Source organism: Lactuca sativa, chromosome 2, assembly GCF_002870075.4.
Source record: "Lactuca sativa cultivar Salinas chromosome 2, Lsat_Salinas_v11, whole genome shotgun sequence".
In the NCBI taxonomy this organism is placed as follows: Eukaryota; Viridiplantae; Streptophyta; class Magnoliopsida; order Asterales; family Asteraceae; genus Lactuca; species Lactuca sativa.
The window spans coordinates 72,119,283-72,191,371 of NC_056624.2; positions in this window are offsets into that span (position 1 = coordinate 72,119,283).

Sequence of the window (72,089 nt, forward strand, 5' to 3'; positions counted from 1 at the left end):
ATGCGGGTGCCAAACGTCACAGCTTTTTACGACCTACATTTGTCGTTGTTACCTAGTCGATAGTATGGTACAATTAATCACATGATGCCTTAATATAAATCCGGTTTAAGGTAGTTAGTACAGAGTAGTCCTTATAGCACTACATTATAGTAGTACATTAATTTTCCTTTTACATATACTTAGTGATCTTTTCACTTAAACATTAAATGTAAAAACTATATTTTGTTAATGATAGTTACACTTGGGAAAATTACACACTCTTACAAGAAACGAACATTTAGAACAGTTAAGTCTTGGTAGAAGGCTACATTCAGAGTAGTTAGGTCTTGGTAGAAGACACCCTTATATACTAGTAGGAATCATAGGGATTTCTAGGGTTTTTCAAACATTTACAGTTGTTTTACAAAACATTTTCATACTTACAATTCATATACCTTTTCAATACTTACAGTTCATATACATACAAATACTTACATACAAATTAGGACACTAAAATACTTATGATCTCACCATCTTTAAAGCTGATACTCTCTTTCAAAATAACTTGTATCCTCAGGTCAACCATAGAAAGGTACCGATGCAAGGTTTAGAGAAGATGGAGCTCGTTCAAGAGTCATCTTTCATTTTGTTTATACTTTAGTGTCTATTATATTTTGACAAAACACACTTGTATTAAAATTATATTATTAATGCAATGGATGATGTTGTTGCTTGTATACTACTTTTCATTGTTGTGATACTATACATGACATCCTCCGCCCCAGAACGTTTCTGCCGTTCAATGGTTTTGGGGTGTGACAGATTCGTATCAGAGCATTGTTTATAGTGAATTAAGTATATCAACCCATAAAATATATACTAACTATAAATACAATGGGATTAAAAATACTCTGACCAAGAGTTTATACTTTAAGTAATAAAATATTTAATTAGGTTTACGTGCCTGCATTCATACTAAAATTAGTGTCACTAGGACAGTACAAAAGAATTACGATTGTTGGGCAACACAAGTAGACTTAGAGACATATAGTCAAAACTGGGAAGATATAGCCTGATCACCTATATTATCCGAGGGTTGACTAGCATGTGCCTAAGTGTAGTTGTGTGGTTGCAACAAGTCTAAAATCTTACCAACAATACCACAATGAGAACAGTAGAACATAACATTAAACTTAAAATACTATAGGAGTATTTGGTGTTACTATAAGTACTTTATACTTGAGAAATAAAACGGGATCTTCATTACTAAGTTGATAGTTGCTAAGTGGATACACTAAGGATGTATGTAATTAGGATGTTCTAGACTTAGAATCTGTGAAAATTTTACTTTACCCCTATTCTGTGTGAATTTGGATTTAAGGTCACTTATTCGAAGGCCTATACTGTTTTGATTATATATAAATCATATGCACTTCACAAATAGTGATGTAACTAATGAATATTTTCTAAATAATTATCTAGATAGTTTGTCTAACAATTATTTTCTTACCCTAATTCTTGCGTAGATAACATGGCTGGACTCCATCCCCACGGCAACCAGTACCTTCCGAACGAAGTCATTATCGGATGGTTTGGAGAAGAACCAGAGAATGATCATCCGATTCCTTTGAATGATCACCATGATGAAGACCTTTCAGATGGTTCTAACTCTGAACCCGAGGTTCAGAACCTACCCCAGGCAACTCTCATTCCAATTCCTAACCCTCGTCCGGATTTTCATGGCCCAACGCCTCCATGGGTTGAATGTTTGGAAGCATGGAGCGAAGATCAAGATCAAACTATGTCGTTTAATGGAGACCGAAGCTTCTACAACGTAAATGAAGGGAGCACGGCAGATAGAGTTCTACCAATCTTGATTCGTAGAGTTGCCCAAAACGAAATTCAGGGCAGGACAGCTCTACATCGTATCGCAGAAGTTAACACCAATGGAGGGATGAATATCCTTCGCACCAACAGCCTTGAACATGCTCGTGAGAGATTTGAGAGAGACCACGAAACCCTGCTGCAAGCACTAGCTGAAACCTGAGTCGATGTCATTGAGCTCCAAGTACGTCAGAGGGTATACGAAAGATACCTGCTTGATATGGAACGTCAACTGGCTGAACTAAGACTTCACCAAAGGGATGACCGTCGCCAGTGGTAGATGCTTTACTTTATTTCTCCTTGTTAAAAAGGAATCGTTTTTCTATCTATGCCCGATGTGGTATTTTCTATGAAACTATCTTGTACTGTAAGTACTCTTGGTTAAGTCTTCATGCTGTCAAGGACTATCTTCTCTGGATATGATGTAAGACCTTTTACAAGGTCATTTTCCCGAACTTTTACCTCAAGAATGTCAAAGATATTGACAGTCGGCTAACTTCTGTGTCATTTTTTATTCAAGTACTCTTATCATACTCTCATTGGAGTCAATCTGAAACATGCTTTAGTCAAGTCATTGGACTATAGCATGTTAGATCCGGAGACATTTCCAAGTCTCTTTTAGTGGTTAGATCCTATTATTCACCAACCATCGATACCTCGGCTTGAACAACAAACGTCTTGAGACCATTCTACAAACTTACTTCTACTCATTTCTAGGACTGCATCATAGGGATGTAGGTCGAACCTTCGCGAACACACTTCCAATCCGTAATAGGACTGCATCATAAGGATGTAGATCAACCCTTCCTAGAGCATACTCTTACTCTTTTATTGAGCAATCGAAGTACACCTAGAGTCAACCATAATCGCTCACAAAATCCTTATCTTTCGTGTTACAGAATCATGTCGCCAATGAAAAATGACCAACCCATCAACCAAGCACCGACTCTTCAGATTGATGCAGCTACCTTTCAAGCTATAGTCTCGGCTGCCGTATCAGCTATTCTGACCCACCTTAACGCTAACAACGCAAATGTTAGCGGGATTGTTAACAACAATTCAACCCGGGTAACAATCAAACACCTCAACGAATAGCAAACTACCACGACACCCTGAGTTCCGAGACCAAGAGTAACAAACGGAAGTTTTGGGCCATAAAGAAGGACAAATCGCTTCGAGGGGCAAACAAGAAACAACTGGCGGTAACAACCCTCACAGCCACGTCAACGGTACCTCCTACTACCATCCCTTCGGGTATACCAGTTATCCCTAACATATGAAATACCTACCCTGTCTCTAGCATGCAATAATATCTCATAAAGTGCATCATAATTATCTCATAACACAAAAGTAAGGGTATTTTGGGAAATCACCGTTCAGGCTCTGGCTGATTGTACACACTGCTCTTTCTTGCTTTCTCTTTGAACTCTTATTCACTTTTAGCAAATTATTTCCTTAAAAACCTTTCTTACTTCCTCAGTTTGAGTCCAGATTTACCCCGAAGGCGCATCCAAATCCCTCAAACCAAGGCTCTGATACCAACTTGTAACACCGTAAATTTCAAGACAAATTTTTCATTTAAAATAATCATTTTATTCTTAGTAACGCTTGTTTAAAAATCTCATTCATAGTCGAATTACAAAACATAACTCCATTTTCACTTGCATAGAAAACCAGGATCCTCCAAAAAAATGACACTTCCTCTGGTGTGTACAATCAAGCCGGTGCCGTCCCGTGATACTGAAAGAAACCTGAAAACATCACACAAAACACTGTAAGCACGAAGCTTAGTGAGTTCCCCAAAATACCACACATAACACATATTAGCCACTCGAGGCTATAACTCTATGGGTCCGTGCACCCAAACTCTGTGAACCCTCAGGTTCTAACTCTGGGAACCTTCCGGTTCCAACTCTATAAACATGCACAGCATAAATCACATAGAAGTAATGCAGTACAACACATCACGTACATATAGCATACAAATACTCTGATCATATAACTCTGGTTACCTACTCAATGTAAAGTATAGTGAGAAGACTCACCTGGCAAACGGAAAGAAGATATCCTCACACTTGAATCTCGAACTCGCCACCGCCTAACACGTAAGGCAAATACTCTCATGAATATAACTCTTGAGACTAGAATCAACCCTCTCATGGCACCCTCTTAAGGGTAAAAGGCTATTTTACCCCTTTCTTGGCCCAAAGGCCACATCGCTGACCAAGCCCTAAAACTCAACGGTCAACTCTTGGTCCAAGTCAAAGTCCTCAGTCTAAGTCAACCCTTGACTGACCCTACTCGTCGAGTCAACCATGTAACTCGTCGAGTTCCCATAATCAGAACTCCACTCAATCCGCGACCTAACTCGCCGAGTCACCCCGAGACTCGCCGAGTCCCACAACTCTGAGTCCACTCACACACGACTCACCGAGTCATCCCTTGACTCACCGATTCTCGACTCAACCAGAAAATATTTGGAATTCTTCGACAAGACTCGTCGAGTCCAAGAACAGACTCGCCGAGTCTACGGCTATCTTCAACCTACTCGCCGAGTTGTTCATACAACTCGCCGAGTTCCAGGCCATCTTCATCCAACTCGTCGAGTCCACCCATGTGACTCGCCGAGTACCACCGGTCTGAATCCATTCAGAAGCACTCCAGGCCATGCAATTGATCCAAAACATAGATCTAGCCTCCTACAACCATCCATCACGTAAAGTGGCAAACTTTACGTGAATCCAAAGAGATCTAAGCCGTTTGCACATTGGGCTAGGGTTTGGGACAAGATGGCTCCATCAACCACTCACAAACAAGGACTTTCATGCACTCTAGACCTTCTCCCTTCCAGATCTGAGGTAGCAACCTCAGATCTAACCTCTAAACTCCAATACGTCCAAAGATATGATCTCCAAAACCCCCAAAATGATGCATCTAAGAAATAGCAGCTCAAAAAACAAGATATTACCTCAATGGAATGCCCCAACTGAAATGAAACTCGAATCCAAGCAAAGCCCCTTGCTCCAAGCCTTCAATCTCCCAAAATTCCTTCACAATTACTTCTCCAAGCTCCAATCCATTCAACAATGGTACTTCTCCGTGATTTAGGGTTTTCTAGGGCTCAAGGGGTGATAAAGGGGCTGGGAGGGAAACATAATGATCTTTATATAAGGCCCAACCCCGAGAATTAAGGTTTTCTCCACTCAGCGCCTACTCGCCGAGTCTATTACACTGACTCGCCGAGTCGGTCACTTAACACGCGACCAAGTCGCGACTCTACTCGCCGAGTCCGCACATGGACTCGCCGAGTCACTCTTTCCCAATTTACTCTTTTAGCCCTTCAACTCTACTCTTGATATTTCGGGATGTTACACCTGCAGAGTTGGGATGTCATCTCCTCTGAGTAGTATGTCATCCACATACAGTACCAAAAACTAACTATACTCCCACTAGCCTTGACATATACACAAGATTCATCTTCATTCCTAGAGAAGCCAAACTCTTTGACCTTCTCATCGAGGAAAAGATTCCATCTGCGAGGTGCTTGCTTTAATCCATAGATGGATTTCTCAAGCTTACACACTCTATTAGGGTACTCAGTGCTGAAAAAACCCTATGGCTGATTCATGTAAACATCCTCAGCCAACTTTCCGTTAAGGAAAACGGTTTTGACATCCATTTGCCATATTTCATAGTCATGAAATGCAGCTATAGCTAGCAATACCCTCATAGACATAATCTTGGCTACTGGTGAAAAGGTCTCATCATAATCAACTCTTGGAGTTTGAGAAAAGCCCTTTGCAACCAATCGTGCCTTATAAGTGTGTACATTACCATCCATGTCGGTCTTCTTTTTGAAGATCCATTTGCACCCTACAGTCTTACGACCTGGTACATTCTCAACCAAGTCCCAGACGTGATTGCCATACATGGATTTTATCTCGCTATCCATTGCCTCTTTCCATTTAGCAGACTCAGGGCCTGCCATGGCTTCCGCATAGGTGTTAGGTTCATCTAGACCTACTAGTGTCTCATCACTAATAAGTGTCTCACCTTCCGCAGTAATATGAAAGCCATAGTAATGCTCAGGTACATTCCTAACCCTTGTGGAACGCCTCAGAGGTACATCTGGAGGTATAATTGGATCAATAGGAGGTTCCTCCTCTTGTTGACTGCTAGGGTTTGAGGTTCCTTTACCACTTGACTCTTGAAGTTCTTCAAGGTTAATTAGCCTCCCACTGTCTCCTTGGCTTATGAACTCTCTCTCTCGAAAGACAGCCCTCCTTGCTACAAAGACCACATTCTCATTAGGTCTGTAGAAGAGGTAACCAAAGGATTTTTGTGGGTAGCCGATGAAAATACTCTTCTCACCTCGAGGTTCGAGCTTCTCACGAGTCTCACGTCTCATGCAAGCCTTGCAACCCCAAACTTTGATGTGGGCTAGACTAGGAACTTTTCCAGCCCACATCTCGTGAGGTGTTTTGGCAACCTTCTTTGTAGGGACCAGATTAAGGATATGGGTGGCAGTCTCTAAGGCATACCCCCCAAATGAGATTGGTATCGTAGCTTGACTCATCATAGAACGAACCATGTCCAACAAGGTTCGATTACGCCTCTCAACTACACCATTCAACTGTGGTGTCGTGGGAGGTGTCAATTGTGAGACAATCCCACATTCCCTAAGATACTTGAGGAACTCTGAACTAAGATACTCACCACCTCGATCGATCGAAGCATCTTAATGTTCCTGCCCAATTGATTCTCGACTTCCTGTTTAAATTCCTTAAACTTTTCGAAAGTCTCTGACTTATGCTTGATTAAGTAGACATATCCATATCTACTATAATCATCTGTAAAAGTCACATAATAACGATTAGCATCCCTTGTGGCATGTTTGAAGGGACCACACACATCCGTGTGTACAAGATCCAACAAACCTTCACCCCTCTCACACGAACCAGTGAAGGGTGACTTTGTCATTTTTCCAAGAAAGCATGATTCACAACTATCATCTGAATTTAGGTCAAATGACTCCAAGACTCCATCCGTTTAGAGTTGGCCTATGCGTTTCTTGCTTATATGCCCAAGACGAGAATGCCATAATGATGCTTTATCCAAGTTATTACTATTAGAAGAATCAATACACAATACATTATTTCCTAAGTTATCTACAACAGACACAGCTTCATACACACTATCACAAGGTAATGCTTTAAAATAAAACACATTATTAAAGAAAGCATTTATTCCACCAGTTTCATTATCAAAAGAAAAGGTAAAACCTTGTTTATACAAAGCATGAAGGGAAATAACATTTCTTGCCATTTCTAGCGAATCACAACATTTATTCAAATCTAAAGTAAATCCACTACTAAGCAACAAAGTATAAACTCCAATCTTGGTGATAGGTGAAACTTTCCTATTCGCCACGATCAAGTTTATCTTTCCATGCTCCACATTCTCACTTCTTCTTAGTCCCTGCAATTCATAACATATATGAATACCGCAACCGGTATCAAGGACCCAAGAGTTAGAATAGAGTGAATTATTAGATGAGATATTGTAAATACCTACATGGTTGGGTTTAACTTTCCCATCCTTCAAATCTTGCTGGTACTTTAGGCAGTTACGCTTCCAGTGCGACTTTTCGTGGCAGTAGAAGCATTCAGCCTCTTTGAGATCAGAGGAAGGTGTAACGAAACCTTTCTTGGTTCGGCTAGAAGAGGATCCACCAAGGGTCTTACCCTAGGTACCCTTGGTACCCTTCAAAGGGCTCTTTCTATTCTTCCCTCTACCTTTCCCGATTGCTAGGACAGGTGATGAGTTTGGAGTAGTAGCAAGAGTGGTCACAACCGACTTACCTTTAAGGCCTGATTCTACGGTCTTTAGGAGTCCCTGAAGTTTGCTAAGTGTAACTTCCTCCTTATTCATGTGGTATGTCATGCGGAATTGATAATAAAACGAAGGTAAGGAGTGCAAAATAATATCTATTTCTAACTCCTCAGGGAAGTTCATATTCAACTTCATCAATCGATCCACATTTCTTTGCATTTTATGCATGTGGCTTGTGATGGGTTTGCCATCTTTCATTCGGGTTGTGATCATAGAGGAGATGATTTCATATCGCTCTTGACGAGCACTTTGATGGTAGCGGTCCATCAAATCCTGGTGCATCACAAAAGGATAGTAGTCCGCATAGGACTTTTAGAGCTCGGCGGTCATGGTGGCCATCATGATACATACCACTTTCGTGGCATCTCTTTCGTGTGCCTCAAATTCAGCAAACTCCTCAGGAGTAGCAGTTGGCTCAGGCACCTTGAGCTCCTTGTCAAGAACATATTCCTTGTTCTTGTAACGAGTGACCATCCTGATGTTTCTAATCTAATCATTAATGTTAGATCCATCAAAGATGACTCTTCCACAAAGATTCATGAGAGAGAAGGAGCCTGTAGGGTTTGAGTCAGGAGTAGCATTGTTGGAAGACATCTAAAAAGAAGGAAAAGTTTTAGTTTGGATATAGGTATAGTCCTTAATAAAACACCCAAATATAGTATTAAGGCTAGGTTCCAACCACAATATATTATAACCTAGAATAGGGATGTCGTAATCCAAGTTATAACATATTTGAAAGGTAGGTGAATGACGATTCACCAATTTTCACCATGAAAACCAAATATAAATTATTAGGTTTTATTTGGTTTTTAGAAATTCGTAGATTCTTTGAGATTCATTGAACTTTTCAATGACATGTTTCAATCTCGAGTGTGCCCTTCATGTTCTGTGACTGGGATACCGAGGATCACAAAACAAGGTGTGAAGTAACCATGAAAATTACTTGGTACCCTTAATGTTTTTCACTTAATCGTAGTGCCAGTAAACCACACGTGCTCCTTCCGACCTCATGAAAAACTTAAGTCACCCTTTGCCTTCCTTGTTAAGTCCAAGTTAGTGTGTCGGTAAACCACACACGCTCCACCAACGACTTAGACAAGGTGCAAAGTGTAATTTCATGGATTAGCACCTTATTCACATTTTCCTAAAGTAACTAAGATTGGGAATTTAAAAAACATTTAGTTACTTTATAATAATCATTATACTTTTAATGAGAATTTATAAGTCCTTGTCTTACCCGTTCGGTTAACGACCTTCCACCAGTCAAGCAAGCGGTGGGTGAGAGTGGACACCCATTAAGTTGCCATTCTATAGGCAACAACCTTATACCCACCTTATAGACCGGCTTCGTGAATGAGGCATACTAGCGGTAAGACGACTTTGATCTTATATATATATATATATATATATATATATATATATATATATATATATATATATATATATATATATATATATATATATTATTAATAACTTTATAATATTATAAGTATAAGCGTAGAATTTTAACTTTTAAAAATCTAAGGGTTGGAACTAAAGTTTTAATCAAGACTTTACTTGTTCCAAAACTTGAGGGCAAGTTTTGTAAACTTTCAAAACTTTTCATTTCTTGTAACTTATGAGTTAATTAGATGTAACGCCCGCAGATCCGGGCTAGTCAATTTAGAGGCAATAGGGGTCGAAAATGACTTTTCGACAAAAGACTATTTATAATAAATAATCTTAACCAAATTGTAGAATATGTCACAAGGTTTCCGTACATATAAAGAACGCCTAAATCCGAGTTATAACGAAGAAGTTATGGCCCGTCGAAGTTTTACGGCAAAACCGGCACGACACCGGGAAGCGTAAATAGTGAATTTACGATAGAGCGAGATTTATCCTTACAATCTAAACAAAAGTCGTAGAATATGTTAAACTAAGAGCGTCGATAAAAAAGAACACCCAAATCTGACTTCGTATGAGGAAGTTATGATTTTTCTAAGATTCGGCTTAGCAGTGCACGGCCCGAAACTCGAATTTTAGTTCGAGCGGTTTTTGGCTTACGTGACCTAAATGAGAGTTCAAGATCTCATTAATAGGAACTCAACGGTAAAAAGACAGACGAAAACGGAGTCGGTATGAAGGAGTTACGAATTCTTCGCGGTCATTTAACAGTCTAAACGCCTCGTACTGTTAAATTTAAGATCGGTCGAGAATTAGCCGACGGAGTCAAAATGAAAGTTGTAGATATTATTTTTACCTACGCGTGGATATAAAGAACCTCAAAAACGGAGGTTGTATGTGAAAGTTACGGATTTTAGAAGTCGGAAGTGTGCTGTGCGAAAATGGGTGATGTGGCACAATCTAGGCCATTGCTTTCTCCCCAAGTCTTGCCACTAGATGGTGACATGTGGCACCAAGTTCAGCCATTTTCACCCTATAAATACCACCTCTCCCACCCTCATTTTCTTCACACCTTTCCCATTCTTTCTTCTCTTTACTCTCTCTCTCTAGAACCTCTCTCTAGCCCCGAAATCCCCCGAAAAGCCTAGGGAACCTCCCTAGCACGAGGCGGAAGCCCCGGAGTGCTCGACGGCTCCGAGAAGAAGATCTTTTCGGCTCGGAAACGCTGCTCCAAGCAAAGTTTGATTTTCTATAAAACCCGCTGTAAGTGAGCTACGCCTACGCTATTTTTAATATAGTTTTTATTTAATTATATTAACGTTATTAAGAACATATAATAAATACTTGGGCTATTATTATGGGTTATATAAGTATTTTTTTTAACGCATATATAATAGTAATAATAGCTAGACTATTAATTAGTCTCGGCGAATAATAGACTAAAATCTATTGGTGATAATACTAGGTTTCGTCGAAGGAAATTATTTTAAAGTAAACGAAGCGTTGTCCGAGTACCGAGTCACCACATTCTCAGGTGAGTGCATGGTCCCTTTCATCTTACGCATAGATATGAAGTATTTATTATATAATTTACGTGTTGTGAGTGCATGGTCTCTTTCATCTTACACATAGATATGAAGTATTTTAATATAAATTACGTGTTATGTGTGCATATTGTCTGAATACTTGTTGTCTATGCTGGTGAAAGATTTTTATACATGTTTTAAATGATGTAAACTGTATAAAGTATTTTATATCTACAAAATATGTTGGGTAAAACATGGGTAGATGAATGATGATGGATAAAAGCTGAAATAGAGGAACATTACTAGTACAGACCTAGTGCCCTATAGGTATACATTGGCAGCAGTGGACCTAGTACCCTATAGATGAGCACTGGCAGCTGCGCCACAACCCGTAGATGATTTAGATCTACGGTAAACATCCTAGCAGCTGCGCTCTAAGGATAGTATCGGCAGCTGCGCCTAATAGGGAGCCTTATGACCATGACAGTAGTGTTTAAAGGTCAATACCGGCAGAAGCGCCTCATAGAAAATGTCCTAATTCTGGCAGCTGAGCCTAAGTGACAATATTAGCAGCTGCGCTTGACCAATGTGTCATTGGCAACAATGGACTTCATGTTGTTTCCTTAGGATGATCCTTAGGAATGAATGAATGAGAAATAGTTGATTCTTAGGGTAGATCCTTAAGAATAAAGAAGATAATGGGGATGGGTAATTGGGTTGATTGTTTGATTGTTTAAACATGATAATTATATTATTGTGGGTTGAAAACCCTATGTACTCACCAGGTTTCCCAACCTAACCCACTCAGTTTATTTATATCACAAGTGTTGATATGAAGTGACATTACACTGAGAGATTTAAAGAGATGTAGATCACTAGTGTAAATAATTGTAAGTTATGTTTATGCTTATGTTTCTGTATTAACGATGACGTCCCAAACGTTTTAAAATGAAATAAATACGTTTCTTCGAAAATGTTTTAATAACGTATTTACCATGTTTTTCTGGGAACAAATTCCGCAACATTTTTATAAAATGAAGTACTCTAATTTTTATAAAGCATAAACAAAATCGGTCTTTTCTGGCCGTGAAAATGGGGATGTCACATTAGAGTATTAAAAATGAAGACTCTTCATTTTTCTAACTCTTGTGTTCTTTTAATGGTTTTAATTCAAGTGTGAGTCTTGATTTTCCATAACTTGAGGACAAGTTATGGATTCCATTAAAACACATTATGATCAACAATTAAACTACCAAGTAGGTTACAAGCAATTCCTATGATCATCTAAATTCATAAGATCAAGAACATGAATATTCATATCAAAGTTTCAAGATCATATGAACACATATAATCATGAAAAATTGATATTATCCATTGTAAATGGATTAGAACAAACATTACTCCATATAAAATAAGTTTTATAACACCAAAACAATTTAGGGTAATGTTTCTACTCCATTTCCAGCAGCAAAAGTCGAAAATCTGCACTCTATCGCTCCTACTTGCCGACTGCATGAACCTACTCGGCGAGTAGGTTGAAGATACATGTGAACTCGGCGAGTCCCCCCATGGACTCGGCGAGTTCATCAGGCAGACAACAAGTTTTTTGACTTTTTTCAACTTTTTAGCACAAATAACAAAGAAACAAGCCTAGGCTCTGATACCACTGATGGGTTTTGAGCTAACTAACACTTCCTAAGTGTACATGAAACCCTAATAACCTTGGATCTATGTTTGTCTAATTATCATGCAAAGTTGATTTGCAAGGCTATGATCCTATCTAGCATACATGGGGAACAATTTTAACTTAAATAATAGATAGAATTACATACCTTGTTGTTGTAAATGTTCCTTGAAACCTTGTGAGCCTAGCACCCCAAGTGTGATGCCTCAAATGCTTCACACAACACCAAATGCTATGGATTAAACTTGGAGAGAAAGTATAACAAACTAAAATCGGCTCAAGGCCTCTTGTTTCTTGTCTAACCAATTTTGGGAGAACACATGAGCTTTATATAGTGTTGACACATCTAGGGTTACACCATGTAAACCCTAATGTGTCATGACTCTTCATTTCCATGACCCATGGGTTTGTAACTCCCATGGAGCCTCCATGGAGCATCCAATGGGTTTAACCCAACTTGATTATCCATGGAGTCTCTTAGCCCACTATATAAGTTATCGATGATTTACATAATCAACCCATATATTTAATTAGTTATCTTTTGATCACTTAATTAATTCTAAAATTAATTCTTGATCAACCTAATTAAATACTATTATTAATATATTAGAACTTATAATATATTAATAACCACAAGTGTTATTTCTCTCATTTTGTCTATCCAATTGCATAGTGCCATGCAACCCAAATGGACCATGCCGGATCAGGCAAGTACATACCAGAAATAGTTATGGACTTGGACACCTTATCCAACAATCCTCGCCTTTGTATTAGAACTGTAGTGACCCTCGACCGAGAGGTCAAGCGGACGAAGCAACGTCGTCGCCCATTAGTGAAGGTTCGTTGGGATACCGACCGAGGACCCGATTTCACTTAGGAGCGCTAGAACCAATCGATTAGGAAGTTTCCTCCTCATGACTTGATCATTCGTACCTACTTCCTTACCTAAATTCTAATTTCGGGACGAAATTCCCTTTAACAGGGGGATGATGTGACAACCCGAAATTTCCATTATGTACAAATCATATCAAGTCAATAGAAGTTAAAACAGTTATAGTTATGTTCCAGACTCTTGAGTATAAGTTTGACAGTTCTTCAGGATTTACACTTAAGGAGATATTAGGAGAGTGGATTACTAGGGTTTTGTGCAACACGGTTATTCCAAAACTCTGTGATATTAGAGTTCATTACGGGAATAAAATATTTTCTGCCAAAAATCCCAGGACTATATATAGAAATCTGAACCATATTCAGTCATTAGTTACAATTCTAACTAGAGAAAAGCCAAATTCTCTCTCACGAATCTTCGGGTTTTCATCCCAAATCGTGAGTACTTCTATCTAGTTGTAATATATAACTTCAATTGTGCCTAATAACATCAAAAATCGGATCAAAACCCCAAGATTTGAGAGTTTACCGCCCAAGAACACTTGGAGAGTAAACTCTTTTATAAGGGCCAAAGTGTGCCCAATGACCCTCCAAACCTTGGAAATGAACCTTGAGACTACCCATGACATGTTTAGACAACAAAATCATTATGTGTGTCAACCCGAAATTTCCATTCTGAATAAACCATATCAAGCCAATAGATGAAGATCAGTTACAGTGAAAATTCAGACTTAGAATATAAGTTTGGCAGTTTCAGGGTTTTACACCAAAAAAGGGTATTAGGAGAGTGCTTGCACTAGGATTTTGTGCAACACTGTAAATTCCATTACCCTAGATCATTAGAATCCATTTCGAGAATAGAAATATTTTCTGCCAAAAATCTCAGGACTATAAATAGAATTCTGAACCAAATTGGTTCATTAGTTGAATTCCATTTAGACAAAAGCCAATTTCTCTCTCACGGATCTTCGGGTTTTCATCCCACATTGTGATTCTACTTCCCTAGATGTGTTTTAATACTTGTTATATGTTTAATAACATTATTTACATGTCCAAAACACAAGATCCGGGAGCTTACGGCCCAAGAATGTTCTTGGGGTGTAAACTCCAAAACAAGGCCTAAAGGCCACCTAGTCCCAATTCCTTGTTAGGTATCTAGCTTAGGATGATATGTATGAACATATGAGACTAGAAATCAATCAAAACCATTTAGTTTTAGGAGTTTACGGCCAAGGAACATCTCTTGGGCCGTAAACTCCAAGTGAAGGCACAAATGAGTGCCTAATGTCCCCATAGCCTTAAAACAAAGACCTGGTAGCCTTAAACTCATGATTTATGCCAATAAAACCATTAAAAATCATGGCTAGAAGGGAGTTTACGGCCAAGAAGCTCCCTAGGCCATAAACGCCATGTTTGTAGGTCCCAAAATGCCTTCAAACTTTCCCTAAGGCTTAGACTTTATTTTTGGCATGTACTCCTAAGTGTTTAGAACCTAGAAAACTCATGAAAACACAAGTGTGGAAGAGTTTATGGCCAAGAGTATTTCTTGGGCCGTAAACTCCTTTAAAGGGGCCAAAGGACACCCTAAACACTTCCTTAGGCCAAGGGACAATTTGGACAAGTACCTAGATGAGTTATGGACTAGCTAAAACATTTAGAACCCCATGTATGAGGGAGTTTACGGCCCAAAAGGTTCTATGGTCGTAAACTCCAAGAAATGGTACCAAATGGTGCCATAAACCCTCCTAAAGCCAAGTACTAAAGCCTAGACTTGTTCCTAGAAATGTTTGAGACTTGAAAGCACCATAATCACCCTCCCAAGGGAGTTTATGGCCGTAAATTCCAAGGGAAAAGGGTCTTTGGGCTGTAAACTCCCCAAAGGAGTCAATATGGTGCCCAAACACTTGTATAAGCCTTGAATAAATTCCCACTAGAGTTGTAGTAATTGTAAGCACCATTTCAAGCCTTGGTTGGGAGTTTACGGCCAGGAGCTTACTTCCCTGGGCCGTAAACTCCAATGAATATGGTATTTTGACCTTAAACTCCAAATAGGGGCATTGCACTCCTTTGTTGCAACCCTTTAGCCTCCGAGCACTTGACCTAAAGTGTTAACCTCACGCTTAAATGTTATTACTTGTATAATTAGTGTTATAATCAATAATTATTTAAATACATATGTTTTCATATGTAATTAGGATCATTGTGTGTGTCTAAGCCTCCACTTGACACCAAGCACTTGTCCGATCCATCCGTATGATAACAGTCTGTTCAATTCCAATCACTTACTGCAGGTGAGTTCATACCCCTTAACTAATATTTTAAACTCTTTTTAAATGTTTTATGGGGGGGATACAAGTAGAATCATGCTACTTATTATGTCAATCACATGTGATTAGTAAGTAGGATTATATTACTTATTACATCAATCACATGTGATTAATATACAGCATTCAAATGATTTGGCTACTCATTAGCCGTTTTACCAAACAGTTTCCTTCAAATGACTTTTTATAAACATTTTATATGTATTAATCTCCTTTTTACATTGTACATCTTACTCCGTACATTACCTTTCAAACTTATTTACAACTGTGTTTCAAACAAATGTTTCCTTATACTTAAATTGTTTTATTAAACTTATGCCTTCAAATTTGTTTTATAGATTGACATCAAGTCGATCTTTTCTTAAAATAATACTTATATTTCAAATGTCTTACAAAACTTATTTATGCTTTTATATTATAAATTGCATGCCTCTATATGTATAGTTATATAAGAAATGTTTAAAAGACTTAGGAAGGCTATCCACCCTATTTCCTTTTCGCGCCTTGAGATGTGGTCTGGAGAGATATTGGGTATTCGTCCGAAAGTCGTTTAAATATTAGTTATATATCATGTGTACATATATAGTCATAAAAGGTCCTTCGAGTTCATCCTATGCCCTTGGATAGCAAGGGTATACATCCATGTCCATACGTACCACTTAGATTACTAGAAAGCTACCATATGGGTAGTTCAGGAAGATACTAGAACAATTACTAGAACGCGATATCATACAATGAGTCAGTTCATTCATGAGTCAATACTTTCTAGAACATTACAGTACATTACATATACAACTATACTAGGATGAGAACATATTCAACTATACTAGAACGATTACATTACTATACTTGCTAGGTAGAGAGCATGTACATTACAGCTAGAACAGTTCATTACATTACAGCTAGAACAGTTCATTACATTACAGCTAGAACAGTTCATTAAAGTACATATACAAGAATATGTTAATTATTGTGATTTAAATCGGAGCATGACTTAAATGTCATGGCTCGAGTTGTAGCCAGAATTCTCTTGGAGGGAGAGCGTGAGTTTGGGTATAGATCTATACTGGATTGACAATCCTACACCTTGCTGCTAGCTACAGCCGGACCTGCAGGTCTGCGGGTGCCAAACGTCATTCTGTTATTACGACCATTCATTATGTCGTTGTTACTAGTCGATAGTATGGTGAAATTTATCACATAATACCTTAATATAAAATTCGGTTTAAGGTAATTAGTACGGCAGTAGTTCTTACAGCACTACACCATAGTACTATTTCATTTTCCCATTACATTCACTTAATGGACATTCACACGACGCACATTAATGTAGAAACTATATTTTTGGATAATGATAGTTATACTTGGGAAAATACATACTCTTACAAGGAACATACATTCAGAACAGTTAGGTCTTGGTAGAAGACTACATTCAGAACAGTTAGGACTTGGTAGAAGACACCTTCATATACACTTTCAATACTTACAATACATGTACTTACATATTCTTACATACAAATTAAGACACTAAATACTTATGATCTCACCAGCTTTAAAGCTGATACTCGCTTTCAAAATTACTTGTATCCTCAGGTCATCATAGACAGGTACCGATGCAAGGGGAAAGGAAGATGGAGCTTGTTCAAGACTTATCTTTCATTTTGATTTATGCTTTAGTGTTTATCAAAATTTGACAGAACACATTTGTATAATAATTATATTATTAATGCAATGGATGATGTTGTTGCTTGTTTACTACTTTACATTGTTGTTGATATTATACATGACGTCCTCCGCCCCAGAATGTTTCCGCCGTTCCTGGTTTTGGGGTGTGACAGATTGGTATCAGAGCATTGTTTATAGTGAATTAAGTATATCAACCCATAAAAGAAATACTAACTATAAATACATAAGGGATTAAAAATACTCTGACCAAGAGTTTGTACTTTAAATAGTAAAATATTTAAGTAAGTATACGTGCTGCATTCTTACTAAAATCAGTGTCGCTAGGACAGTACAAAAAGAATTACGATTGTTGGGCAACACAAGTGGGCTTAGAGACATATGGTCAAAACTGGGAAGATATAGCCTGATCACCTATATTATCCGAGGGTTGACTAGCATGTGCCTAAGTTTAAGTGTGTGGTTGCAACAATGCTAAAATCTTACCAACCCTACCACAATGAGAACAATAGAACATAACATTAAAAATTAAAATACTATATGAGTATTTGTTGTTACTATAAGTACTTTATACTTGAGAACTAAAACGGGATCTTCATTACTAAGTTCATAGTTGCTAAGTGGATACACTAAGGCTACCTGTAATTAGGATGTTATAGACTTAGAATCTGTGATAATTTTACCTTACCCCTATTCTGTGTGAATTTGGAATTAAGGTCACTTATTCGAAGGTCTATCCTGTTTAGATTACACATAGCTGGTATGCGCTTCACAAATAGCGATGTAACTGATGAAGGTTTTCTAAATAACTATCTAGATAGTTCGTCTAATAATTATTCTCTTACCCTAAATTCTCGCATAGAAAACATAACTGGACTCCATCCCCTCGACAACCAGTACCTTCTGAATGAAGACATAGCTGGTTGGTTTAGAGAAGAACCAGAGAATGATCACCCTATCTCCTTGGATGATCACCATGATGAAGACTTTTCGGATGATGCTAACTCCGAAGCAGAAGTTGAAAACCTACCCCGAGCAGCTTCCTTTCCAATTCCTAACCCTCATCCGGCTTTTCATGGCCCGACCCTGAGTGAGTGGAATGCTTGGAAATGTGGAGCCAAGGACAAGATCAGCCTATGTTATTTAATGGCGACCGAAGCTTTTACGACTTGAGCAATGAGGGCTTAACAGATATAGTCTTGCCAATCTTGGTCCGTAGAGAGGCCCGAAATGTGATTCAAGGCAGGACAGCCCTACATCAGATTTCAAAAATAGTCGCCTATGCTATAATGCATACCCTCCACACCATTCATCTAGGAGATGCACACGAGATATCAGAGAGAAGCCATGAAACCCTGCTGCAAGCATCGGCTGAATCACAAGCCGAAGTCTTAGAACTCCGAGTACGCCAGATGGTGTTCGAAAGACACCCGTTTGACATGGAACGTCAATTGGCTGAACTGAGAAGTTCACCAGAGGGATGACCGTCGCCAGTAGTAGACGCTTTACTTTATTTCCTTATAATGAGGAATCATATTAGTCTGTCTATGCCCGATGTGGCATTTTCTATGAAATTATCTTGTACCGTGAGTACTTTAGTTAGGTCTTTATGATGTCAGGAACTATCTTTTGTGGATATGATGTAAGACCTTTACAAGGTCATTTTCCAGAATCTTTACATCGTGGATATCAAAGATATTGACAGCCAGCTAACTTCTGTGTCATTCTTCGTTTAAGTACTCTTATCATTCTTTCATTTGAGTCTATCTGAATCATGCTTTAGTCAAATCATTTGGAATATAGTGATTTATCTCCGGAGACATATCCAAGTCTCTTTCAGTGGTTGGATCTTGCTATTCACCAACCCACAATACCTTAGCTCGAACGACAAACGTCTTGAGACCATTCTACAAACATACTCCCATTCCGTACTAGGACTGCATCATAGGGATGTAGGTCAAAACTTTGCGAACATACTTTCATTCTTTACTAGGACTACATCATAGGGATGTAGGTCAAACTTTCGAGAACATAGTCGTACTCTTTACATGAACAATCTAAGTACATCAGGGTCAACTAGAATCGCTCACAAATTCCTTATTTTCGTATTACAGAATCATGTCGTCATCCAAAAACGATCAGCCGAACACCGAAATCCCTACCCTCGATATCGACGCCGCTACATTACAAGTTGCAGTAGCAGCTGTTGTGAAAACTTTCCTTACACACATCAACTCAGGCAACACCAATAAGACTGAAGAAGGACTCGATAGTTTAGATGGTAGTACCAAACCGGGAAACCAACAAACTGTAACAGTCACTGGCTCCCAAAGCCGAAAGACAGAGAACAAGAAACGAAAGCATCAAGCCTAGAAAGAACGCAAGAAATCCCATAAGCTGGCTATGCAACCGCAACAAGTGGAAACCCCTGCCATCCTAGTGTCGAGCAAGCCATACGAGGGAAAACTCCTGAAGTGTGATACTTTTGGTTTCCATCATCATGGGACTTGCCATGAGATGCAATGTTGCAATTGCCTGAACATAGGGCACCATGCTCGTGACTGTGGAGCACAGAAACGACCCATCACTCAAGCCCCTTTCTTCGGGACTAACCCTACACACAAGATGAGTTATAGCGCAGAACGATTTAAGAAACAATTTTCAAGGTGGAGTAACGAGGAAGGCACTCGTGTCCACATAACTCTGGCTAAACACCGAAATCCCGTCGCCAAAGCTAGTACTACCCAGGCATGCCACCAATGCGGGGAAGTAGGGCACTTCAAGAAAGATTGCCCGATAGCAAAGAACTCTGGCGCAGATGGGAGAATTCTCAGGATCACAGCTGCAGGAGAGCCCGCTCCGGAACCACGTTAAATGTAATTTAGGTGTTTCGTTGTAACAGACTTATAAACTATCTAGAACTAGTGCAACTGGGGTCTTACCTTTTGCGAGACCCTGTCTGTATAGGAATTCTCGTGCTGCGTATACTTGTCTTTTGTAGTATATCTTATTCGCAGCATTAGTCTTGTGGTAAATTTAAATTACTGTAACTCTGTTCATGGTTGCATGGTTGTGTTTTGTCTGTAAACGTCTTATGTTCAAATCTAATGTCTTTAAGTTTCGGTATGATTTCGACATTATCATACGACTCGATTCAATTTGATTCTCACAAAAACAGCTTCATACGTACACCTCTTTCTTCTAGATCACTTTTCTAGTGAAACCGTCACATCAGAACACCGAAGTACTCATGCCAGGAGTACCTATTAGTTATTTTCTTTCCGAAGAAATCCCCGAAGTACCACTCGTGCAGTACGTCAAGTTTAATCCAGGGATTCAGGCGGTTGATCTATCACTGAAGAATGTATGCATAATAGTGATATATAATCAAGGTTCTACAAGTTTAGAATTGATGATTCCACTCTAAATTCTTTTTCCCCGATGGGATGTGAACTTAAAGAAGAACCAGTTATTCGACTACCTTTTCAACCTTAATTATATATGAATCGTATACACGAAAGGGTGATTGTGAAACTAGGTATGAATTCTAAATATGAACTTCAGGACGGAGAACTGCCTAAGTACGAGTAATCACGTCGTCATGAGAACAAGCATAGAACCCAGTACGACTCCCGTAAACAGATCACCTTGTAGTTTAAACACCCACGGAGATACAAGAACAGTTTGGACAACTTAGCGAACTACACATAAGTAGAATTAGAAGACTAGGTTTCTCACCCTAGAGAACCTCGGTCATATTCTTCCAGAGGTCGACGGATCGCATTGCATGTACCTCGGTTATCGAGGACTCCGTCGAGATTTTCATTAGAAATCGTTATCTCTGCCGCGCGTAGACAAAATGGTTGAGCAAACGCAAAGAAAGAAACTACTTCCAGGAATGGATCCTGGATCCGAATATCACCAGTTCGAGTGTTAGGGAATGATGTCCGGAAGACTATCTCCTGAACTCGATACGGACACTTCGAGTCCGTAGTGATACCCTTCGGATAGGACCAACACACCCATAGCTTTTATGAGCTACTACGAGTAGGGTACGTCTTTCTTACTTGGATCAGTTCGTCATTTCTCCATGTAATGACTTGCTTATCTACCCTGGTAGTAAGAAGGAACCCATGGGAAAACATTCCCTTCAGAGGAACTTTTAGTGATGTTCTCAAAGCACGAGTTTTGAAATTGAAGAGTCAAATTTCTAAGACACACTGTTAGTAATGTGAGAAATTATGAGCACTCTTACAATTTGTCAAAACCGTTGAGCATTTATCGACATCAGAGACGCCGACAGTCTTTCGCCAGATTCTAGGTCTTACCGACCTACCGCCTTAGTTCATTCAGAACTCCTTGCAAGCTACAGAAACTCGTACGACTTTGACCCAGCAAGGGGTGGCCTTTGACTGGGAGGTTACGCAAGAAAAGGAAACTTTGAGATTCCAAGTGGGTGACCAAGTTCTTTAGGATAACTCACTCTGGGAATGGTTTAATACGCTTCGTAAAGCGTGGAAAGCTAAATCCAAGTTAGATAGGACCTCCGAGATTCTTATCAGAATCGGTCTTGTGCCTCGCACAAACTAGAGCTACTCCGCGAACTCAGTAACATACTTTCTACTCTTCGCTTCTCGAACGTGAAACCATACCTTTCCGTAAGGACTCTTGCAAGTCCACTCGTCAAGATCCTCGTCTTTGTATTAGAACCGTAGCGACCCTCGACCGAGAGGTCAACCGGACGAAGCAACACAGTTGCCAGTTAGTGAAGGTTCGTTGGAATGCCAACCGAGAGCCCGATTTCACTTAAGTGCGCTAAAAACCAATCGATTAGGAAGTTTTCTCCTCACGACTCGATCATTCGTGCATACTTCCTTGCCTAAATTCTAATTTCGGGATAAAATTCCCTTTAACAGGGGGATGATGTGGCAACCCGAAATTTCCATTCTGAATAAACCATATCAAGCCAATAGATGAATATCAGTTACAGTGAAAATTCAGACTTAGAATATAAGTTTGGCAGTTTCAGGGTTTTACACCAAAAAGGGGTATTAGGAGAGTGGTTGCACTAGGATTTTGTGCAACACTGTAAATTCCATTAACCTAGATCATTAGAATCCATTCCGAGAATAGAAATATTTTCTGCCAAAAATCTCAGGACTATAAATAGAATTCTGAACCAAATTGGTTCGGTAGTTGAATTCCTGTTAGAGAAAAGCCAATTTCTCTCTCACGGATCTTCGGGTTTTCATCCCAGATTGTGAGTCTACTTCCCTAGATGTGTTTTAATACTTGTTATATGCTTAATAACATTATTTACATGTCCAAAACACAAGATCCGTGAGCTTACGGCCCAAGAACGTTCTTGGGGTGTAAACTCCAAAACAAGGCCTAAAGGCCACCTAGTCCCAATTCCTTATTAGGTATCTAGCTTAGGATGATATGTATGAACATATGAGACTAGAAATTAATCAAAACCATTTAGTTTTAGGAGTTTACGGCCAAGGAACATCTCGTGGGCCGTAAACTCCAAGTGAAGGCACAAATGAGTGCCTAATGTCCCCATAGCCTTAAAACAAAAACCTAGTAGCCTTAAACTCATGATTTATGCCAAAAAAACCATTAGAAATCATGGCTAGAAGGGAGTTTACGGCCAAGAAGCTCCCTAGGCCGTAAACTCCATGTTGTAGGTGCCAAAATGCCTTCAAACTTTCCCTAAGGCTTAGACTTTATTTTTGGCATGTACTCCTAAGTGTTTAGAACCTAGAAAACTCATGGAAACACAAGTGTGGAAGAGTTTACGGCCAATAGTATTTCTTGGGCCGTAAACTCCTTTAAAGGGGTCAAAGGACACCCTAAACACTTCCTTAGGCCAAGGGACAATTTGGACAAGTACCTAGATGAGTTATGGACTAGCTAAAACATTTAGAACCCCATGTGTGAGGGAGTTTACGGCCCAAGAGGTTCTATGGCCGTAAACTCCAAGATATGGTACCAAATGGTGCCATAAACCCTCCAAAAGCCAAGTACTAAAGCCTAGACTTGTTCCTAGAAATGTTTGAGACTTGAAAGCACCATAATCACCCTCCCAAGGGAGTTTACGGCCGTAAACTCCAAGGGAAAAGGGTCTTTGGGCTATAAACTCCCCAAAGGAGTCAATAAGGTGCCCAAACACTTGTATAAGCCTTGAATAAATTCCCACTAGAGTTGTAGTAATTGTAAGCACCATTTCAAGCCTTGGTTGGGAGTTTACGGCCAGGAGCTTACTTCCCTGGGCCGTAAACTCCAATTAATATGGTCTTTTGTCCTTAAACTCCAAATAGGGGCATTGTACTCCTTTGTTGCAACCCTTTAGCCTCCTAGCACTTGACCAAAAGTGTTAACCTCGCGCTTAAATGTTATTACTTGTATAATTAGTGTTATAATCACTAATTATTTATATGCATATGTTTTCATATGTAATTAGGATCATTGTGTGTGTCTAATCCTCCACTTGACACCAAGCACTTGTCCGATCCTTCCGTACGATAACAGTCCGTTCAATTCCAGTCACTTACTGCAGGTGAGTTCATACCCCTTAACTAATATTTTAAACTCTTTTTAAATGTTTTATGGGGGGGGGGATACAAGTAGAATCATGCTACTTATTATGTCAATCACATGTGATTATTAAGTAGGATTATATTAGTTATTACATCAATCACATGTGATTAATATACAGCATTCAAATGATTTGGCTACTCATTAGCCGTTTTACCAAACAGTTTCCTTCAAATGACTTTTTATAAACATTTTATATGTTTTAAACTCCTTTTTACACTGTACAGCTTACTCGGTACATTACCTTTCAAACTTATTTACAACTTTGTTTCAAACAAATGTTTCCTTATACTTAAATTGTTTTATTAAACTTATGCCTTCAAATTTGTTTTATAGATTGACATCAAGTCGATATTTTCTTATAAATTGCATGCCTCTATATGTATAGTTATATAAGAAATGTTTAAAAGACTTAGGAAGGCTATCCACCCTATTTCCTTTTCGCGCCTTGAGATGTGGTCTTGTGGGATATTGGGTATTCGTCCGAAAGTCGTTTAAATATTAGTTATATATCATGTGTACATATATAGTCATAAAAGGTCCTTCCAGTTCATCCTATGCCCTTGGGTAGCAAGGGTATACATCCATGTCCATACGTACAACTTAGATTACTAGAAAGCAACCATATGGGTAGTTCAGGAAGATACTAGAACCATTACTAGAACGCGATATCATACAATGAGTCAGTTCATTCATGAGTCAATACTTTCTAGAACATTACAGTACATGACATATACAACTATACTAGGATGAGAACATATACAACTATACTAGAACGATTACATTACTATACTTGCTAGGTAGAGAGCACGTACATTACAGCTTGAACAGTTCATTACATTACAGCTAGAACAGTTCATTAAAGTACATATACAAGAATATGTTAATTATTGTGATTTAAATCGGAGCATGACTTAAATGTCATGGCTCGAGTTGTAGCCAGAATTCTCTTGGAGGGAGAGCGTGAGTTTGCGTATAGATCTATACTGGATTGACAATCCTACACCTTGCTGCTAGCTACAGCCGGACCTGCAGGTCTGCGGGTGCCAAACGTCATTCCGTTATTACGACCATTCATTATGTCGTTGTTACTAGTCGATAGTATGGTGCAATTTATCACATAATGCCTTAATACAAAATCTGGTTTAAGGTAATTAGTACGGCAGTAGTTCTTACAGCACTACACCATAGTACTATTTCATTTTCCCATTACATTCACTTCGTGGACATTCACACGACGTACATTAATGTAGAAACTATATTTTTGGATAATGATAGTTATACTTGGGAAAATACATACTCTTACAAGGAACATACATTCAGAACAGTCAGGTCTTGGTAGAAGACTACATTCAGAACAGTTAGGTCTTGGTAGAAGACACCTTCATATACACTTTCAATAGTTACAATACATGTACTTACATATTCTTACATACAAATTAAGACACTAAATACTTATGATCTCACCATATTTAAAGCTGATACTCGCTTTCAAAATTACTTGTATCCTCAGGTCATCATAGACAGGTACCGATGCAAGGAGAAAGGAAGATGGAGCTTATTCAAGACTTATCTTTCATTTTGATTTATGATTTAGTGTTTATCAAAATTTGACAGAAGACATTTGTATAATAATTATATTATTAATGCAATGGATGATGTTGTTGCTTGTTTACTACTATACATTGTTGTTGATATTATACATGACGTCCTCCGCCCCAGAACGTTTCCGCCGTTCCTGGTTATGGGGTGTGACATTAAGGTACAAAGGTTGAAATTGAGTTCATGTCCAAGGATGTTCTTGGGCCGTGAACTCCATTTTTAGGTGCCAAAATGCCCTAAATGCCATCATTGAACCAAGAGACTAGCATAGCACATTACCTTGATGTGTCTAGGACCCAAAACAATCAAAATACCAACACCCATAGGTGTTCACGGCCGCAAACACATGACCAAATGGTACATGGTCCGAAAACTCGTTAGGGTTGTTTTGATGCCACAAACACTTCCTAAGGCTTAGGCTTGAATTTAGACATGTATGTAACAACCAAAAATTTCAACAAAATTTAACTTCTCATAAACAACACATTTTAATCATGTTATTACAAAAAGGTTTTCAATACATTTATTATCAGAGTATTCCCAGGTCCATATCATAAAACATAAACACGAGGAGCGGTATGATCACGCCTTTGCCTTGCCACGGTCTCCTGAAGAACCTGAAAAACATTAAACCACAACTGTAAGCCCGAAAGCTTAGTGAGATACCCCCAAAATACCAAACAAATATACCACACACATAACATGATATATCATATCGAATCACAAAACAGCCATGCATATCGGGTCTACTGTGTGATTGGTCCGCCGCATCGGCCAACAGTCCACCTGGTCCACCCTCCGTGTCTAGCCATATACATCGAGTCTGCACGGTGGTTGGTCCGCCCGCACCGGGCCTTCAACCCACCTGGTCCACTCTTTGAGTCTACAGTATGACTGGTCCGCCGGCATCGGGCCTTCAGTTGGCCTGGTCCACTCTCCGAGCCTCGGCATGTTTGGTCCGCCCTCGTGGGACCTACAGCCTATCCGGACCGCTCGCTGGGCCTTCAGAATAACCAGTCTGCCCTGGGTATGTTGGCGTACAGCACAAAGCAGGTATCGCCTCAATCCAACCCCAGTCAACAACCATGTGCACATAAACAAACAATCATATAACAATTCGTATTCAATCAAACCGATCTAGCAGATCACGTAACACAACATACCCTAAGCAGGATACCGACCTAACCGGTCACTAGCATAGCATCACCCTATATACCAGGATACCGACCTTAACCAGGTCTCTATCGAATACCATCCTAACTACCAGGATGCAAACATATTAAAAAAGAAACATAACAACAATACCCGGATTACAATCCAATAAAGGGTTGGCCTTGGTGCCTTAGACCCTGTTAATATAGTGAGGATAACTCACCTCGCAACTGCTGACTAAAAAGATAAGACCACGCTGCTCCAACCTCCGACATGAACTCCACCACTAACTAGCACCAACACTGAACTCAAACAAAAGCCAACAATTACCAAAATTCCCTTAGAAGTCAACTGGTCAACTCTTGGTCAAAGTCAAAGTCAAAGTCAACCTTCTGGCTGACTCTACTCGCCGAGTCAGCCCGCTGACTCACCGAGTCCCCCAATACCGAAAAGGACCCCCTTCCAACTCACTAAGTCATCCCTTGACTCACCGATTCTTAGCTTAACCAGGAAAGGCTAAGACCTCAAGAACACACTCATCGAGTCCAAGAACAGACTCGCCGAGTCCAAGGCTATCTTCAACCAACTCGCCGAGTTGTTCTTCAAACTCGTCGAGTTCTTGCCCGCCTTCAAGCAACTCGCCGAGTACACCCCTTGTGACTCGCCAAGTACTACTTGTTCTTAACCCATACAGAAGCCTTTCAGGCCATGCAATTGATCCAAAACATAGATCTACCCTTCTACAACCCTTCCATCACGTAAAGTGGCAAACTTTATGTGAATCCAAAGAGATCTAGGCATTTTACACTCTAGGGCTAGGGTTTGGGACAAGATGGCTTCACCAATCACTCAATAACAAGGACTTTAATGCACTCTAGACCTTCTCCATTCCAGATCTGAGGTAGCAACCTCAGATCTAACCTTCAAACTCCATATACCACAAGCCAAACTTTCCATACAAACCAAAAATGATGAATCTACATGAATAGCAGCCCAAAAACGAGATAATACCTCAAAGGGAAGCCCCCAACAGCAAGGAATCCGAATCTAAGCAAATCCCCTTGCTCCAAACCTCCTAACTCTCCAAGATCTTCCTCCAACTTTCTTCTCCAAGGCTCAAATGCACTTAAATCCTTCACAATCACGCTTCTAGGGTTTTCTAGATTTCAAGGGAAGGTAAGGAGGCTGGGGAGAGTGTATAATGTCCTTTATATAGGGCTCATTCCCCGAAATTAGGGTTTTCTTCACACAGCGCCTACTCGCCGAGTCCAGGTTTGGACTCGCCAAGTTGGCCACTTAACACGCGACTTGAGTCGCAAACCTACTCACCGAGTCCACCCATGGACTCGCCGAGTTGCCCTTCAAAATTACACTTTGAACCCCGAACTTGCACTCCTGGACTCGGGATGTTACAATGTACCCTAATGAGTTTAGGACTAGCAAACACCATTAGAACACCAATAGTAAGGTGTTCACGGCCCAAGAAGTTCTAGGGCCGTGAACTCCAAACAATAGTGCCAAATGGTGCTATAAACTCTTCTAAAGCCTTGTACACTAGCATAGTTTGGTTCCTAGTTAAATTAGTGACTTGAAAACACCACAAACACCCTCCCAAGGGAGCTTACGGCCGTAATCTCCATGGGATTTGGTCCATGGGTCGTGAACTCCTCAAAGGAGTTAAAAGGAAGCCCTAACACTTGTTTAAGCCTAGAAGCACTTCACCACTTAAGTTTTAATAGCTTTGATTTTCATTTTGATCCCCAATGGAGAGTTTACGGCCAAGAGTTTACTTCCCTGGGCCGTAAACTCCAACACACATGGTCTCTTGACCATAAACTTCCGTATGAGGTCTTTCACTCCTTTGTTGCAACACATTAGCCTCCTAGCACTTGACCAAAGTGTTTTCCTTGCATTAGGATGTTTATACATGTTTAATTAGTGTTATAATCACTAACTGGTTATATACATATGTCTTCATATCTAATTAGGACCATTGTGTGTGTCTAAAGTCTTCACTTGACACCTAGCAGTCCTACCTCTTCGGTTCATTCGTATCACCCACAACAGGTGAGTTCATACCCCTTAATCAATCTTCTAACTGTTTTTAAATGTTTTATGGGGGGATACAAGTAGAATTATGCTAGTTTCTATATCAATCACATGTGATTAGTAAGAAACATTCAAATGATTGGCTACTCATTAGCCGTTTTACCAAACAGTTTCCTTCAAATCTTTTTCATAAACACTTTATGTGTTTAAAACTCCTTATTACACCGTACATATTACTTTGTATATTACATTTAAAACTTATTTACAATTGTGTTTCAAACAAATGTTTCTTTATACTAAACTGTTTTATCAAACCCATGCCTTCATAACCGTTTTATAGATTAACATCAATTCGATCTCTTCTTAGATAATAATTATGTTCAAATGTTTTACAAAACTTATTTTATGCTTTTATATTATCAATTGCATGCCTATATATGTATTGATATATAAGAAATGTTTAAAAGATTTAGGAAGGCTATCCACCCTATTTCGTTTTCCTTGATTTGGATGTGGTCTGGTGGGATATCAGGTATCCGTCCGAATGTCGTTTAAATATTAGTTATATATATCATATGTATATATATAGTCATAAAGGCCCTTCCAGTTCATCCAATGCCCTTGGGTAGCAAGGGTATACATCCATGTCCATACGTACCAGTTAGATTATTAGTAAACTACCATATGGGTAGTTTTGGAAGATACTAGAACTATTACTAGAACGCGATATCATACAATGAGTCAGTTCATTCTTGAGTCAATACTTGCTAGATAGAGAGAACATACATTACAGCTAGAACATTACAGTACATTACTATTCATGCTAGATAGAGAGAGAACACACGTTACAGCTAGCATACGTAGAACATTTCAGTACATTACATATACATGAATACGTTGACATAATTGTGATCCACTGTATCAGAGCATGCCTTCAATGGCATGATCCGAGTTGTAGCCAGAGTATCTTTGAGGGAGAGCGTGATTTTGTGTATAGATCCATACTGTATTGACTATCCTACACCTTGTTGCTAGCTACAGCCGGACCTGTAGGTCTGCGGGTGCCAAACGTAATACCTTTTTACAACCTACATTTGTTGTTGTTACCCAGTCGATAGTATGGTACAATTAATCACATGACGCCTTAATATAAATCCGGTTTAAGGTAGTTAGTGCAGCAGCAGTCCTTATAGCACTACATTACAGTACTACATTAATTTTCCTTTTACATATACTTAGTGATCTTTTCACTTAAACATTAAATGTAAAAACTATATTTTGTTAATGATAGTTACACTTGGGAAAATTACACACTTTTACAAGAAACGAACATTTAGAACAGTTAAGTCTTGGTAAAAGGCTACATTCAGAGCAGTTATGTCTTGGTAGAAGACACCCTTATATACTAGTAGGAATCATAGGGATTTCTAGGGTTTTTCAAACGTTTACAGTTGTTTTACAAAACATTTTCATACTTACAGTTCATATACCTTTTCAATACTTACAGTTCATATACATACAAATACTTACATACAACTTAAGACACTAAAATACTTATTATCTCACCAGCTTTAAAGCTGATACTCTCTTTCAAAATAACTTGTATCCTCAGGTCAACCATAGACAGGTACCGATGCAAGGTTTAGAGAAGATGGAGCTCGTTCAAGACTCATCTTTCATTTTGTTTATACTTTAGTGTCTATTATATTTTGACATAACACACTTGTATTAAAATTATATTATTAATTCAATGGATGATGTTGTTGCTTGTTTACTACTTTTCATTATTGTGATACTGTACATGACGTCCTCCGCCCTAGAACGTTTCCGTCGTTCGATGGTTTTGGGGTGTGACAGTCTGGCAGTGAGACAGTCCACTAGAGTTTCCAGATTCTAGAGAGTCAAAAGGGGTATCGTAGCGGCAGAAGGGTCTGTCCTTTTTTTGGGTTTTGGAATTCCTATTTGGATTCACGTGTTCATAGAGGAAGATAGCCGAGTGGTTTGAGATCCCTGCGCTGGTGCTTTTTGGATATTAGGTTCGATCTTTATGTTTTTATGGAGCAACTCGACGAGTTTCAGGTATATTATTGTGTGAGTAATTCTAAAATTTATGGAGCGACTCGACGAGTTGTGAGTCCAACTCATCGAGTCGAGTCGAGTTATCCACATGGGTTTAATGAATGGACTTGACGAGTCAAGGAGCTAACTCGCTGAGTAGGTGCTGGGCAGTGAAACCCTAATTTTCTGGGTTTGTGTCCTATTTAAAGGGCCTTAAGCTCTCATTTTCACCTCCCTTATCTCCAAAGAGCCCCGTGAGAAACCCTAGATCAGTTCCATCCATTTTGAGAGAGAAATAGACTAATTTTGGTGTTCTTGTGCAACTTCGGGAGAGGATTCGGAGAGCATCTTGGCTTGGACCAGAGAAGGATGTTCAGATCCATATATTGTTCAGTGGTTAGCTTATGTTGGAGGTAAAAGATGCTAACTTGAACATTCTTGGTGTATATCTTGGTTTGGGGGATGTTTTAGGGTTTTCTCCCATCCACTTTGAGTTATTGAGTCCTTTGAGCATATCCTAAGTTTGAAACCTCATATATGGATTGTAAGAGTTCTTATGAGCCTAAATACCCAAGCTTTATGAAGCTTGAGGCAACTTTTAAGCACCAAAATTTTGTAAGAGCTTATATCGACATTGTTGAGCCCATATGCCATGCATGAACGTAAAGTTGCAAGCTTTACGTGATATTAGAGCTTTAGGATGTCAGATCTAGAGTATGGAGTAACATTCCTGCCTTGAAACATCTGAATGAGATTTTTGACTTAAGGGACTCGGCGAGTCAATGAGCCCACTCGACGATTCGGTTAAGGTTTATTCTGATGAATCTGAGAATGTTGTAACTCGACGAGTTGACGGGTCAACTCGACGAGTTGAGTTGGTTTCTTGAGGCTTCTGAGGAAACGAGTCGACTCGACGAGTTACATGGGTGCACTCGGCGAGTCGGGTCAAGTAATGACTGTTGACTCGAGCTTGACTTCAGTTGACTTTAGGGTTGGGTCAATCGTGAGTAATGGAGACCATGCAAGGGTAAAATGGTCTTTTACCCGCTTCCCGAGTAGAGAGAGAAAAAGTAACCTTTGGTTTACTTAGAGTTGAGAATTCTAGTATTAATTAGAGATATTGACTTTATGTGTTAGGCTGTGGCTAGTTCGAGATTCAAGTATGAGGATAACTGCTTGCTTGCTTCGAGGTGAGTCTTCTCACTATACATACCTTGAGTAGGAAATCTATGTGTGACAAGAGGGTCTTATATGCTTATATTGTGTGTTGTGATATCCTGCATTATTTATTTGTGATTTATGTTGTGTATTATGCTGAGTTTACTAAGTTCGGATAGGAGGGTCCACCCGAGTATGGGACTGCAGGGTCCCACTGAGACACATTAACCGGAGGGTCTTACAGTGATATAGCCTTAAGTGGCTAATGAGATTTGTGTGTGGTAGTTTGGGGAACTCGCTAAGCTTCGTGTTTACCGTGTTGTGTGTTATGTGTTTCGGGTTTTCTCGGGATCACGGCGAGACACCAGCTTGATTGTACACACCAGTGATAGATTTATGTTTTGGGGATTCTGGGCTTTAATCAAATAATTATGAAGTCGCGATTTGTAGACTAAATAAACGGGATTTTTGCGATATGTGCTATGAGAATATTATGATTTTAAATGAAAATTTTATTTGAAAATTTACGTTGTTACATATGGACTTAATGTATATTAGATTAACATTGGAACCTATGGACTTAGTTCCTATTAGATAGATGCTAATAGCTATGGACTTCATGCCTATTAGATAAACACATACAACGATGGCTTTATGCCAAAACACCGGCAATGATAAACTTCGTGCCTAAACACTGACAACGATGGACTTCATGCATATTCCTTAGGAAAAATACCTAAAATAAAAATAAAAAGAAATGTATTGACATGTATTACGGAGAAATCCCAGTAACAGTACTATCAACAACGATGATTAAGATGACACTTAGGATAAATCCTTAGGGAAGAATAAATAGTAAATGGTGATGGGAAATCGGGTTAATTGTTTGATGATTAAACATACTAATTATATTATTATGGGTTGAAAACCCTATGTACCCATCAGGTTTCACAATCTGACACACTTATTTTATTTGTGTCATAGGTTATTTGTGTCATAGGTTCCGATTTTAGAGTCATCACTTTAACTAGTGAGCACATAGTTACTTTCATCTTACACATAGATGTGAAGTATATAATTAAATATCTGCTATATGTGCTTACGTGCAAAGATGTTATGTGTTAGATGAAATGTTATAAAGATAAGTTTATATCATTTATAATGTATATGTATTTATATAAATATCATACATTAGGTAAAAAGGGTAATGAAAGAGTTCATAGTACGATGAAAGATAGGATGCTATAATATGAAAAAAAGTAGGAAGTGATACAATGCCATGTCTTTAGAATTGTTATTTTACCAATGACATAGTCACTTAGCAAAGTATAGGTGACAACTTTTGGATTAATTGATGAGAGTCATGTTGAACACTAGTAGCTATGGACTTAGTGTATATTAGATAAACATTGGAACCTATGGAATTAGTTCCTATTAGATAGATGCTAATAGCTTTGGACTTCATGCCTATTAGATAAACACAGACAATGATGGCTTTGTGCCAAAACACCGACAATGATAAACTTCGTGCCTAAACACTGGCAACGATGGTCTTCATGCATATTCCTTAGGAATAAAAATAGAAAGAAACGTACTAACATGTATTGCAGAGAAATCCCAGTAACAGTACTATCAACAACAATGATTAAGACAACACTTAGGATAAGTCCTTAGGAAAGAGTAAATAGTAAAACAAGGATGGGAAACCGGGTTAATTTTTTAATGATTAAACATACTAATTATATTATTGTCGGTTGAAAACCCTATGTACCCATTAGGTTTTACAATCTGACCCACTTACTTTATGTGTGTCATAGGTTTTGATGCGAAGACACATTACACTGAGAGATCAAAGGAGATATAGATCATTAGTTTACATTAATGTAAGTTATGTTTATGCTTATGTTTTGTGTTGGTTATGACATCCCAAGTTTTGAAAACATATCAATATCGAACGTTTGTTTAGAAAGTTTAATGTTAATATTATCTCATGCTGAAATAATATTTTTGGGACCAATTCCGCAACAAAAGAAATACTCTATTGTAAAAATAAGCATAAATAAAAGTTTTAAAATGATCGTAATTATGGGGATGTCACAACTACTACTGTTATAAATCATGTAATACTAATTCATGAATAATTCTATGCTCAGGATGATGATCATGCATGGTGGATAGACTTGGGGGCCACGAGTCATGTGTGTAAAGATCGCTCTTGGTTCAAGGATTATAAAATAGTTAATGATCGATCAGTGTTGTACATGAGAGAAAATAATAAAGCATTTGTTGGGCGTCATGGTTAAGTTTCTTTGTGCTTTAGTTTTGGAAAGACTCTTCCTCTTAAGAATATTAATCATGTTCCTAATATTAGAAAGAACTTAGTTTTTGGTGGTGTAATTAATAGACATGGATATAAACAAGCATATGAATCTAATAAGTATGTATTATCTAAGTGTGGTACATTAGTGGGTATGGATATTATTGTAATGGAATGTTTAGTTTGAATATTAGCAATAAATTTGCATATTCTATACACATAAATTCTTTTAATATTAATGATTCTTCTTTATGGCATGCTTGTTTAGGACATGTATTGAAATGTCTAAGAATGGATTAATACCATCTTTTATTTATTAAGATAGAAAAATGTAAAACTTTTACGTTAACTAAAATAACTAGACAACTATTTCCTAATGTTAAAATGAATTTTGTTATGCTTGAATTAATTCATAGTAGTCTATGTGATTTGCATTCAACTCCATCCTTAGGAAATAAGAAATACATAGTAACCTTTATGGATGTTTATTCTCGTTTTTTCTATCTATACTGGTTACATTCCAATGATGAAACCCTTGATAAATTCAAAATTTATAAAAATGAAGTTGAATTGTAACAAAATGATTTAATCAAAAGACTTCGCACTGATCGTGGTGGAGAGTATTATGATCGTAGTTATTTCCAATATGTTGGTATTATACATGAAACAATTGCTCCATATACACTTCTTAGCAAAATGGGATTTCTGAAAGGAAAAATTGTAACATCCCAAAACAGTGATAAAATTTTCATTTTCAAATTTATCAATCCCAAACATCATATGTCTCGAAAACATCCATAATATAAACATTCCAAAGCATCATAGTAAAAGAAATCATAATTGCGGAAACCTGAAGGGGAGAATGTTGTGCCATCAAGATGACCACTTCCCTTTCGTACCGGAAGAACCTAAAACCATACACATAATTGTAAGCTCAAAGCTTAGTGAGCTTCCCCGAAATACCACATATAACATACATATAAATATAACATCATGTGGCTGTTTTGGGTCTGTATCAACCCTCTGGTTCCTATCAACCCCAAGTCCATAATGACTCCGAGCCTAGATCAGCTTCATGCATATATCATATAATCATATCAGTAATAGTCACATATTCAAATACACACTGCATATACGAATCAATGTGCCGAAATTGGTGCCTTTGGCCCACTAGTATGGTGAGAAGACTCACCTCACAAAAAATTCTCTACTACTACCGCTCTCATTCATAGAGTATCGCTGCTATGTACTACCTAATTAGTCAAACCAAATAAACCATGAGCTCTTCCTCCAAAATAGGTGCTTGAATAAAAGTCAACTCATGTCAAAGTTCAATGGTCAAATTCAAAGGTTAACATTGACATTAGTAAAACTACCACGTTGTGGCTACCTATGGCCAGACCGTGACCGTCCAGTAACGGCCAGTCATGATTTTCCCCATCGCCACACCGTGGCGACCTAAGCCACAACGTGGGTATTGGGTTTTTAGTAGCTTAGCGGATTAAGCTATTTCTTTGATCCCAAAGTCTCTAAATTTCAAATCTGGTTCGAAACAAGGTCTAAAAGCACAATGTTGCCAACATTACCCAATAACACCATTCATAAGGTCATACCCTCAAACCCTAGATTTAAAGGAGCTAAATATGTCATGACTTTCCGTATTAAGCACTTATCCCGAAAAGTCAATAACTGATTTACTCCAGAACAGATTCTAACACCTAACCCGACATAAAAGTTGATGCTTTAAATAGGGAAAGTCACAAAGACAATCATCTTTACTACGGTCTCTTGTTAATGGGTCTACCTTGGTGCCTTAGACCCACTTCTACTGGAAGGTAACTCACCTCGATGTCGTGCAGGAACTGAACTGTCCTCGATGTTGAGAAGAACTCCTCTCTATTCCTACACATAAAGCAGTAAGGAATTATACCAACTGCCATGGGAACCTCCTCATGGTCTTAACATATTGCCACTGGAACCCCCTAGGGTCTTACATACGAGCATACCACATATACAACTAGCATACTCCCTAACACATAACGAACAGCATGCCACATAATACAACTTCAGCTAGTATACCACATATCATAAAATGGGTCGGCCTTGGTGCCTTCAACCCGTTAGTATGGTGAAGAGACTCGCCTCTCAAAAGTGTTGAATTGATAAGATAAGATCGGATAAGTCCGCATGCACAACTCCAACTCAACTGCCTATAACCATCATATGACTTTCCCTATTAAGCGGTTAAAGAATTTCCCGGCTTGGTATGAAGGAGAACTCGACGATTGCATGAAAGGATTAAGGAGTAGGGTCGAGGTTTTAGTGTTTTGAGGATTTGGAGACTCGGCGAGTTGTTGGGTCAACTCGATGAGTAAGGTCAACCAGACGTTGACTTTGACCCAGAGTTAACTTTGACCAAGGTACTGACCTTAACTTTGGCTTTGACCTGAGTAGGCCTTGTAAGGTTTAAGAGTGTGTAATGGTAAACTAAGGAAGGTTGTTATGTGTAGGAATTGAGAGGAGTTGATCCCAGCATCGAGGACAATTCAGTTCATGCATGACATCGAGGTGAGTTGCCTTCCAGTAGAAGTGGGTCTAAGGCACCAAAGCCGACCTATTAGTAATAGATTGTAGTAAAGATGATTGTCTTTCTGATAATTGTCTGGTATGTTGATACATGTTATATTTATCTGCTAGGGTGCTATGACATATGTGTTAGTAGTAGTAGGGGTGAAATAGTCCCGAGTTACCAGTTGAAAGATACCGAATGGGTAGATAGTACCCATGCATACCTAGCTATATGATCAAGATATATTATTATGTGATAGTGGTAGGGGTGAAATAGTCCCCGGTTACCAGTTGAAAGATACCGAAGGGGAGGATTTCTCTCGGTTACCTGTTGAAAGATACCGTATGGGAGGTTATCTCCCGGTTACCGGTTGAAAGATACCGAAGGGGAAGTTAGCTCCCGGTTACCGGTTGAAAGATACCGAGGAATAGGCATTATGTGGTATGTGGTACGATGGGGGAACTCACTAATATTTTTGCTTACAGTTTTCAGTTTTGATTTCAGGTACCTCTTCCTCGAAGGGGAAGGAGCCGGCACGGTAGCAGCGCATCGCACACACATGATTCCGCATTTTAAGATCCATAGGATTATATTCTGACATTATTTACTATTTATGATATGATTTTTGAGACTTATGATTATGGTTTTATGCATGGATATGATATCAATGATGTTCTTAAGTAAACTGCTTTATGAGTAACATAATTAAAAACAAAATTTTTGGTCTCGAAAATTGAGATGTTACAAAAAGAGGTGTGGTCTTAAACCCTAAGCCCGTAGAATAGTTAATGTATGGTTTCGTTCTTTGTAACATAAGTAGATTATGTGTATTCCGTAAATTTATTGTATTGTTATTCTCTATGTGAGTCGTTATAACCATGTTTGATGTGACTGATATGCCTGTTATGACGTTCTTCAGGCGTCGGTTTAGGTAAGATATTTGTCACCCTAGACTGGCCTCGTTTAGCTGTAGCGAACAGCTCCAATGTGGGGTGTCAACCCCGTATAGATCTATACACAAATTCTCGCACTCCCTCCAGGAGACTCTGCTTATAACTATAGGACTTATCGTGTACACTAGGTAGGTATGAGTGAAGGAGTGTCTCACAAGAGCCTTAACTAAATTTATGTGAATAATGTATCTCATTATTTAATGATTTAAATAACGTTTCGAGTATGTATTTTGACTACAAAGCATTGGTGATAAAAATATATTTGTTTTTATCAAGAACATCAAAATATTTTATTGTTATCGTGGATAACTCATCATTACCCTAAAGTATCACGAGTGACTCGAGTGTATTAGAATTTTCATTAATGGCCCAATTAACATAGAATGTGTCATAAAAGGCTCAACTTGAATAGAATTATCATATATGGCCCAATAAGAATGTAAATGGGCATATAAGGCCTAATTAGAGTAAGATTCCATAAATGGCCCAATACGTATGTAAATAGACTTATATGGCGCAATTAGAGTAAAAGTGTCGTAAAGAGTCCGTTTGTTATCAAAATAATCGTTTTAGCTCAAATAGTACCAAAAGTGATATAAAAGACCCACTTTTAATAAAAATGACCATTTTGGCCCACCAAAACCAAAATTGTCAATAAAGGCCCACTTTTTGCCAAAATTGATATTTTTGGCCCATTAAAGCCGAAAATTACAACAAAGGCGCATTTTTGTTAAAAATTGATATTGTTGGCCCATTAAAGCCGAAAATAACAACGAAGGCCCATTTTTGTTAAAATTTGATACTTTTGACCCATTTAAGCCGAAAATTACCAAGGCCCATTTTTATTAAAGATTGATATTATTGGCCCATTAAAACAGTGTTTTGTCAAATAAAGCCCATTTTTATGAAAAATGACACTTTTGGCCCATAAAAGCATGAGTTGACAAATGAGACCCACTTTTATCAAAATTGACACTTTTGGCCCACTAAACCATGGGTTGTGAAATAAGGCCCATTTTTATGAAAAAATAACACTTTAGGCGCAAAATAACCGAAAATGACACTAAAAGCCCATTTTGCTTATCTTTATTGTCAAGTGTGATTGTAACAGCCGGAATCTCAGGTATTGTTAAAATTATGTTTTTGGGTGTTTTAAGAGGGGACTCGGCGAGTTGGAGCCCAGACTCGCCGAGTAGGATCGCAGACCTGGTCGCGGGTTCGCGACTGGACTCGACGAGTCCAGATATGGACTCGGCGAGTCTGCGCTGTTTAGCGAAAACCCTAGCCGTTCAGGTTTGGGACGTATATAAGGGACCTATTGGCCGTCATTGTTCACTTTAGCCTTCTGAGAGAAACCCTAATTCGATTGTGTGCATCTGGAGCAAGGTTGAAGACCATTGTTGATTTTGGAAGAGTTGTTGTGCAAGGAAGAGAAGGCTTGGTGAAGGGAACAACAAGAGAAGTCACGTTCTGAGGATTGGGGACACAGAGAGCACATTATTCAGGTAATAATTCGAATTACATTCTTCTATGTTGATGTGTATATGGATTTAGGGTTTATGGAACCCTTTTGTGGCTAGATTGAATGTTACCTTAGTCCCCAAACGATTGGAACCCTGTATTGGGACCTTTAGAGGTCCAGAATGTCCCATGCCTGAGCATTTCGGGAATCAATGGAGGTTTTGGATTAAAATCCTTATGCCTTAGGTCAAAATGTAAATTATGAGTCATGGGGTGTATTATGAGCACCGAAATGGGGACATTACGTGATGAATCAGTTTAGGAAGGCTAGACCTATGAATGGTCGGAGCAGTTCTGACCTTAGAAAGCAGTTTGAGCAGTTGCATGGCATGGACTCGCCGAGTCCGATGAACAGACTCGGCGAGTAGCTTGAAGATTAACTGGAACTCGTCGAGTTGTTCTTCAGACTCGGCGAGTTGAGTCGAGGTGGCCCCGCGATTCTTCCACGAGGAACTCGTCGAGTCAAGAGGGATACTCGATGAGTAGAAAGGGAATATTAGAGAATTGGTGAGGACGTCTAGCACTCGCCGAGTCCGGTCAAGTTGACCGTTGACCGTTGACCAGAGTTGACCTATGTCGGACTTCTTAGGGATTGTCAGACTTACAAGATAAAAGTGTTAATAATAGATATATGATGTTGTAGGGAGATTGTAGCTCGGCGGATTGAGCACGAGTGATTTCGGGATTTGCTAGCTTTCGATATTCACGAGGTGAGTCTTCTCACTATACTGTACCCGGAAGGGTTTGACTGTGTGACCGGAAGGTCGGATATGATATGTGATATACGTGCTATATGTGGTAAGTTAATTGTTATGCGTGCTATGTATGTTTATATGGGCCGGAAGGCAATATGTTATGGGCCGGAAGGCGATTATGTTATGGGCCGGAAGGCGTTGTGTTGTGGACTGGAAGGTCAGGGCCTGGAAAGGCGTATATGCGTAAGTTGTATATTGGGGAACTCACTAAGCATTTATGCTTACAGTTTTTACGTATCTGTTTCAGGTACTAGCGAGGACCGTGGGAAGGCGCCGGCGTGATGTGTACACACTGATTGATGTTTTGAGATCTTGGGAATTCTATGAATTGTATTTTGACATAACACTTGGAATAATTATACTTGGTTTGAATGAAAATACTTTATTTTTGAAATGAAAAATTGGTTTGAAAATTTGCGTTGTTACAATTGGTATCAGAGCCTTGGTTTGAGGGATTCGAGTGCACCTTCGGGCGTAACTAAACTCAAACCGAGGATTTGAGGAAAACTTTTAAAAATAAAGGCGTAAACTTTTATAAATGATTTTGTGGTAAACAAAAAAGAAGCAGTGTGTACGATCAGTCAGCGCCCGAATGGTAAAGATCCCCAAAATACCTTACAATGTTATATTATGCGATGAGTTATGATATGAATTGTTATGCATGCTAGAAGACTAGGTATTCATGATAGGACTAGAGTGGCCTGATTTGTGATGCCTTAGTCTAGGGAGTTTGTCGACATGAGATGCTTGATAGCGTGCAGGTAGATAGTGCATATCAAAAGTAGAGTACTCACTATCCGGGGTTTGGGGAGGAAGATTTGGGACGAATGCTGATACGGTGTGGTCGGTAGTATTGGGCCCGTACTACCGAAGACACCGTGTCAGTGGGAGACCCAAGTAAGAATCCCTGGGTATCGGAGACTGAGTAGGGTTGCGTTATCGAGTGCGATTGTACTTGATGGAGTCTCTGATAGTTTTATGTTGTATTTCAGAGACATCATGGTTAGACCACGCCACGGGGCGAGTTCGAGCGGTGTGAGTGACGAGGAGATTCGTCAGATGATTTATGAGGAGGTAGCTGCAGCGATCCGGGCTGAGATCCCGGAGATGTTTGTGTCTATTAAGACCACCCTGATGGAGACGTTTGAGGAGCGGTACGCCGCACTGACTGAAGCTGCAGCCGCTGCAGCTACCGCAGCTGTGGCCGCTGCCAGGCCACAGGGGGGTGACTCGTTGCTGTTCCGGGCATTCAGCAACACGAAACCACCTGAGCTCGATGGGACGCAGGATCCGATTGCTGCGATGAGGTGGATCCCTGATATTGAGGGGTGCTTCTACACTTGTTCATGCCCGGAGCACCTGAGGGTACGGTTCGCTTTGAACTAGCTCCGTCTGGGAGCGAAGGATTGGTGGAAGTTCGCGACGGCGAACTTCACTTTGGCAGAGATTACAGTAGTGACATGGGAGGGGTTTATTGCTATGTTCAGGGACGAGTACGTTCCCCGGTGGAGAGGGAACGATTGGTTCAGGAGTTCTTAACCCTCAAGCAGGGTACTGATTCGGTTGCGGTGATCACGCGGAAGTTTCATGAGAGGGCGATGTTCTGCCCCGAGCTGGTGTCCACAGAGCAGGCTCGGATGAGCCGGTACTTGGGTGTTTTGAGGAGGGATATCCGGGAGTTTGTGTCGAACTCCACCTATCATACTTTTGCTGAGCTTCAGGCGAATGCCAGGAAGCGCGAGATCGAGTTGGAGACCCAGGCCAGGGAGGAGGCCGAGTCTCAGCAGTTGGACCGGCGGCCGGCTCAGTCTCAGCCGGCAGCCAAGCAGACCAAGTCCACCGATTCGAGGATGGGAGGTCCGAAGGGCCGCACTTGCGGAAAGTGCGGAAAGGGTCATGATGGGGCGTGTCGAGCTGGTGTTTGCTACAAGTGTGGCAAGGAGGGACACATCGCCAGGGATTCCCCCAAGGGGTTTATGGTTTGCTTTCATTGCAACCAGACAGGCCATCGGAAGGCCGAGTGCCCTCAGCTTCGTCAGGGATCTGCACCTACTGCCAGGACTACTGAGACTCGACCGGTGAAGGTCGAGGCCCCGAGGGCTCGCGGGAGAGCCTTTCAGCTGACTGCGGAGGAGGTCCGCGCTGCGCCCGATGTTGTGGCAAGTATGCTGTAATTCACGTATTTATTTTTAAGTCGAGATGTTATGCTTATGTTATTATATGAAAATACTTTATTTTTGAAATGAAAAATTGGTTTGAAAATTTGCGTTGTTACAGTGATCCTTTTGTATACTTTATTTATTTTTCTAGTAACTTTTAACATGTTTAATCTTTTCGAACATCATAAAAAGTTACTTCAAGAAGATTTATTACTAATATCACTAAATCTTGGATGATATTTCAAATTTATAAGTGTTTAACATATTCTCATGGCATATTCACACAACAGAACATGAAGAATATACAAATACATGCATAATATTAAGATTAACCACAAAACTAGCTTGTATTCTCCCCCAAAAGATAGTAAAACTGGAAAACAAGGGGGTATGAAGCTCACCTTGAGTTTGATCAGTTTTTAAAGAAGAAAAGGAAGGAGATTTTTGACCCTAGTTAGCTTCTTTGAAGGGATTTTTTTTCGAAACTAGGATGATCCTAGGAAGCACAACACAAAAATGTTGTTGTTAAGGAGTGATCTTAGTGTAAAAAAATGAAAACAAAACCTCTTGAGAGTGATAATATCTTACCAAGTTAGTGGAACTTGAAAGAACCTCCTTGATGCACAACCAATCTTCGAAAATTTGAATGGAAGGATGAAAGAATTTCATGTCTTCTTGAGAGGAAAGGAATTGAGTGAGTAAATTTTGATGTGAAGAGTGGAGAGAGGTGGGAGGTTTCGGCCAAGATAAAGAGGAGAAGGGGAAAAGATTTGGTAGTATTTGCATGTTGGTTTAACATCTCAAGCTTAGAAGTATGGTGGTTAGTGCATGGATGTCCTCTAAACAAAGGTGAGGTGTCAAACACAAGTTAATCCCTCATTTGTCGTCTTTTTTTATAAAAACCGAGAATTAGGAGAGGGAAAGAAAGAAAAGAAAATTAGGCTTGGATTTTAAGTGTAATTGAGACTACATTGGCCCATTAGGGATTTTTCGGTTTTAAAAGCCCAACATAAATGATTTTCGCCCCAATGAAGGGTCCATGAAGAGTATTGGACCATTTAAGTTTCCAATTAAATCCTCATGGCCCAATATGGTCCAGTTGGAGGTTCACAGCCCAAAACTAATTTGATGAAGAGTTTTTTGTCCAACTATGACCCAAATAAAGATTTTTCGATCCATGTAGGCCCAAATACAGGTCTGCAGCCCAATAAGGTTAAATAAATGGGTTTTCGGCCCATAGGAAACAAATTAAGAGATCATCGGCCCAATAAGGCCCATGAAGGGTCTTATGGCCTAAAATACTATTGCTTAATGAAATTAGGTCCAACTAGGGTGCAAATATGGATCCTTCGCCCAGAAGAACCAAGTTGAGGGGTTACTGGACCATTAAGCCCAAGAAGAGAGTCCTAGTCCATTAAAAGGTTTAAACTGGGAAGTTAGGGTTAAAACCCAAAGTTGAGTAAATGCAGTGTATTGAATTAGGCTTAGAGCTTTCACGAGAAATTTTTGACTTGAATTGTCAATCTTTGAATGAACAAACTTATATATTGATGAAATTTGGCTTATATCAAAAGTAGGGTTACAAGATTACACAAGAAGTTGTTTTCACATGGACATAATTTCCTAGCCCTAAAATGCTAGTTGTGACACTTATGCATGCAAATTATACACAGAACAGGATCAAATAGACTTTCAAATAATAGACCCTACCCTAGGACCACAACCATCCAAGGAACAGGAAATAAGTCTAAGTCAATCATTCTGAAGCTATAAGACCCAAAATGTATAAAATTTTGAAAGCATACACATAGCAAGATTCATAAAATTATCATAGCTCAAATATTAGTATAACATGGCTAACATATTAGGGAAACTACTTACTTGGATCAGACGATCACGAGCATTGCACGCTCCTCTTTTTCCATTTTTAAAAGTTTTAACTTTGATTGTTGAAAACAAATTTTACCATTTTCTTAGTTTGAGTCCTGACACACAGGAGAGTGTGCCAGAAGCCCTCAAACCAAGGCTCTGATACCAACTTGTAACGAACCAATTTTTAAAAGAAAATTTTCATTTTTAAATTATCAAAACATTTCTATCACACCCCCAAACCAAAACGGCGGAAATGTTCGGGGGCGGAGGACTTTATGTAAGTATCACAACACATGCAATATAGTAATCAAAGTACAAACAACTATTGCATTAATAAGTATAAGTTTTACATAAGTGTTCACACATTACGTATTCAAACACTAAAGTAGATATAGTAGAAAAAAAGAGTTGCGGTATGGTACTAGGTAGTCTTCTCAATAGCTTCGGGAGTGTACCTGTCTACTGGATTCCTAAGAATACAAGTTATTTGGAAAGAGTATATCAGCATTTAAGCTGGTGAGTTCATAAGTATTTTAATTCTGTTAAGTATACCTTAAGTTCTTTGGATAAGCTCACTGTTTTCTCTAGGAAATCCTATATTTCCTGAGGTGATTAACTGATAACCGCAATAGTTTCCCTCCGTAATTACTTAGTTTATACTGATTATATATAAAAGAATATTGAATGGACAGTTAAATGGGTGTATCTGCCCTAAGCCCACAATCAAACAAGGAACATGAAGTAAGGCGGAAGTCACACATTTCACTGTCAATCGGACATTACTTATGTATAACTGTGACGTAATAACTAAGGAATTATAGAATTAACCACTAAAGTTCTTTTATGTTATACTAGTTTACAAAGATTGAATGACTAAGTTTCATTTGATAAGTGGTTTAATCCTATAAACTGTTTCTTTTGTGTAAGTGGTTTAATCCCATAAACTGTTTCATTTGTAAAAGCGGTTTAATCCCATAAACCGTTTCATTTGCAAAAGTGTTCTTAGTTATATCTGTTCTATAGTAAAAAGCTTAGTATTAATCCTGGAGAGTATTGTATTATCCATAATACTGCCTTGTGGTTTTAAATGTTCAAAACCAGAAGTACAATACTTGATTTCATGATACGTAGGTTTTACTGTAAGTAAAAACTACTGAAGGTATATCTGGTCGGGATGTAATTAACTTTTCTTATTGTTATAAGAGAGGTATATTACTTTGTAAGTCACTCGTTGTTTTATCCATATGAGTCTTATCAACCATACTAATATGACGGAAATGCCTGCTGCGACGTTCTTCAGGCGTCGGAATGAATATGATATTTGATACCCTAGGCCTGCCGGCCAAACTATAGCGAACAGTAAAGGTGCGGGATTGTCAGTCCCATATAGATCTATACACAAATTCACGATCTCCCTATAAGTTATTATGGCTAATAGTTCAGGACTTAAAAGGTCATACTTAGATAAGTACACCGTGAAGGGTCTCACAAATTTCTTGTTTCAACGAGATTTACGATGTATTATTATTACCCTGTGAATGCTAACTCTGGTACTTTGTATCGTACCCTTGGTTAATGCAAACCCGGTATGATGTATTATTACCTAGTGTTTGATAGCTCGGGTACTCTATATAGTACCTTTGCTAATGCAAACCCGATAGGATGTTTTATTACCTCGTGTTTGCTAACTCGGGTACTCTGTATAGTACCTTTGCTAATGCAAACCCAATAGGATGTATTATTACCTCGTGTTTGCTAACTTGGGTACTCTGTATAGTACCTTTGCTAATGCAAACCCAGCATGATGTATTATTATCTCGTGTTTGCTAACTCGAGTACTCTACACAATACCTTTGCTAATGAAAACCCGACATTACCACTTGTTTACTAACTCTGGTACTCTTTATAGTACCTTTGTTAATGCAAACCAGGTATGATGTACCTTTGCTAATGCAAACCCGACATTACCACTTGTTTTCTAACTCTGGTACTCTGTATAGTACCTTTGTTAATGCAAACCAGTTATGATGTATTTTTACTTCTTTAATATGTTGTTCGTGTATTAAAGGTATTATACATATCTTGGTATAGTTGAATGAACTTTGGTAATTTCCTTGGAAAGAATACAGTCGTGAATCATACTTGTATATTTAGTTTTGAATCATAAATTATACCAATTATAATTTATATGTTCTATCTGATTAGCATGGTTTCTCATGAATGAACACCTTTGCTCAGCCTGATACAAAGGTGATGATACCAAAAGGCATAACCTTTTGTACTCTTATATATCTAATATATACATAATTAAGAAGAAAACGACCTTCGGATAAATAACACAACCTTAATTCCACATCCAAACAAGGAAAAGGATATAAGATAATTCATTTGTCCTAAGCCCTTCAAATCTTATATATATATATATATATATATATATATATATATATATATATATATATATATATATATATATATATATATATACATGATTTTGGTATTTATACTTTGAAATAGTTTATAAAACATTTTTCAAAGAATTTAACGGAGTTTACATGACTTTAAAGATTTAACACGACTTTATGTTATTTTGGAAGTATTTGGTAATTCTTAAAAGCATACGTGAAATCTTTGTGTGATTATTATAACATACAGTTATTAACACAATTTAATATTGTGTTAAGCTTGTATTCCCCCCCTAAAAAGCATTTAAAAACCACTGAAAAAAGTAAATTATATGGGTATGAACTCACTTTGATAAGCGGTGATTCAGGCAGCATTTCGTTTCCCGGAAGGAGTTTATTTTATGAGAAACCAGCTCAAATCGGGCAGCGCTTCGAAAGGAGAGAGGATAACTTCTCGACAATTATAGGGCTCCAGGGCTTGCTTCGGGCTTTAGACATGATACCGGGGACTTGGGGGTCGTGAGAAAGTCGAGGGGGTTAAAATGTGAATTTTGGGAAGTTTTGGGTTGAAAAACTTTCCTTAGCCGAGGAGTCTCGCACCCTTTATATAGGGGTGCGAGGGTGCGGTCCGAAGTGAAGAGTCAGCAGCCACCTGGCGAGGGTTCGGACACCTGGCGAGGCGAGGAAGAGTCAGCAGGACACGTGGAAGCTCCTACAAAGGCCACGTGCGAAGTCTCAATGCGGTGCAGCTTCGGACCATGTGCGAGGCACGTGATTTCGGACAGGTGGAGGCTCCTAAGTGGATCGGACTTCGGTCCAATGGGGAAAGGAGGTGACGACTTCGGACCTATCAGGAGACGACACGTGAGGCTGCGGTCCAATGAGAAGCAAACACGTGAAGGCCTCGCATGCGAGGTGACATGTCCGAGGTGACTCGTGCGAATTTGCCCGGTTTTCCACATCTTCTTGATTTTTGTGCCAAAAACTTGTGAAAATCATAAATTTCGCATACGAGCTTCGTTTTTGGCATTCTTTATATGCACGCGTAGGTAAAATCATACACTACAACTTTTGTTTAGACTTCATTGGCTGATTTTGAATTTATTTTTAATATTATTATTTTTCATAGATCGGGACAAGAAAATCGTTAAAAATTCATAACTTCTTCATTCGACGTCCGTTTTCGTCTGTCTTTTTACCATTGTACTACTTTTGAAGAGACCTTCGACTCTCGTTTAACTTGCGTCGGCTAAATATCGATCGATTTGTAATTCGAATTTTTAGCTGTCTACTGCTAAATCGAAACTTCGAAAAATCATAACTTCCTCATACGAAGTTGGATTTTTACGCTCTTTTTGTGAACGTTCTCAGTTTAACATATTATACAATTTTCATTTAGATTATTAAGGCTAAAAAGCCTTTTATCGAAAATTCGATTTTTACACTGAACAGTGTTTTGCCGGTTTTATCGCGGATTTTCGATTATTTATAACTTCTTCGTTATAACTTGGATTTCAGTGTTCTTTATGTTTTTCGAAACCTTGTTATAAACTCTACCACTTGGTTCATCCCAATTAAAATCATTGATCAATTTATTTTTGACCAAAATTTGACTGGTGTCATAATTTCCAATCAACCACAAAATCTCAAGGACAACTGTTTTCGGAATTTATACATCAACAAATTTCATTTCAAATATCAAAGTGTCCCATAAAAATGCTGGTGAGAGTGCACGTCGTGCCATCAGTCTTTGCCCTTTCCCTTAGCCTCAAAAGTACCTGAAACAAATCAACAAACTGTAAGCTAATTCTTAGTGAGTTTCCGCAGAGCATACCCCACACAATCCACATAATCACATAATCATATTAGCTATAAAATCTACATAAACCACATAACCATTGAATATAAACATATAGGGATGCCGTGGAAACCATTCAAGGTCTTACACCAAGTGCCACAGGAAACCCCACGCGGTCTTTTACTAGACGCCAATGGAACCCCAGCGTGGTCTTGGCTTACTGTCGTGGGAACCTCCACACGGTCTTCCCAAATCATAGAAACACATTAAGATTAAACATGTAAACATTTTTGGAATCCATGGAAACCCTCCAAAGAATTATACCAACTTCCATGGGAACCTCCTCATGGTCTTAACATATTGCCACGGGAACCCCCCCGGGTCTTCCATACGGGCATACCACATATTGTTGGGTTTTGAGCATTCTAACACTCCTAAGTGTACATGCAACCCTAAATACCTTGGATCTATGTTTTCTCTATTATACATGCAAATAAGAACTTCCAAGGTATTATCCTAATCTAGCATATAAAACAATGGATATAGTAGGATAGAATACATACCTTTTTGGTGTAGTAAGTCTTCATCAAGCTTGAGTGCTTAGTGCCCCAAGTGTGACACCTCAAATGGAATCACAATCATCAAAACACTTGGAATGACTTGAGAGAATTCTACACTCATCAAAATCGGCTAGCCCTTTCTTCACTATCTCTTGTGGCCGATTTTTCCTCAATAATAAGATGCTTATATAGTTACACAATTAGGGTAAACTCTTAATTGTCATGGCTTTCCATTTCCTTGGATCCATGGGTACAAATACACCATGGAGCATCCATGGACCATCCTATGGGTTTTAGCCCAACTTGATTATCCATGGAGCATTAGCCCACTATACAAGTATGGATGATTTACACAATCAACCCATATATTTAATTAGTCTTCTTTTGATCACTTAATTAATCCTAGATTAATTCTTGATCAATACTAATTAAATAATCTTATTATTCTTATTATTAATATACTAGAACTTATAATATATTAATAACCATAAGTGTCTTATTTCTCTCATTCAAGTGCATGATGGTATGCAACCCAAATGGACCATGCCGGGTCGGGTCAAGTCTTACCAAATATAGTTATGGACTTAGACATTAATCCAACAGTCTCCCACTTGGATAAGTCTAAAACTATTATTGCGTATGACTTCAGGAACCAACCGGCAATCGTAGCTCTCAAAAGCTTCTGTCGAACTCTGACCTTGTAGATGAACTCTGACCTTTGTCAGTGACTTGTCCATTAGATAAGGGATCATATATTCCTCCATTCTAGATATCATATGGACTGAGACATGGATTATAATTATTCTCTCTGTCCATTTGTTGTTTCCCGATTTCCGATTTATGACAACTGACTAATTGAACAAATCAAATCAGTCCTGGCCCGGCCGAGCACTTCCATTTGTCATCATCAAATCATCGAGAGGCCCATAGATATCGCTTTTATCCCGAAGGTAAAAGGAACGGATAAACTTCGACTCATATGGCTTGTTCTACTACTTGTTGAATCATACACAAAGGCACGTTTTATAGCACAGAGTTACCAAATGCGGTTTCGTGAAATCAATGTACTATCAACTCATAGTAACAACTCATATCTCTAGGTTTGAAGAATATAAGATATTATCGTCTCATGATCACTCGTGATAAAATCCATGAAGTGATTCCAATGAGCGCGGGTTGAATCCAATACTCAGAACTTATGAGCACTCATGATTGTTGTAGCCTTGTCCAACACCTTAGACCTCTACAACCCATCATGACAGTCTTAATTCATATCTACTTCCAACATATGACCGACTGTGGATGGTTTGAATAACTTAGTCATTCCGGAAGAATAACCCAGTTTATTCGGGAAGTCAAAACATGCAAAGTGAAACACAATAATAATAGAATCCAATATGGTATCAACCCTTTGAACATAAATAAAACACCTTTTATTTATCACCATATGATTACACATTATTCATTGTATACTGTTTCAGCTATCAACTTTATTCTTGAATTTAAAACAATAGTTGTCCCATGCTCCAAGCATGTACACTATGTTTTCTTAAACACTAGTCATGCCATACACCAAGTATGCATACTATGTTTGTCTATGATCTTTACTTTGTGAACTAGATCCATTGAACATAACTTCAATGATTCTCTTTTCACACTCCCAAATCCTTACTGCAAATGCAAGAATTCCAAATTCATGCCATTTACAGAAATCTGTTAGATTCTAAACTTATATGCATTGATCCTCTTGTAATGATTATGCACAAAGTCAGAAAGACTTGACAACAATCATTACAGAGTATTCCAAAGGAGATCAGCTCCTTGGAAACATCCTTCTTGCATTAAGTTTCCTAATCTTAAACAGATTGAAAATTCTAACTTTGAAACATTTCCAGATTCCATTTTGACTATCACTTCTGAACAAGAGTTGCCTCCTTACAGACTATGTCAATATGGTCCTTCCAGAATTATCACTATACTTCCAATTGTCCTTGAGCAACCAATCTTTGGTAAACCTTAGATTGTCCTCGACAATTGTTTAATCCTTTTAGTCATATCCAGTTCTAAACCTTTTCCCTTCTTAATGCCCCAGGCATTTGGAAAATTTTAGAACGGATGAATATAGCACATGTAATCGATCCTATATCCGAAGCATATGGGACACGATTCATGATGTCTTACATAAAGACTAAACCAGTCTTTTGCTATAATATTTCCATTTCAATTTGCCAAGTTCTCATAATTCAGATTATGAAAAGGGATGCCGTAATCATAATCGAATTTTAGAACGCAAATAATGGACCCATATACAAAATTTCCTTATGTTGAGCCATTCCAACATGAAATTCATATATATCCTTGACTAAATGATAAAAACCTCACGATCTAAGCTTATAGATTTGAGATGAAGCATAATTTCCTCTCCCTTAATTATAGCAAAACAACTTTTTCCCAATTGAAACTTTTGTTTTCTATAATTAACATTGCTAACTTGCAATACTTATCATAATTATCATGCTCCCACTAACATGATGATTATTAGCATAACACTTATGCTCCCACTAGCTTTGACATGTACTCAGAAATCAGCTGGACTTCTAGAAATCAATACTTCATTGACCAAAGTTCAGATTTCTGATGCTAGATTGTTTTGATAAAGTTGTATCAAAATCATACACCTTCCCTTAGATAGCACACTTGTGAGTCTAAACAATTATGAAGAGGTATGCCGTAATCATAATGGTTAGACCTTTTTGCCACTTCTCACAAGTCCAGGATAGTGTGCCGGTTAACCACACGCACTCCACTAACGACTTTGAGAATGCAAATATCACAATTGCTATCTAGCTAAAATCTACTTAGTGAAAGTGTTTCCTCACCATCATTTTCATGAATCGGAGAGAAACCTTATGACACTTAGATTTATATGGTGTATGAGTTCCTACCCATATGAATTTGTCAAACCATAATCACAAGACAAAGATAATGACAAATCCAAAACCATATGGATTGAACTCAATCTTAACTTCTTGCCACCTGGCAGCTCAAGGGCCTGCCATTGCTTCCAAGTTGTTATGCAACAAACTGAGAACTCTAAGAACTCATATGCAAAGCCAACTTTAACTGGAATGGGCACAGATATGTCAACACAATAGATTATAAACCTCAAATTGTGTGCTAGAGAAGAACTTTAGGTTTTATTCTTGATTAGTTCTTGAGACTTTCAAGACCTTTAAGACTCCCACTGTCCTCTTGACATATAAGACTCCCTTGTCAAACATCCAAGAGATAGTGCGGATTCTAATCAAGAAAAACACTTTACCCAATTGGCCTAAGTTGGTCTTTGTTTTATCCAAAACATCACAACTTACCAATTTCAAATGTACAAGAGTAGAAAACTTTTACTCTTACATTTGACAAGTGTTTTAAACCTTCTTTAAGACATGTCACTCAAATGACAATCTTGGAGTATGACTCTAAGACTTGTATTGGAACGAAGTATGACTCATCTTCTTGATTTAACCATTTCAACAATTCAAGTTCCTATTCTTAGTCATAAGAATGCACTAAGATTTCCTTAGAGAACTAATTTTGATATGGTTTCTTAATCATTAAGATGATCACAAAACTGATACTAAAGTACTCTCCCATCTTTTCAGATTTGAGAAACTTTTATCCTTCTGCCTTATTTGATTCTTCTTATCAATCTTTAGTGGTGGACTTAATCAGTGCACAAGAATGTGTACTCGATCCCTAAGTCCTTTACTTGACTCACACATCCATGTGAACAAGTAATTAGTCTTAATTTTCCAAAACTTGAAAGTTCTCATTCATCATGCTATACAACTTGCATGATTCCAAGTTCCGGTCCAATTGAACCTTGGATGATGAGAATCTTTCCTTATTTGGTAAATTTAGACATTACCACAAATGAAAGAATCAATTTCACATTTCCACTCTTTCTACTAATGGAATCTTATAAGCAACAAAAATTTCCACAGATGCCATTGTAAGGATATTTTAAAATAAATAAAATCAAAAAATTTTCTTTTATTTTAAAACTTTGCGGAAAAACTATCCTTACAATCCATATGAAAACTTGTTGTTATCTATTCCTAAGCAATATCTCATAACTCCTAAGAAGTAGCTCAAGAATCCGATTTTTCAAACTATGCGATAGAAATCCATCTATGCGATCAGATTCAGCATATTCTTCCTTTAAGTTTCTTCACTTTCCTTTGATTCTTAAACCATCACCATGCGACCCGGTCACATCATGTATCAAGAATCTCAGAATAGAAACTTAACAGAGTTAGATAGTGGATTTTACCTGAAGTAGAGTCAAACTTATTGACTTTAACATCCTTAGGTAAATTTGGCAGCTTCGCAACCAATGCCCTTTCTTTGGCAATACAAACATATGGACCCTTTGATAATGGTACACAGGACAATCACAGACTTAGCTTTTCTCTTTACCATTTGGTCAACCGAGTTGACTATAGCCGATCCCTTTCCATTGGGAAGAGAATGCTTTACTGGATATCCAATGTCATCATTGTCAATGTCCATAAAGTTTTAGGAAGTTGATCTTAACAAATAGATAAGATCATTAAGGGTCTTGTCATAGTCTTTTTCATAGGTGTTCCAAAAGAACTCACTATGTGACTTAGAAAGTAGTTGAACCACCAACTTTCTCAAGACTTTGACACCCAACTCTCCCGGCTTGTCAATATGTGACTACATCTCCAAGATGTGATCACACCTAGACCTTGCCTTGCCAATAGGGCTTGAGTGACCTTAAACTTTTCAAGAACTTGTGGGTTAGGGAGAATAATTGGAGGAGGAGAAAGAAGTATGATATCCATGGGACATCATCCTCATTAGGAAACCTTGTTTCAAGAGATTTGGGAAGATCATAGGTGTCTATTACAGACATCTTTTGGGAGATATTCAAGATAGTTGATTTAAAGTCCTTAATATGACACCCAATATGAAATATTAAGGCTAGGACCCAACAAACTATTTTATAACTTAGAAGAGCTATGCCGTAATCCAAGCTATAGAATATTTGAAGGTAGGTGAATGACGATTCACCAATTTCCACCAAGATAAACGAAATGTATAATTAGGTTTTAATTGGTTTTGAAACTCCTAGATCTTTGAGATTCATTGAACTTTTCAAAGGCATGTTTCAATCTCGAGTGTGCCCTTCAGGTTTTGTGACTGGGATGCCGAGGATCACAAAACAAGGTGTGAAGTAACCATGCAAATCACTTGGTACCCTTAATAAATTACCCCTCAATCGATGTGCCGGTTAACCACACACGCTCCATCGATACTATGATAAATATTAAGTCACCCTTTACCTACCTTGTTAAGTCCAAGTTAGTGTGCCGGTTAACCACACACGCTCCACTAACGACTTAGACAAAGTGTAAAGTGTAATTTCATGGATTAGCACCTTATTCACATTTTTCCTAAGTAACTAAGATTGGGTATTATTAAAAGTTTAGTTACTTAGTATTTTCATTAATACTTTTAATGAAGAGAGAATTATAGTCCTGTCAAACCCGTTCGGCTAACGACCCTCCACCGGTCAAGCAAGCGGTGGGTGAGAGTGGACACCCATTAAGTTGCCATTTTATAGGCAACAACCTTATACCCACCTTATAGACCGGCTTCGTGAATGAGGTGTACTAGCGGTAAGACTGACTTTACTCTTATACATATATATATATTATTAACTTATAATATTATAAAGTATAAGGGTTGAATTTTAACTTTTAAAATTCTAAGGGCTAACTTGGAATTAAAGTATTCATTAGAGAAAACTTTACAAATTCCAAAACTTGAGGGCAAGTTTTGAAACTATTCAAAACTAATTAATTCCATAACTTATGTGTTTAAAGTAGCTTTAATCCAAAAACTCTTCAAGTTCCATAACTTGAGGACAAGTTATGGAAGACTTTAAACTAATAAAAGAATTAACTTTTCTTTATTTTATAACTTATGGAATTAATTAAGGTTACACCTTTTTTTTATTTTATTTTATTTTATTAAATGAAGAGACTCTTGGTCCTCCATAACTTGAGGACAAGTTATGGAGTCATAAAACCATTTAATTAGAACTAGACTCTTCATTTTTGTAACCTTTGCCAATTTTTATGAGTTTTATGATTCTTAAATGTGACTTTTCATATAACTTGAGGACAAGTTACAAAAACACATTTTAGAATCAATTCTTAGATTAATTTGGATTAAAACCAACTATCACATAATTTTCATCATTAATCCAAATTCACTCATAAAACAAGATAACACAAAAAACTTTTGGTGATCCATAACTTATTCTTAAGTTATGTAATCCTTTAAAACATTAACACCAAATTTTGTAACTCCAAAAAAACTTTGAATCAATTTTTTTTTTAAACCTTTTCAAATCCATAACTTATGGAGGTTTCAAAAAAAAATAAAACTTTTTAGATCAAACTTTTAAAACTAATAAAATAATCATATTATTTTATCTTTTATTAAATTTGACCTAATTCAACTCATAAAGCAAATTATTCAAATTTTACAAATAATTAGTTTTTCACAAGAACAAGTAATTATTTTAAAATTTGACAAACTTCATGTTTTTTTTTCCAACTTTGAAAATAAAATATTTGCATCAATATAACAGAAAACAACCCGTGGCTCTGATACCACTGTTGGGTTTTGAGCATTCTAACACTCCTAAGTGTACATGCAACCCTAAATACCTTGGATCTATGTTTTCTCTATTATACATGCAAATAAGAACTTCCAAGGTATTATCCTAATCTAGCATATAAAACAATGGATATAGTAGGATAGAATACATACCTTTTTGGTGTAGTAAGTCTTCATCAAGCTTGAGTGCTTAGTGCCCCAAGTGTGACACCTCAAATGGAATCACAATCATCAAAACACTTGGAATGACTTGAGAGAATTCTACACTCATCAAAATCGGCTAGCCCTTTCTTCACTATCTCTTGTGGCCGATTTTTCCTCAATAATAAGATGCTTATATAGTTACACAATTAGGGTAAACTCTTAATTGTCATGGCTTTCCATTTCCTTGGATCCATGGGTACAAATACACCATGGAGCATCCATGGACCATCCTATGGGTTTTAGCCCAACTTGATTATCCATGGAGCATTAGCCCACTATACAAGTATGGATGATTTACACAATCAACCAATATATTTAATTAGTCTTCTTTTGATCACTTAATTAATCCTAGATTAATTCTTGATCAATACTAATTAAATAATCTTATTATTCTTATTATTAATATACTAGAACTTATAATATATTAATAACCATAAGTGTCTTATTTCTCTCATTCAAGTGCATGATGGTATGCAACCCAAATGGACCATGCCGGGTCGGGTCAAGTCTTACCAAATATAGTTATGGACTTAGACATTAATCCAACACATATACACTAGCATACTCTCTAGCACATAACCAGCTATCATGCCACATAAAACAACTTCAGATAGTGTACCACGTATCATAAAATAGGTTGGCCTTGGTGCCTTAGACCCATTAGTATGGTGAGGAGACTCACCTCTCAAAAGTGTTGAACTGATAAGATAAGATCAGATAAGTCCCCACGCACAGCTCCAACTCAACTGCCTATGACCATCATATGATTAACTTGTCAAAATCCCGAAATACCATAATTACCCTCAAAGTCAACCCTGGTCAAAGTCCAAGACTCGTCCGGTGCATCAAACAACTTGTCGAGTTACCTAAGTGACTCATCAACTTGCTGAGTTACCTGAGTAACTCGTCGAGTTCCTTAATGTCCAGAGGACTGAAAACTCATGTGACTGAAAACCCTAATCCTTCACTGAAATCACCCTGCATCCCGAAAATAGGAAAACTCGAACCGACTCATCGAGTTGGCTAAGAAACTCGTCGGGTCCCTTCAGTCCTTTCTAGTTAAATTCAAGGCTCCAAATCACAGATCCAACCCCTTATGGTGTAGTTACCATGTAAAGTTGCAAACTTCAAATGTATGCAAGGCCTCACAAGGCTAAACCACTTAATCATGTCTTTCTCTAGGGACTTATGTGTGACAACCCAAAATTTTCATTTGTACGAACTCTATAGTCAAACACTTCAATTAAAAGTCAAATTCACTTCTGCTAATTTTTAGCTCGGTTTAAAGTCCATTAGGGTATTTTAAACATTTATTTTTCGAGATAATAAACGAAAGGAAGTATTTTTTAGAATTGTTTGGCAACAATTAAACACCTTCTTAGGGTATTGCGGCCAAACAAGAGGGGTGGGGCCGAAGACCTCCCTTTGACCGAGGACTCATGCATGAGGCATGAGTCTACACCTCCTCCCCTCATTTGTTACTCCCAAACTTAAGAACACCCACCTTTTTCTCTCAAGTATCATAAGAGCTTCTTCCAAATCTTCCAAAAATGTAAGTGTTTCTCCTCTTGATTTGTTGATACAACACTTCATGTAGTAGTTATACATGATTTCATCCATGAAATCTTCTCTTTTTCTTAGATCTTCAAGTGTTCTTCAAGAATACCAAGAACACACACTAGTGTGTGTGGCCGAAAACACCTTTATTTGCTTCCACCTTGTAAGTATCTACTCCCTACACTGTTATCTAGTAAGGATACTTGATTTAGAAGCCTTGAAATCGTCTTTTCCAAGAACAAAAGGAGTTTTCGGTTAAGTACATCTCCTTAAACCAAAAACCCCTAAAGAAAGGTCCCTTTTAGACCTAAAAACTCACTTGAGACTTAGGATAAAACTTACAACCCCATTGCATGTTTGAAAGCACTCGAAAAACGCCACATGCACCGAACATCCTGAGTTTTCGGTCTCAACCGAAAACCCTAAAACCCGAAAACCTCTAGGACCGAGAACCTCTTGGACCGAGAACCCCTTGGACCGAGAACCCCATTCGGACCGAGAACCCCTTCGGACCGAAAACCTTTTTGGACCAAGAATACCATTAAGACCGAAAGCTCCTAGGAACATACCACTTGGACCGAAAGCTCCATTTGGTGACCATACACTCCTTGTTATGCAATTAATTGTGTTTGTAACACTTCCATACGGGTGTTTCCTAGAGTACAAAGAGTGTTATCCTTCTCGATTAGTTGAATATGCACTAATGTTACACGTATGCATGTTATTATATGCTAAATAGGATCTGTACGTGTGCTCAAGACTTCACTTGACACTTACCGTCCTTTTTCCGATCTTACATTCACATCACTCATTGCAGGTGAGTTCATACCCCTTAATTAACCCTTGAAATTATTTTTAAATGCTTTTATGAGGGGATACAAGTTGAAACATTCTAGTTATTACTTTAATTACATGTGATTAATAACTAAAACAAACAGAAAGATTTACTATTGCTTTCAGATTTATCTCAAACTTTGGATTTTCAAGTGTTTCAAACCTAATATCAAACACTTTAAATGCTAAAACTATTTTCAAGCTCTTTTAAACTTACATTGTTTTCAAAACCCATATTTACACTAATATATCTATATAAATAATACTTGAAGGACTTAAGACTGATAGCTCCCCTTATTTCTTGTTCCTTGTTTGGTTGTGGACTTAGGGTACTCTGTTATTTGTCCAACTGTCATTGAACTCTTAGTTATATATCATATATATTTGTGTTGGATATTACAGTCCTCAATTCAGTTTAGTACCCTTGTGTAACAAAGGTATGCAAACAAACATTACTATTTAACTATAATAGGTATAGTCAAGGATTACTACCCATTACTACAGTTACAAAGACACCTACCAGAGTTAGTATAGTTATGAGTCGATACATACTATATACTATACAAGAGAACACTATATATTATATAAGAGAACACATTATATACTATACAAGAGAAAACACTATACACTATACACTAATACAGAGAAAACATCACTATACTATGGCATACTATACAAACATTGATTTCTATAATTAGAATGTGACATACTACTTCTCGATACAAAACTTCACCGTGGTATCACTTTGTAACCAGAGTCTCCTGGAGGGAGAGCGAGCATTGTGTGTATAGATCTATACGGGAAAGACACTCCCACATCCCGACTGCTAGCTACTGTCCCAGCCGAAAGGCCAAGGGGTGACAGAATGTTACCTCACTACATATGACTCGAAGGGTAATCAGTTATTCAGCCGTCGATCAGTATGGTTACATACGAGTTCACATTCAAACCTTTAATTAACACATTAAGAATTAAAGGCAAAACAGGCTTCCCGAGGTGTATTGTACATTTAATACTACTTGGAGTCCGCATTTTTATCACATTCAGCTGGCAGTGATACTGTTGGGGTAAAACATTATTTTCCCATTACTTTACACGAATAAAGTCTAATACTATATTTTCATACTGATAGTTCCACCGGGGAAAACGTTTACACTTACAAAGGAACAAACATATAAATAGTCAGATCTTGGTAGAAGACTACATTTTACTGGAAAATATAGGATTTTCTAGGGAGTAAACTAATGACAAACAATTGAAATCAATACTACATTTACACTGCGTTGTTACAAACATTTTTATACAAGCAATGACACTAAATACTTATGAACTCACCAGCTTTATGCTGATAAACTCTTTCAAAATAACTTGTATTCTCAGGTCATCAGTAGACATGTACAGATGAAGCTTTTGAGAAGATGGAGCACATACAAGACTCATCTTTTATTTTGATTATATTTTTGGTGTCTTAAAAACTATAAAGAACACACATGTATTACAATTATTATATTAATGCAATGGATGTTGTTGCTTGTCTGTACTATTATGCATTGTTATGATACTGTACATGATGTCCTCCATCCCAGAAAGTATTCGGGCGTTCCGGTTTTGGGGTGTGACAGATTGGTATCAGAGCATTGTTTATAGTGAATCAAGTATATCAACCCATAAAAGATATACGAACTATAAACGCAACGGGATTAAGTCACTCTGACCAAGAATATATACTTTTAAATAATAAGATATTTAACTAAGTATATATATACATCTATTCACACCAGGGTCAGTATCATACTAGAACAGAACAAAAGTATTACGATTGTTGAACAACACGATTAGGCTTAGAGACATATAGTCAAATCTGGGAGGATACAGCCTGATCAACTATAGTTTCCGAGGAGTGACTAGCATGTGCCTAAGAATGGTTGTGGTGTTGCAAAAAGTCTAAAAGCTTACCAACACTACTACAACAAGAACATCAGAACAAAACATAAACCTAAAATACTATAGGAGTATTTTGTACTACAGTAATTACTTATTTGAGAACTAAAAAGGTCTTTACTAATAGTGCAATAGTTGCTAAGTGGATATGCTAAGGTTACATGCGACTAAGATGCTATAGACTTAGAATCTGTGACCTTTGCTTTATTTCCTGTTTCTTGTTTGGTTTTGGATTTAGAGTTAGGGTCACTTATTCGAAGGTCTAGCTTGTTTTGGTTACATGTACTTGGTATGCACTATGCAAGTGTTGAAGTGACTAGTAAAGATCATCTTATAATTACCTTAGATTAATATGTCTACTATAATAAGATCCTTAGATCCCCTTTTCTCACGTAAATAGCATGGTTGGATTCCATCTCCATGGCAACCGACATTATCCCCACCAAGGCATTGGTGGATGGCTCGATGATGAGCCAGAAGATGATCACCCAATCCATTTGGATGATCATCTCGCAGAAGGCTCTTCGGATGCCTCCAACTCCGAACCAGAGGTCAACAACCTACCCTAAACAATTCCAAACCCAAACCTCAACCCCCGTCCGGAGTTTCAAGGTCCCACACCCTTGTCGGCAACAACCTTTAATCAATGGAATGATGAACAGGGTCATTCTTTACCTTTCAATGGAGACCGAAGCTGCTACAATAGAAGCGAGGGAGGTTCAGCTGACCGGGTCCTACCCATCATGGTCCGTAGGATTGCTCGGAACGTCGAGCAAGGTCATGCAGCCATCGACAGGATAGTAGAAATAGACGCCAACTCTAACCTTAACATGGTCTGTATTCGCTAACTCGAAGAGATTGTGGATAGGACGAGGAGGACCAATGAGACTCTGCAGCAGCAATTAGTTGCATCTCAAGCCAAAGTCATGGAACTCCGAGTGAGCTAGAGAGCACATGAGCGACATCTTCAGGAAGTTGTTCGTCAACTGGAAAACCTAAGGGTTCGTCTGTGGGACACCCGTCGCCGATAGGAGATTTCAACTCATCTTTACTTTTGAATTAAGGAATAGGCTTTCTTATCTGAGCTCTAGAAAGCACTTGTCTATAAAATATTCCTATATTTTAAAGTACTCTAACTAGGTTCTAGGCTGCCCAATTTTTCCCTTATGGTTTGATGTAAGACCTACTGTTAGGTTATTTTTCCCAAAGTCATTCTACATCATTAATACCAGTAATATTGGCAGTTATCTAATCTATGGGAAAAGTTCTTACTCTCGTGTTTCCCTAATCTATTGATGTGCTTCTATCTAATAGTTGGACTATGGCGATTTAGCCCATGAAACACTCTCGTCGTACTTACAATCGATTCCTACTATTATCTTTCATCTCTATAAAGTTTCAGTAAAAGATGCCGCCTCGAAAGCGTCCGACCAGAAACATGCCTGCTAATCAAACTCCACCACCATCACCCCCTCTGCAGTTTGATGCGGTGATGTTTTAAGCAGTTGTGACCGCAGCTCTGGCTCAAATAAACATCGGTGGTACAAGTGGAGCTGGAACAGGCACCAACTCTAGCCATGGTGAAATCCACTCTCATACACGGGAGTGTTCCTATAAGGATTTCATCAGCTGCAAACCAACATACTTCAACGGAACCACAGGGATCATTGCACTATCCCAATGGATCGAAAGAACTGAAGCAATCTTCGAGATGTGCTCATGCCTCAAAGGAAGCAAGATAATGCTCGTTGCTTTCACCTTCACTAAAAGGGTCCTGACATGGTGGAATAGCCATGTCAAATCACTATCCTTGGTAACAGCCAACGCCATGGGCTGGGATACACTGAAGGACCTATTGACAAGGGAGTACTACCCGAGGGGCAAAATTCAGAAGCTCGAGGAAGAAATGTGGGGCCTCAAAATGATAGGTACTTGCATAGTGGCTTATACAGCCAGGTTCTGTGACTTGGTGACTCTATGTCCTAACATGGTCCCCACCGAAAGCAAGAAGATTGAAAGATACATCTGGGGTTTAGTGCTCCCATATCTAGGGAACGTTCTAGCATCACACCCTACGACCTTTGATAGTGCCAAGGAATTGGCCCAAAGGTTGATTGATCATGAAGTTCCTTATACTCCATCAACAACCACAACGGTTGCCACTGCACCAACCAAGACAGCTAACAACAAAAGGAAGCGGTGGGACCGAAAGAAGGGTAAATCAGCCCAGTCTTCTTCCACGAACCAACATATAGTGGTTGTCCATGTTGCCACTACTCCTTCTTCCCCTGTACCAGCCAAAACATATGTAGGGAGTCTACCCAAGTGCACTAAGTGTTGTTTCCATCATAACGGCCCCTGCCGGGAAATGCACTGCACTAACTGTGACCGGAAGGGCCATACCGACCGGTTTTGCCGATCACCGCCCAAAACCATTTCCCAGGTCCCCAGTTTAGGAGTAAGTGCAATGCTTGTGGCGAGATAGGGCATTTCAAAAGAAACTGCTCGAAGGCTGGGAATGCGGGAGGAGCAGGGAGACTACTTGCTATTGGCCACAATGAAGCCATGGCTGACCCCACAATAGTCACGGGTATGTTCCTTCTCGATAACTCTTATGCTTGTGTCCTATTTGATAGTGGGGAAGAGAGGAGCTTCGTAAACCAAAACTTTAAATGCTTACTTAAACAATCACTGCAACCACAAAAAGAAACCTTTGTCGTAGAAATGGCTAACGGAAAGACAGAGAGTTCTCATGAGATTTACATAGGTTGTACCCTCACGCTAGATAATCACTCATTCCCAATCAACCTCATACTAGTAACAATCAAGAGCTTCGATGTCATTGTTGGCATGGACTGGTTGAGTCTCCATCGTACCGATATCCTGTGTTTCGACAAAGCAATCCATCTAAACCTACCAAATAATGAAACCTTGTTGATCTACGGAGACAAACCCAGTACGAGCCTTCGTATCATCTCAAGTATTCAAGCCCAAAAGTACTTGCATAAGGAATATCGTGCATTCCTTGCACACGTCGTCGATACGAGCCAGAAAACAAAAGACCTAAAAGACTTCCCCGTAGTACGCGATTTCCCTGACGTCTTTCCGGAGGAACTACCGGGTTTACCTCCCCAACGTCAAGTCAAATTTAGGATCGACCTAATTCTAGGGGCTACCCCTATAGCCAAATCGCCCTATCATCTAGCACCAGCTAAGATGCAAGAACTGTCCGGTCAACTTAAGGAACTACTTGGCAAGGGCTTTATAAGACCAAGTTTCTCACCCTGGGGAGCACCATTCTTGTTCGTGAAGAAGAAAGATGGAACGTTCCATATGTGCATCGATTATAGAGAACTCAACAAACTGACGGTCAAAAATCGTTACCCTCTTCCTCGCATAGACGATTTATTCGACCAACTGCAAGGGGCGAGTTACTTTTCCAAGATTGATCTGAGTTCAAGGTATCACCAGTTACGAGTGCTTGAGGAGGATGTTCCAAAAACAGCTTCCAAACTCGTTAGGGACACTACGAGTTCGTAGTGATGCCGTTCAGACTGACCAATGCGCCCGTAGTATCCATGGACTTAATGAATAGGGTATGTCTCCCTTACTTGGATCAATTCGTCATTGTCTTCATTGATGACATACTTATCTACTCTCGAAGTAAGGAGGAACATAGCAATCATCTACGACAAGTCCTGGAAACCTTGCGATCAGAGAAGCTATACGCGAAGTTCTCTAAGTGCGAATTTTGGATCCAAAGATTCGAATTCTTAGGACACGTGGTTAGCGAAGAAGGAATCCATGTGGACCCATCCAAAATTAAAGCCTTTGAGAACTGGTCAGCAATGAAGACGCCTACGGAAATTCGTCAATTTCTAGGCCTCGCTGGCTACTACCGCAGGTTCATACAAAACTTCTCTCGAATCGCGAAACCCCTCACAACATTGACCCAGAAAGGTGTGGCCTTTGACTGGGAAGAGAAACAAGAGAAGGCATTTCAAACCCTGAAGAGAGCCTTATACACCGCACCGATACTATCCCTCCCCAAAGGGATAGAAGACTTCGTGGTATACTGCGATGCATCCAACCAGGGGCTCGGTTGTGTTCTGATGCAACGATGTAAGGTCATCGCCTAGGCCTCAAGACAGAGGTCACCTACACCACACACAATCTCGAATTAGGAGCGGTTGTGTTCACCTTGAAGATCTAGAGACACTACCTGCATGGTACGAAGAGTACAATCTTTACAGACCACAAAAGCCTCCAACACATATTCAACCAGAAAGAGCTCAACATTAGACAACGACGGTGGGTCAAGCTACTCAATGACTACAAATGCGAAATTCATTATCATCCAGGTAAAGCCAACGTAGTAGCAGACGACCTATGTCGGAAAGAATATTCTGGTCGAAAATTCAAATCATTAATTATGACTATCCATTCGCATCTGTCCGCACAAATTAATGAGGCTTAGTTCGAAGCCTTAAAACCTAAAAATGTGGCGGGAGAATCCCTGCGAGGAAAGGATAAGAACTTGGAAGTCAAGGGTGATGGAGCCTTATATCTCATGGACCGGATCTGGACACCGAGACACGGTGGCTTCAGAGACTTGGTCATGAAGAAAGTGCACAACACTCGATATTCCGTCCACCCAGGTTCAGATAAGATGTATCTGGATCTCAAGAAGTCATATTGATGGCCTAGCATGAAAGCAGAAATTGCTACTTCATGAGTAAATGCCTTACTTGCGCCAAGGTCAAGGTCGAATACCAGAAACCATCAGGTCCACTCCAGCAACCAGAGATACTTGAATGGAAGTGGGAGCGGATCACTATGGACTTCATAACCAAGTTACCCAAGACAACGGGTGGACTTGATACCATTTGGGTCATCGTCGACAGATTGACCAAGTCCGCACACTTCCTTCCTATCAAAGAAACAGACAAGATGGAGAAGCTTACCAGAACCTAGATTAGGGAGATCGTAAGACTACATGGTGTTCCTATATCTATTATCTCCAATAGAGATAGTAGATTCACTTCAAGGTTTTGGCAGTCATTACAAAGCTCCTTAGGAACGAGGTTGGACATGAGTAAAGCCTACCATCCACAAACTGACGGACAAAGTGAGAGAACTATCCAAACCTTGGAAGATATGATGTTAGCCTATGTGATCGACTTTGGGAAGGCATGAGATACTAACTTACCCCTTGTCGAATTTTCCTACAACAACAGATATCACACGAGCATTAAGGCTGCTCCATTTGAAGCCCTCTATGGCCAAATGTGCAGATCCGCTCAGTGCTAGGCTAAAGTGGGTGACACTCAATTAGCTAAAGAACGAGTTCCTGACAGCACTCTCACGGGTACAGAGATCATTCGAGAAACGATAGAGAAGATCGTTCAGATTCGTGAACGATTGAAAGCCTCTAGAGACCGACAGAAAAGCCATGTAGACAAACAAAGGAAACCTTTGGGATTCCAGGTGGGAGACCGAGTCCTTTTGAAGGTCTCACCCTGGAAAGGCTTGATACGCTTCGGAAAGCGTGGAAAGCTGAATCCAAGATGCATAGGGCCTTTGGAGATTCTCGCTAGACTCGACCTTGTAGCTTACAAACTCAACTTACCCCAAGAGCTTAGTAACATACACCCTACCTTCCACGTCTCGAACTTGAAAAAGTGCTTATTTGATGAAACTCTTGTAATCCCACTCGATGAGATCGAGATCAACGAGAGCCTCATTTTCGTGGAAGAACCTGTAGAGATCATGGACCGAGAGGTCAAACGAACGAAACAAAGTCGTATCCTGATAGTGAAGGTTCACTGGAAAACCAAGCGAGGACATGAATTCACTTGGGAGCACGAGGATCAAATGAAACTTAAATATCCTCATCTTTTCACTTAGTTATTTTGTAATAACTTAGTTGCTTGAACTCTAATTTCGGGACAAAATTCCCTCTAACGGGGGGATGATGTGACAACCCGAAATTTTCATTTGTACGAACTCTATAGTGAAACACTTTAATTAAAAGTCAAATTCATTTCTGCTAATTTTTAGATCGGTTTAAAGTACGTTAGGGTATTTTAAACATTTATTTTTCAAGATAATAAATGAAAGGAAGTATTTTTTTTTAGAATTGTTTGGCAACAATTAAACACCTTGTTAGGGTGTTGCGGCCAAACAAGAGGGGTTGGGCCGAAGAACCCCCTTTGACCGAGGACTCATGCATGAGGCATGAGTCTACACCTCCTCCCCTCATTTGTTACTTCCAAACTCAAGAACACCCACCTTTTTCTCTCAAGTATCATAAGAGCTTCTTCCAAATCTTCCAAAAATGTAAGTGTTTCTCCTCTTGATTTGTTGATACAACACTTCATGTAGTAGTTATACATGATTTCATCCATGAAATCTTCTCTTTTTCTTAGATGTTCAAGTGTTCTTCAAGAACACCAAGAACACACACTAGTGTGTGATGCCGAAAACACCTTTCTTTGCTTCCACCTTGTAAGTATCTACTCCCTACACTGTTATCCAGTAAGGATACTTGATTTAGAAGTCTTGATATCGTCTTTTCCAAGAGCAAAAGGAGTTTTCAGTTTAGTACATCTCCTTAAACCGAAAACCCCTAAAGCAAGGTCCCTTTTAGACCTTAAAACTCACTTAAGACTTAGGATAAAGCTTACAGCCCCTTTGCATGTTTAAAAGCACTCGAAAAACACCACATGCAGCGAAGATCCGGAGTTTTCCGTCTCAACTAAAAACCCTAAAAAGCGAAAACCTCTTGGATCGAGAACCCCTTGGACCGAGAACCCCCTTCGGACCGAAAACCTTTTTAAACCAAGAATATCGTTAAGCCCGAAAGCTCCTAGAAACATACCACTTGGACCGAAAGCTCCATTTGGTGACCATACGCTCCTTGTTATGCAATCAATTGTGATTGTAACACTTCCATATGGGTGTTTCCTAGAGTAAAAAGAGTGTTATCCTTCTCGATTAGTTGAATATGCACTAATGTTACACGTATGCATGTCATTATATGCTAAATAGGATCCGTACATGTGCTCAAGACTTCACTTGACACTTAGCGTCCTTTTTCCGATCTTACATTCGCATCACTCATTGCATGTGAGTTCATAACCCTTAATTAACCCTTGAAATGATTTTTACTTTTATGGGGAGGGGGAATACAAGTTGAAACATTCTAGTTGTTGCTTTAATCACATGTGATTAATAACTAGTTAAAACATAAAGATTTACTACTGCTTTCAGATTTTTATCAAACTTTGGATTTTCAAGTGCTTCAAACCTAATATCAAACATTTTAAATGCTAAAACTGTTTTCAAACTCTTTTAAACTTACATTGTTTTCAAAACCCATATCTACAGTAATATATCTATATAAGTAACACTTGAAGGACTTAGGACTCATAGCTCACCTTATTTCCTGTTCCTTGTTTGGTTGTGGACTTAGGGTACTCTGTTATTTGTCCGACTGTCGTTGAATTCTTAGTTATATATCATATATATTTGTGTTGGATATAAAAGTCTTCAATTCAGTTCAGTACCCTTGTGTAACAAAGGTATGCAAACAAACATTACTACTGTTACAAAAACACCTACCAGAGTTAGTATAGTTATGAGTCGATACATACTATATACTATACAAGAGAACACTATATACTATACAAGAGAACAGATTATATACTATACAAGAGAAAACACTATGCACTCTACACTAATACAGAGAAAACATCATTATACTATGCCATACTACACAAACACTAATTTCTATAATTACAATGTGACATACTACTTCTCGATACGACACTTCACCGTGGTATCACTTTGTAACTAGAGTCTCCTGGAGGGAGAGCGGGCATTGTTTGTATAGACCTATACGGGACAGACACTCCCACATCCCGATTGCTAGCTATAGTCCCATCCGAAAGGCCAAGGGGTGACAGAATGTTACCTCACTACATATGACTCGGAGGGTCATCGGTTATTCATCCATCGATCAGTATGGTTACATACGAGTTAACATTCAAACCTTTAATTAACACATTAAGAATGAAAGGCAAAACAGGCTTCCCGAGATTTATTGTACATTTAATACTACCTGGAGTCTACATCTTTATCACATTCAGCCGACAGTGATACTGCTGGGGTAAAACATTATTTTCCTATTATTTTACACGAATAAAGTCTAAAAGTATATTTTCATACTGATAGTTCAACCGGGGAAAACTTTTACACTTACAAAGGAACAAACATATAAATAGTCGGGTCTTGGTAGAAGACTACATTTTACTGGAAAATATAGGATTTTCTAGGGAGTATACTAATTACAAACATTTAAAATCAATACTACATTTACATTGCGTTGTTATAGACATTTTTATACAAGTAATGACACTAAATACTTATGAACTCACCAGCTTTATGCTAATAAACTCTTTCAAAATAACTTGTATTCTCAAGTCATCAGTAGACAGGTACAGATGAAGCTTTTGAGAAGATGGAGCACATACAAGACTCATCTTTTATTTTGATTATATTTTTGGTGTCTTACAAACTATAAAGAACACGCATGTATTATAATGGTTATATTAATGCAATGGATGTTGTTGCTTGTCTCTACTATTATGCATCGTTATGATACTGTACATGACGTCCTCCACCCCATAACTTATTCCGTCGTTCCGGTTTTGGGGTGTGACATTATGTAACGACCGTAGATTCGAGATAGTCAATTTATAGGCAATAAGTGTCGAAAATGACTTTTCGAAAAAAGATTATTTAGAATAAATAATCTTAACCAAGTTGTAGAATATGTCCCAATGGTTCTGTATATATAAAGAACACTGAAATCCGAGTTATAACGAAGAAGTTATGACCCGTCAAAGTTTTATGGCAAAACCGGCACGGCACCGGGAGACGTAAATAGTGAATTTACAATAGATGACTTTTTAGCCTTAAAAATCTAAACAAATGTTGTAGTATAGATTAAACTGAGAACATAAAAAATAAAAATAAAAAAAAATGCCCAAATCTTACTTCGTATGATCAAGTTATGAATTTTCTAAGATTTGGCATAACAGTGCACAACCCGAAACTCGAATTTTAGATCAAGCATCTTTTGGCCTACGCGACCTAAAAGGAAAGACGAAAACGGAGTCCGTATGTAGAAGTTATGAATTTTACGCGGACATTTAATAGTATAATCTCCTTGTATTGTTAAATTTAAGATCGGTCGAGAATTAGCCGACGGAGTTAATAAGAAAGTTGTAGATATTATTATTACGTACGTGTGGATATAAAGAACATAGAAAACGGAGCTCGTATGCGAAAGTTATGAATTTTTTAAAATCGGCTGATTTCCACCCTATGTTCGGCGCCACGTGTCAGCACCAGGCGAAGCCTTGGAGACTACGTAACACCATGAAGTGGAGAGAGGAACCATGACATGGTGACGCTCTAGGAAGCCTATAAATAGAGGTTTCGGGTTCCCTTCATTCTCACACATTCCCAACTTACTTTATCTCTCTACTTTCTCTCTCTAGCTCCCCTTAAGCCCCCTAAAGTCTAGGTAAACCCCCTAGCACCCGAAGGAACCCCGAAGGCTCCCGAAGCCCTGAGAAAAGAGCCTTTTAGCTTGGGAACACTGCTCCAACAATGCCTGATTTTGAAAAAAAAAAAAAAAAAAAAACCTCGTTGTTTTGTCGAAAGAAGTTGTTTTAAGTAAACGAAGCGCTGTCCGAGTATCGAGTCACCACTTTATAAGGTGAGTGCATAGTTACTTTCATTTTACACATAGATATGATGTATTTAATATAAATTACATGTTATGTGTGCATATAACATGTATAATTGCTATCTATGCTGGATGAACGATTTTATACATGTTTTAAATAATTTAAACTATATATATGTATTTTATATCTACGAATATGTTGGGTAAAAAATGGGTAGATGAATGATGAGAGATGAAAGATGATATGAGTGAACATTGGCGATTATGAGACTTAGTGCCCGTTGTATAAACCCTGGCGACTATACGACTTAGTGCATGTTGTATAAACCCTGGCGACTATGAGACTTAGTGCCTAAACCCTGGCGACTATGAGACTTAGTGCCTAAACCATGGCTACTATGTGACTTAGTGCATGTTCTATAAACCCTGGCGATTATGAGACTTAGTGCCTAAACCCTGGCGACTATGCGACCTAGTGCATATTGTATAAACCATGGCAACTATGAGACTTAGTGCCTAACCCTGGTAACTATGCGACTTAGTGCCTGTTGTATAAACCCTGGCGACTATGAGACTTAGTGCCCGCTGTATAAACCCTGGCGACTATGCGACTTAGTGCCTGTTGTATAAACCCTGGCGACTATGAGACTTAGTGCCTAAACCCTGTCAACTATGCGACTTAGTGTCTGTCAATTAAACCCTGACAACGATGGATTTATGCTGATTCCTTAGAATGATCCTTAGGAATGAATGAACGAGGAATAGCTAATTCTTAGGGTAGATCCTTAAGAGTAAAGAAGATAATTGGGATAGGTAATTGGGTCGTATGGTGTAGCCTATTAGAGGCAAAGTCTAGGGTGAACTTGAACACCTATGTAATCATTTTAAGGAGTAATATAAAACCTTCTTTTTGTTATCTGGTGTGTTAAGTTTTTATGTAACAACATAAATTCTCAAAAAAAAAATCATTTCTTAAAACATTTTTTCCAACCAAATCAAGTCATAAAATCCAATGTATCATAACATAATACAAATCATGTAAATCCCAAGATCATAAATAAATCCACTGATAGTGTGTGCAGATCACGCCGGCGCCTTCCCACGGTCCTCGCTAGTACCTGAAACACGTAACACAGCAACTGTAAGCATAAATGCTTAGTGAATTCCCCAAAATACTACTTACGCACATACGCCCTTCCAGACCCTAACCTTCCGGTCCATGTGTCTCAGGGGACTTCCGTCCCGACCCGGTAAACCTTCCGGTCCTACCCGAGTCAACCTTACGGTCCACATCACAACGCCTTCCGGCCCATAACATATATGTCTTCCGGCCCATAACATAATGCCTTCCGGCCCATATCAAGCATAGCATACATAGCACATACAAACGGTTAACTTATCATATACAATGCATACAACTTATAACATATCCGACTTTCCGGTCATACAATAAAACCCTTCCGGGTACAGTATAGTGAGAAAACTCACCTCGAGGAAAGTCTAGAATCTCACGTGCTCGCTATCTCCGAATCTCGAAACGAAGACCCAACCCCGCCTAATCATAATGAAATATCATTCTAATTAATAAAGACTTCCATAACTAGACTTCACCCTTATTAACATTCATCAGAGGGGTAAAAGACCATTTTACCCTTCCTTGACTCAAAGTCCACATGTTGACCAAAACCCTAAAAGTCAACAAAAGTCAACATATCACAGTACGCGGGGCGTACAGACTTATGTACGCAGGACGTACATCGCGAATCCACAATCAGGGGTCTCCACCCAGTACGCTGCGCGTACTGGGAGTTACGCCCAGCGTAACACCCAGATTCAGCCACTCTTCATTTCTGGTCTTAAATGGTTAAGACACTTCTTCAACTTCTAGATCCGGCTCTCTTTAAGCCTCCTTACCCATCAAGTCAAAACCTTTAAGCCTTGGCATGGTTGTAAAGGCTCCTACACTCCTTAATACCTTTCCATTTCAACTCAAAAGATCTAGATCTCATGCATGGCTAATCATTCACGTCCAAGATTACATTTTTATGAACCTACAACTCAAATGGACCAGAAATATGATGGATCTAAGCCAATGGAGACTACTTGCTCATAAAGTCTCCATCTTTGGGACCAAAACCCTAGAAAATGGTCCATAAAGCATACCACAAGAACTACAAGGCAAGATCTGAACTTTTTACGTTGGGAAGAAGCTCCACCCTTTGCTATACATGGATCTACACTTGAACACCAACTTCTAGCCTCCACAATGGACTCCTCTTCTCTTTTGCTACCTTGAAATGACACCTCAAAGCTT